The following is a 69600-nucleotide window of genomic DNA, read 5'->3' on the forward strand; positions in this document are numbered from 1 at the left end:
TTTGACATCTTGTGTTGTTTTTTGATGTGGTGACGTCCAAAGGGAGTCATGATGCGGGAAGGGAGGGGGCGCACCGTGCGGGGGGACGGGGGGGGAGAGGGGGGGAGGGGGGGCGTAATGTTGTAACACATACTATTTCTATTAAATAGGCTTTACTTTGCATTTTAAATGACGTGGGATTATTTTTTGTATTTAGAAATAATAGTACCAACTTTTTTTTCTTTTTTTTTTCCCTCCAACATTTGTGGCACTGGCGTGGCGCCCCCAGATGGACGGCGCCCTTAGCATTTGCCTATACCACGGGCCGGCCATGGGTGGGACACACCATAAACCAGTGACGTGCGGTGAGGTTCATGACTGGTGAGGCACTGACTTCATCACAGTCAGATTTACAAACATATGAACCCTAAAGAGTATCTTATTCACCATTTGATTGGCAGCAGTTAACGGTTTATGTTTAAAAGCTCATACCAGCATTCTTCCCTGCTTGGCACTCAGCATCAAGGGTTGGAATTGGGGGTTAAATCACCAAAAATTATTCCGGGGCGCGGCGCCGCTGCTGCCCACTGCTCCCCTCACATCCCAGGGGGTGAGCAAGGGGATGGGTCAAATGCAGATGACAAATTTCACCACACCTAGTGTGTGTGTGTGACAATCATTGGTACTTTAACTTAACTTTAACTTTACACATACAAACTGTAGCACACAAAAAAGAACAGTGGTGTTCGTGTTGGAGGAGTTGTGAATGAATGAAATATGAAATCCGTGCTGCAGTCTGCAGGTGTACCTAATGTTGTGTCCCTGCAGTCGTTCACGGCTCCTCTGGCGCGAGCATTGTTGTTTTTGCACTTTTTGGCTTCTTGTTAAGTGACTTTTTTTGGGTGGATTCGGTCTTGCACGTGGAGGGTTTGTGTGTGGGCTTTGGTTGGTGTGGCGCCCCCGTCGGGGGGTGCGTTCTGCGGCGGAGGTGCATTAACCGGCACCAGGAGGCGGGATTACTGCGAGCCTCACACAGTGCGTCTTCGCAGCAGTTTTATGATTGCTCAGCACAAGAAATACGTTACACACATACAGTTGTTGACAAAATACACTGTACATTATATACCTCAGCTAACTAAACTATGGAAATGTATAATATAGTTCATATAGCAATACGGTCTCACTGCACAGCAGGCCAGCAGTTAGCCGAGTCCGCAATCCATGTTGAGGCACAACTGAGTGACGTGCCTCAACTGGCTGCTGATCACCGCACCTTCTCTTCTCAGTATTTGAACGGCAAATGTGAAAATTCAGCGATTTTGAATAAAAATAATCTAAAACTGGTGAAGTTAAATGGAAAATAACTTTATAGTATAATCACTGAATACATATAACAATTTAATCAATTTTTTTTCTTTTTACATTTTTTTTCTTTCCATGATGGCAGGTGAGGCGGGGCCTCACCTGCCATCATGGAGGTCACTGGAGGCCTCACCTGCCTCCAGTGACCGCACGTCACTGCCATAAACACATCGACTAATTAGATTACTCAATACACCTGTGCTAGAGGTAGGAGAGACCTGATTGGAGGACACAAGGGTAGAGCAAGACACAGGTGTGACTCAGGACAAAAACAAGCACATGGGGAACAAAACGCAGGACAACCAGAAACTGATCCTCAATTGCGGCCTTTCATCCACATGGCAACGGAATTGTGGGTGCCCTGCAACAACATGTTTTGAGAATGGGTTGTAGAGTGAAAAATCTGACAACACCGCCTTGTCGTTGTCATGTGAATAAGCAAACTACTACTCCTCCACATTCTTCTGATATTCGTTTGTTGTCTTTTAATCCAGTGGTCCCCAACCTTTTTTGCACCAGGACCGGTTTAATGTAGGCATTATTTTCAGGGACCGGCTTTCCACTTGTACTAGATAAATACAGCAAAAAGAAGTACATGAAAGATACAACTCACTCTAACGCTGAATTACCGTATTTTTCGAAGTATAAGTCGCACCGGAGTATAAGTCGCACCTGCCGAAAATGCATAATAAAGAAGGAAAAAAACATATATAAGTCGCACTGGAGCCCGGCCAAACTATGAAAAAAACTGCGACTTATAGTCCGAAAAATACGGTAGTAGGAGCCCTAAGCTTGTTTCTTTGCAATGAGGTTACCATCAACCTGCTGGGGACTGCAGATGGAACTCAGCCTTTGGCTACAATCTGTCACATTTCTATTTTATATGTTCATTAATGTGCATTGTATCATGTCACAAAGTTATAACAAATATAACAAATGGCAACTTCTTATAAGGAGTCTTATTGTACATCTATAAATACGCTTTTTGGTGTGTCTAGTGCAAGGGTAGGTAGCCTATGGCTCTAGAGCCAGATGGGGCTCTTTTGATGACTGCATCTGGCTCTCAGATAAATCTTAGCTGACATTGCTGAACATGATAAGTAATTAATAATTCCGCTGGTAATCACAGTGTTAGAAATAACCACACATCAACCAGATTACAAAGCCATCAGCAAAACCATGCAGCACCAGAAGTCGCATTAATGGTAATTAAGTATTTTATTTATTATTGGTTACCTTCAGAATAACAATGTTATTAAAAAGAATAAGAGACTTATTATACTGTAAAAATGTTGGTCTTACTTAAAAATTGTATTCAGTAGAGATGTCCGATAATGGCTTTTTTGCCGATATCCGATATTGTCCAACTCTTAATTACCGATGCCGATATCAACCGATACCAATATATACAGTTGTGGAATTACCGTATTTTCCGCACTATAAGGCGCACCTAAAAACCACAAATTTTCTCAAAAGCTGACAGTGCGCCTTATAACCCGGTGCGCTTTATATATGGATAAATATTAAGATTCATTTTCATAAAGTTTAGGTCTCGCAACTACGGTAAACAGCCGCCATCTTTTTTCCCCGTAGAAGAAGCGCGCGGTGCATGCTGGGATATGTGACGTTTCATTTCCATTTGTGTGTTTATGTAAAGACCCCAAAATGGCTCCTATTAAGTGTGTTGTCTGTCTAATTATAAATAATGCAGACGAGGCGTGTTAACTGAGTTCTCAACGTTTACTCACAGCGTGCTCATAACCACATTCTAACTCCCAGCATACAACAACGCTTCTCAGGGCTACCGCGCATGCTCGTAACTATCGTTGCATGCTGGGTAGTGTAGTTGTTATATTTGCTAGCTCATAACAGCACATTGAGAGACACGCTTACGCGCTTAATTCAATACTCGCCGTCATTCCGGGTGGATTGACAAAAGACCTCCAGCCGCTAGATATTGGTGTCAACAGGGCATTCGAAGCTAGACTGCTAACTGCGTGGGAACAGTGGATGACGAAGAAGCGCGCGGTGCATGCTGGGATATGTGACGTTTCATTTCCATTTGTGTGTTTATGTAAAGACCCCAAAATGGCTCCTATTAAGTGTGTTGTCTGTCTAATTATAAATAATGCAGACGAGGCGTGTTAACTGAGTTCTCAACGTTTACTCACAGCGTGCTCATAACTGCTAACTGCGTGGGAACAATGGATGACAGAAGGCGAACACACCTTCACTAAGACGAGGAGGCAGCGCCAGACGACGCCAACATCTGCCAGTGGATCGTAAATTTGCCCAACTTTTCACTTCGGACACCGAAGACGAAGGATTTACGAATGAAGAATAACTTCAGAAAGTGAGCGCTATGTTTATTTTGTGTGTTGTGACATTAACGTTCGAGCAACATTATGTTGCTATTGCTCTGCACTATTTTGAATTTTACTATGTTTGTGATTGCACATTTGCGTACATTTTGGGAGTGAACAGAGTTGTTAGAACGCTGGTTTTTAATATATTATTAAAGTTTGACTGACCTATCTGACTGTTTTTTTGACATTCCCTTTAGCGCAGCGTAGGCGCGGCTTATAGTCCGGGGCGGCTTATTGGTGGACAAAGTTATGAAATATGCCATTCATTGAAGGTGCGGCTAATAATCCGGTGCGCCTTATAGTGCGGAAAATACGGTAACACATTATTATGCCTAATTTTGTTGTGATGCCCCGCTGGATGCATTAAACAATGTAACAAGGTTTTCCAAAATAAATCAACTCAAGTTATGGGGGTATATTGTAGCATCCTGGAAGAGTTAGTGCTGCAAGGGGTTCTGGGTATTTGTTCTGTTGTGTTTATGTTGTGTTACGGTGCAGATGTTCTCCCGAAATGTGTTTGTCATTCTTGTTTGGTGTGGGTTCACAGTGTGGCGCATATTTGTAACAGTGTTAAAGTTGTTTATACGGCCACCCTCAGTGTGACCTGTATGGCTGTTGACCAAGTATGCTTGCATTCACTTGTGTGTATGAAAAGCCGTATATATTATGTGATTGGGCCGCCACGCAAAGGCAGTGCCTCTAAGGTTTATTGGCGCTCTGTACTTCTCCCTACGTCCGTGTACCACTCCGTACAGCGGCGTTTTAAAAAGTCATAAATGTTACTTTTTGAAACCGATACCGATAATTTTGAAATCGATACCGATAATTTCCGATATTACATTTTAAAGCATTTATCAGCCGATAATATCGGCAGTTCGATATTATCGTACATCTCTAGTATTCAGTGTTAAAAAATATTATATGGACTCATGGAAATACATTTTAAAATATTTGGCTTTCATGGCTCTCTCAGCCAAAAAGTTTCCTGACCCCTGGTCTAGTGGGAGTCGGACAGGTGAACGTTAAGTGGGAGAAAATGCAGTTGTTTACAAATCATTTAATGCTTCTTTGTGGCCCGGTAGCGAATGCGTCACGGACCGGTACCGGTATCTATCTTGATCTTGATCTTGACTTAAAGAAGTAATTGTACTTTGATGTCCAGACAAGAGTTTTTTGCAAGTATTCACATTGTCATCTTCTTGTGTTTTTGTGTTGTCTGTGCCCGTTTACAGCACCGCATGTACCGTATTTTTCGGAGTATAAGTCGCACCGGAGTATAAGTCGCACCCGCCGAAAATGCATAATAAAGAAGGAAAAAAACATATATATTAATCGCACTGGAGCCCGGCCAAACTATGAAAAAAACTGCGACTTATAGTCCGAAAAATCCTGTATGTGTGGCATATGCATTACATCGTTTTCACCCAGTGATCCGTTACTGTCTAGACCAGGGGTCTGCAACCTGTGGCTCCCTGGAGCTTTTTCAAAAATGTGTGAAAATAGAAAAATATGAGGGAAAAAATATATTAGTGTTTTAATATGGTTCCTGTAGGAGGACAACATGACATAAACCTTCCTAATTGTAAGAAATCCCACTGTTTTATTAAACATTGATGAGAGTATTTGGCGAGCGCCGTTTTGTCCTACTAATTTTGGCGGTCCTTGAACTCACCGTAGTGTGTTTACATGTATAACTTTCTTCAACGATGCCATAGAAAGACATATTTTATGCCACTCAATTCCTTGTCTCATTTTGTCCACCAAACTTTTTATACTGTGTGTGAATGCACAAAGGTGAACTTTGTTGATGTTATTGACTTGTTGGAGTGCTAGTCAGGCATATTTAGTCAGTGCATGACTGCAAGCTAATTCATGCTAACATGCTGTTTAGGCTAGCTTTATGTACATATTGCATCCTTATGCCTCACTTGTGGGTATATTTGAGCTCATTTAATTTCCTATGCCCTCTGTATATTTAATTTATATCTGCATTTCTCATGACACATTATCTGTATATAACATTGCCTGCATTTCTGATAGTTGTTGATGTGCCTTTATAGACCACAGCAAACCCAGCTTGCATAGATTGTTAAAAATCCATTCGAAGAAGACAGTCCGCCATTTCCTTTAACTTGGACCCGCACATCTATACCTTTGGCCATTCTAAGACAGTCATTTAGAGGAGTAATTTCACCCCCTGAGAAGCCTGTGTTGAACTAATGTTGTAAAATGGGTAGAATAAATATTACATTTCAACATTTCTGTCAATGAAGATTTGTGTCAGCCTGCGACACATAGTCATTTTGATAGTAGGCTAATATAAACACTTATAAATAAAGTTGATTTGATTTGATTTGACTTATATCTTGTGTTGACTTCATTATATCACTTATAGAAGGCTTTTAGATATATTTTTTTTGTATTTTTGGTCCAATGTGGCTCTTTCAACATTTTGGGTTGCCGACCCCTGGTCTAGACCTAGATAGAACTATTTATTGATCTGACACGGGTGGACACCATTTTTTTTTAACTCATGGAAAGACAAGCAGAGGTTGTCTTTCCATGGAGAATGCATCATTTGTCATGATCCTTTGTGACCGTTTTTGGTTTTGTGTTTGGTGTTTGTTTCTGTGTCAGCGCTTTTACATGCCTCGTTTCTGACTTGCTGTTGGAGCGCTGATTGTTTCCACCTGTCCCGGCTTGAAGATTAGACTCACCTGCCAGGAAAGCTTTTCATGCCCAGTAATCTCCTTCTGACTTTGCTGGTTCATTGTTTGTCACAGTGCATGTGTTGTTTACTTATGTTACTTCATGACTTAAAGGGACCATCTTACCTGCACATCATCAGCCGTCTCTGCGTCCTTGGGCCACGCCAACAGCAACTATGTGACACTATTAATATAATTCCACTAATTTCCACAAGCATGACACCATTAAGGATTGACTCCTTTGAAAAATTACTTTGGGATATTCAGAAATGTGCGACTAATTTGATGTTCTATTGCAATTACAGTTTTTAAAGTTTGGAATTTTGGTTAAATGGCCAGTAAAGTGTCTTTGCTATTGGAGTTTAAAGACAATTTTCGGTGATTTTCAGTCTTTTGCCACAGTCACGTAGCATACTTCAGCAGTAATAAAGCAGCTGGGACGTCATAACCTGATTCAATTTAACGAGTGTCCTTTCTAAGCAGGAAGGAGGCGCTCTAATTTGGTAAAGTGAGCAGAGGAAATTACCTAAACGACCCCACATCCAACTGTGGTGGATTGTATTAAAAACCATTGTAGTTATTTTGAACTTTAGCAGGACGTGGTGTGGATGTAAGAACTTCTCGTTGTCTGTCAAGCATGACATGGTAGGAAGTGCCAACATATTAAAGGGCTGTAATGCCCAGCTGTTGTTGTACTGAAGCCAACGATGGTGACTCTGACCTTTCATTGGCCTTCACTCTGCGCTGTTGCATTCTGGAATTGAAGATGTTTTACTTTGTTCGCAGGGACAGATGCGTCCGTCCTCCCCCTCAGACAATCAGACATGTGTCTGGTCTGTATTGCTTTTGCTTCCTGGGTGCTGAAGACGGCAAACCCCCAAGTTGGAGACACATGGAAGGCGGGTATGTACAGTGTGGTATTTAAAGGGGAACATTATCACAATTTCAGAAGGGTTAAAACCATTAAAAATCAGTTCCCAGTGGCTTATTTTATTTTTCGAAGTTTTTTTCAAAATTTTACTCATCACGTAATATCCCTAAAAAAAGCTTCAAAGTGCCTGATTTTAACCATCGTTATATACACCCGTCCATTTTCCTGTGACGTCACACAGTGATGCCAATACAAACAAACATGGCGGTTAGAACGGCAAGGTATAGCGACATTAGCTCGGATTCAGACTCGGATTTCAGCGGTTTAAGCGATTCAACAGATTACGCATGTATTGAAACGGATGGTTGTAGTGTGGAGGCAGGTAGCGAAAACGAAATTGAAGAAGAAACTGAAGCTATTGAGCCATATCGGTTTGAACCGTATGCAAGCGAAAACGACGAAAACGACACAACAGCCAGCGACACGGGAGAAAGCGAGGACAAATTCGGCGATCGCCTTCTAACCAACGATTGGTATGTGTTTGTTTGGCATTAAAGGAAACTAACAACTATGAACTAGGTTTACAGCATATGAAATACATTTGGCAACAACATGCACTTTGAGAGTGCAGACAGCCCAGTTTTCATCAATTAATATATTCTGTAGACATACCCTCATCCGCTTTCTTTTCCTGAAAGCTGATCTGTCCAGTCCAGTTGGAAATGCATCTGCTTTGAGTGTCGCAGGATATCCACACATTCTTGCCATCTCTGTCGTAGCATAGCTTTCGTCGGTAAAGTGTGCGGAACAAACGTCCAATTTCTTGCCACTTTCGCATCTTTGGGCCACTGGTGCAACTTGAATCCGTCCCTGTTCGTGTTGTTACACCCTCCGACAACACACCAACGAGGCATGATGTCTCCAAGGTACGGAAAACAGTCGAAAAAACGGAAAATAACAGAGCTGATTTGACTCGGTGTTTGAGAAAATGGCGGATTGCTTCCCGATGTGACGTCACGTTGTGACGTCATCGCTCCGAGAGCGAATAATAGAAGGGCGTTTAATTCGCCAAAATTCACCCATTTAGAGTTCGGAAATCGGTTAAAAAAATATATGGTCTTTTTTCTGCAACATCAAGGTATATATTGACGCTTACATAGGTCTGGTGATAATGTTCCCCCTTAACAATAATAATAATAGTGTTATCTGTTTAACTAGTACAGGGGTCGGCAACCCAAAATGTTGAAAAAGCCATATTGGACCGAAAATACAAAAAAATTAAAAATCTGTCTGGAGCCGCAAAAGATTCAAAGCCTTGTATAAGTGATATAATGAAGACAACACATGGTGTAAATAAATAAATGATAAATGGGTTATACTTGTATAGCGCTTTTCTACCTTCAAGGTACTCAAAGCGCTTTGACAGTATTTCCACATTCACCCATTCACACACACATTCACACACTGATGGCGGGAGCTGCCATGCAAGGCGCTAACCAGCAGCCATCAGGAGCAAGGGGTGAAGTGTCTTGCCCAAGGACACAACGGACGTCACTAGGATGGTAGAAGGTGGGGATTGAACCCCAATAACCAACAACCCTCCGATTGCTGGCACGGCCACTCTACCAACTTCGCCACGCAAATGACTATGTGTTGCAGGCCGACGAAAATCTTTGTTGACAAAAATGTTGAAATGTAATGTTCATTTTGCACATTTTTTCAACATTGGAAAATATCAGTAAAATGGAGGCTTCTCAGAGGGTGAGATAACTCCTGGAAATTACTGGCTCAGAATGGCCAAAGGTATAGATGTGTGTAGGGATGATGTTTGATAAGAAATTATCGAGTTCGAGCCTATTATCGAATCCTCTTATCGAACCGATTCCTTATCGATTCTCTTATCGAGTCCAGATAGGTTGTTGTATATGGAAAAAAACACACAATATTTGGTTTAACAAAAGCTCACTTTTATTATATAAGAAGTAAATAGAATCTAATAAGTAAATAAATATTGACTGTTACCCCCTTAAAAAAATAAAATAAAAATAAATAAATATTGACTGTTGTTACCCAAAGTATATTAAGTGGGATTTTTCAGAAAAATAAATATATACAGTAACACAAAAACAACCTGTCTCTGTGATCACTATAGGTGTATAAATAATAATATAGTGTTAAATAAAATCAGTCTCTTGGGCACAAAACTGAAAATAATACAGCTCTCCAAAAAGTGCACTTCTGCTGCTATTTGACATAACTGTTTGTTATGATGCTTTGACATTTTTGCACTTTATTACTTTATTGATAGAAAATTCTATGAAGAGAAAAGTTGTTTGCAAATGTGGTTACAATGCTAAAAAATGAAAAGTTAAAGCTAAAAAAGAAATACACTTTATTGAGTTAACATTATTTCTTTATAGGGGGAAAGATGTGATGTTATGAGCTAGGGAATATGACAACTACACTACCCAGCATGCAACGGCAGTGACGAGCATGCGTGGTAGCCCCGAAAAGTGTTGCATGTCGTCACGCAGGCAGCTAAGAATGAGGTTATGAGCACGCTGTGAAAGTAAACGTCAGGAACTCAGCCAACACGCCTCGTCTGCATTATTTATAATTAGACAGACAACACATATACAGTGGGATTTTGTTTTGTTTACAAGGAAAGAAAAACAAAAGTTAAAAAAGGGAGATGTATGTTGTATATATATGTATGTGCTGCGGTTGCTTTAAGAACGTTGCGACAGCTGCCGTAAAGGAGGTGCGTTGCTAGCCTGGTTGCTATGTTTCCGGTTGGTCGTAAAAGTGTTCGTCATGTGTTTGTACCCTGCTCAAATCTCTCAGTAAAGTTATTCATTGGATTATACCTTTTGTTTTGAACTTTATTACGCCTTGGAGCGCTTTTTCCGGTCCATTGTTTTTCCTGCTTTCGCTATCTGTGCCTAATGACTGAGCTACGTGACGTCATTTCTTGGGATGTCTCACGGGGCATTTCTGGTCGGGACGGGATTCGTTCCCAGGGATTCGAATAAAGAACCAACTCTTTTTCTTTACTATAGTGGTCTCGATAACGGGTACCGGTTCTCAAAAAGGGATTCGAGTCCGAGGTCTCGGTTCTTTTCTTATCGAACAACCGGGAAAACCGGTTTCAAGTATCATCCCTAGATGTGTGTGTCCAAGTTTAAGGAAACGGCAGGCTGTCTTCTTCTGATGGATTCATCACAATATTTGCAAGCTGGGTAATCAATCAATCAATCAATCAATGTTTACTTATATAACCCTAAATCACGAGTGTCTCAAAGGGCTGCACAAGCCACAACGACATCCTCGGCTCAGATCCCACGTCAGGGCAAGAAAAAAACTCAACCCAATGGGATGACAATGAGAAACCTTGGAGGGGACCGCAGATGTGGTGATGTTTGCTGTGGTCTGGAACAACAAGGCACACAAACATCTACCAGAAATGCAGCCAATATTACATACAGATAATGTGCCGTGAGACATGTAAATATGAATTGAATTAAGAGGACTTGAAGGAAATTAAATGAGCTCAAATATACCTACAAACATAATGATGCAATATGTACATACAGCTAGCCTAAATAGCATGTTGGCATCGACTAGCTTGCAGTCATGCAGTGACCAAATATGCCCGATTAGCACTCCACACAAGTCAATAACATCTACAAAGTTCACCCTTGTGCCTTCACGCACAACAATAAAAGTTTGGTGGACAAAATGAGACAAAAAAGGGGTGGCATAAAACATGTCTTAGAAAGTCGGAGAAAGTTGCACATGGTATACAAACTACGGTGAGTTCAAGGACCGCCAAAATTAGTAGGACAAAACGGTGCTCGCAAAATGGTCTCTAATCACTGAAGTAGGGCTGGGCAATATGGCCTTTCATTAATATCTCGATATTTTTAGGCCATGTCACGATACACGATATATATCTCGATATTTTGCCTCAGCATAGAACTAACACTTGGTTCATATAATCACAGCAGTTTGATGATTCTATGTGTCTACATTAAAACATTCTTGTTCATACTGCATTAATATATGCTCATTTTAAACTTTCATGCAGAGAGGGAAATCACAACTACGGTAAGTCATCCATCCATCCATCCATTTTCTACCGCTTATTCCCTTCGGGGTCGCGGGGGGCGCTGGAGCCTATCTCAGCTACAAACGGGCGGAAGGCGGGGTACACCCTGGACAAGTCGCCACCTAAGTCAATTTACCAAAACTGCATTTATTAAACAGTTATTAAGCAGTGGCACAAACATTCATGTCATTTCCAAAACAGAAAGTGCAAGATTGTCAGAGACATTTTAAAACAAGCTATTAGTGCACTTTTGTGCATGATGTCACCAAGATGACATATCAAAACAACAATAAATTAACGTGCACTTTTTGTACAGAACGCCACTACAATAGTTTAAAACAAATAAAGTGCACTTTTGTGCATGATGTCATACAAGATATTTCAATAACTGTCAAATAAAAATGAGCTGCATAACAGGAAATCAAATAGTGTATGACCTTCGCTATGTGGTAAGTTACTGCAGACTTTATCTCCTACTGTTGTTGACTATTTTTTTCATACGGTGTTGATCTGGAAATGGAAGACGCCAGGCTCAATTGGGTCAGTGCTGGTTGCTTCGGCATTTTGTTGGGTGTGGCACCGGCCGGAGATGTTGACATGCGGAGTTTCAAGCACTCCTTATTCTCAAGCGGGTGACTTTTCAAATGATGCTACAAATTAGTAGTGCTGTTACTTTTTGTAGCAACACTTTTGCCGCATACTTGACATATTAAGGTTGTCTGTTCAACATCTTCCCGCTTGGAGCCAAACCACCGCCAGACGATGGACCCCCTGTTGTTTTTCTTGGGAATGAATTCTTCTTCCTCCATTTGTTACCAGATTGGCACCTTTTCTCTCTCGTATTACCACTCGCACCGCTCCGCTTGCACTACCTGCCACACCTAACTTTACCCATGCCGCCACCTCTCTGCTCGGCGAGGGTGTATGACGTTGCAAGCACGACAGTATGTGACGTATGTAACAAGGTGCGCTTGTTTTATGTCTCTGTGAGAAGGAGAGACAAGAAAGAGTGAGAAAAGCCTGCAGTGTCATGCCCGCAGCTAATAGCAACTGCGTGAGAACGTATACTCGAATACTCACGAATTAGTCATTTTCTATATCGCACAGAGACAAACTCACGATATATCAAGCATATTCGATATATCGCCCAGCCCTACACTGAAGCATGTTTAATATAAACAGTGGGATTTCTAACAATTAGGAAGGTTTGTGTCATGTCTGTCCTCCTACAGAAACCATATTAAAAATATATATATATATTTTTTCCCTCATCTTTTTCCATTCGTCATACATTTTTGAAAAAGCTCCATAGAGCCACTAGGCCGGCGCTAAAGAGCCGCATGTGGCACTAGAGTCGCGGGTTGCCGACCCCCGAACTCGTACAACATTTCAATAGTGTGCTGATGACTCACTTTTTTTCCCCCACACAGTTCTGCTGGCCAACATAAGTGCTCTGTCTGCCATTCGATACCTGCGGAAGTTTGCCAAAGTGGAGGTGGCAGCCACTCATAACAAAAGTGTCTTACCGCCCTCAATGGGTCTTGATATCTCTAAATGACTTGGCACTACATTTAGGATTAGGTTAAGAAAATCTATGCTCATTTGCACATCTGTAAATGATCATGATTTTTGTTGAAGACTGCTTTGAATGACCAAATTAATGTATTTTTATTCACATTAGTTTTTTTGTATGTGTTAAAGTCTTGGATGTACTGGAGACACTTTAGTTCTATTTATTTCCCTTACTAAGTTTCCAATTAATGTGGGTTATTCAGTAATTACTTTAATGACTGGAAATAATCTGGAAAAAATTGTATTCTTGTGATTTAAAATTGATGTAAAAGTTTTTGTTTCATGTGTTTTATTGTGTGTGCCAGTGCTTGGGGGGTTAATAAATTGTAAAGTCAATGTTGCGTTGTTTCTGCTAATTAACACTAGAGGGCAGCATAACCTCATAAAACTCTGATAAAACTAAGCTGAAAAAACCCTACTTGCAGATACAGTACTTCACCTTTTAATATGATGATGATCTGTAGTACTATTCACAACTAAATTGAGAAAATTGTCATTCCAGTAGGTGACACTGGTGAGCCTAGACAAATGTAGGGTTTTGTAAACAATACATATTCTTAGAACAACCTTTTGGTTCCATATTTAGGCCTTATTTGGTGGCCCTGCACAATTGCAGTGTGATGCAATGTGGTTCTGCACCGCTGCAAACTACAATGTTACAATATACCTCTCTGACTAAACATGAATACTCTAAACCAGGGGTGTCAAACATCGGCCCGCGGCCGCAAAAAGGTTTCATCCGGCCCGCAGGATGAGTTTGCTTAGTACAAAAATGAGCCAAAATTTTTGAATGAAAGAAACTGCTGTTCTAAATGTGTCCACTAGATGTCGCAATAGCAATTATTTGTATCTTTGTAGATTATTTGTATCTTTGCTACATATGTAAAAAAAAAAAAAAAGACCACATGATGTTAGTGCACCAGTCGAAGAAAATGAGCAAACTACATAAATAACGTCCTGTAATTTGATTTTTATATTATTTTTTCATCTTGATAGATTGAAAATTAACACCAATGAGTTGACTGATGAACATTATCACATAATTTATTGAGAAAGTATAAAAACGACAAATAAAGATAGAATACTATTAACCGCATCGTGTAAGTGTAAAAAAAATAAAAACATTATTGTTTGTATATTTTCAGAAGGTGCTTGTTCTATTTTTAATCAAAGAAAACAATCTGAAGTTGTCTTTATTTTTAAGTTATCGTGCCGTGATTTTACCAGTTCGGCCTACTTAGGAGTAGATTTTTCTCCATGTGGCCCACGATTTAAAATGAGTTTGACAGCCCTGCTCTAAATATTACAAATACTATACTACTATATACAAATACTTTGCAAATATTTCGATGCAGCTCTTGTACTGACTCACATTACAAGTGTGGTGACCATAAGAGACAAAAAAATGTGTCGGCTTACTTTACCAGTTTTATTTTTTCGATATAAATAAACACGTCAAACAAATATTAATCAAGAAGGCGCACAGGTATCAGAAAGAAGCAGTAGGTATCAGAAAGAAGCAGTAGTGCTATGACCACCTTTACTGTGGTCACCTGTTAGTCAAAGACAGGGTTGCATAAAACAAAATAAAATGTACACTTTTTACAAAATATATACAATACGTTCCTTAATAAACAAGCCCTGATGGAATGTTTTTGATAGTTTTAACTCAAACAAAAAGAAATAGCAATGCTGTAAATGCAATATAAAAATAACATTAAAGTAAAGTATGCTCCATCACATTTAACAGGTGAAGTCTGCTTTGGACTTTTCAAAGACTTTTTCTTCCATGTCGTTCCTCTGCCTGCTGACACGTACAAACTTCTGACTCTACTGTACGCGTATTGGCCAGCACAATCTGCACCAGTTGACTTTTATGATCCCTCAGATAAAGATCCGTTGTTTGCACACGCCCAGGCGAGTGCCGGCTTTTTTGTTGTGTTTTATGACCATCTCTGCTGGGTCGCCATGGCACCAAGGCCTCTGGCCCCGCCGTGTAATCCGGTCCAGTGTGTGGGAATTCCAGACGTCGACTGAATCATCGGGGTATTGCGATCGTACTCCCAAATGTTGTCATAGTCTATTTCCTGGTCGTCTGGCTCTATGGGTTTGAGGTATGAATGAAAATCTGTCAAGGGCGACAAAGGACAGACGTTTTATAATATATTCAAGCACTACGGTTTTAGAAACAGAACTCCCATATTGTGTATGGAGGTGTTTCTGCTCATTCCGTGCGGCATAGAAACATGCAGCCGCTTGCTCGTGGCATGTGCTCATTGCAGTGTCTTAACCAAATAGAAATGCAGTGGCACGTAAGTTGACATCACGACTCAGTATGCGCACTTTGTCCAATTGGAGCTCCTCTACGCATGTTTAATGGAGTCAAATAGACAAAAGTGAATGGGAAAAATAGAAGTTAGTACAGCTTCCACTCTTCTGTGCAGACTTTCTACGATTATTTGTCTATTAAACCGGCTGAACATTTGTGATGTTGAACCCGAGAGAAGGCATGCTGCATCAGAATCTTTGTTGTAGTTTGTCTCACGTGTTTGACTTCTTTGTAGTTATTGGGGGTGTCCTGATCCAATGTTATCGGTCCAATATCTAACAAAAATATATCTATCGGATTTGCTTTGGGTGTGCATTAAAAATTAAGGATGTAACACAGTTATTGTGACCAGAAGTATCAGTGTTATTACAAACCCCGTTTCCATATTAGTTGGGAAATTGTGTTAGATGTAAATATAAACGGAATACAATGATTTGCAAATCATTTCCAACCCAAATTCAGTTGAATATGCTACAAAGACAATATATTTGATGTTCAAACTGATAAACATTTTTTTTTTGCAAATAGTCATTAACTTTAGAATTTGATGCCAGCAACACGTGACAAAGAAGTTGGGAAAGGTGGCAATAAATACTGATAAAGTTGAGGAATGCTCATCAAACACTTATTTGGAACATCCCACAGGTGAACAGGCAAATTGGGAACAGGTGGGTGCCATGATTGGGTATAAAAGTAGATTCCATGAAATGCTCAGTCATTCACAAACAAGGATGGGGCGAGGGTCACCACTTTGTCAACAAATGCATGAGCAAATTGTTTAACAGTTTAAGAAAAACCTTTCTCAACCAGCTATTGCAAGGAATTTAGGGATTTCACCATCTGCGGTCCGTAATATCATCAAAGGGTTCAGAGAATCTGGAGAAATCACTGCACGTAAGCAGCTAAGCCCGTGACCTTCGATCCCTCAGGCTGTACTGCATCAACAAGCGACATCAGTGTGTAAAGGATATCACCACATGGGCTCAGGAACACTTCCGAAACCCACTGTCAGTAACTACAGTTGGTCGCTACATCTGTAAGTGCAAGTTAAAGCTCTCCTATGCAAGGCGAAAACCGTTTATCAACAACACCCAGAAACGCAGTCGGCTTCGCTGGGCCTGAGCTCATCTAAGATGGACTGATACAAAGTAGAAAAGTGTTCTGTGGTCTGACGAGTCCACATTTCAAATTGTTTTTGGAAACTGTGGACGTCGTGTCCTCTGGACCAAAGAGGAAAAGAACCATCCGGATTGTTATAGGCGCAAAGTTAAAAAGACAGCATCTGTGATGGTATGGGGTGTATTGGTGCGCAAGACATGGGTAACTTACAAATCTGAAGGCGCCATTAATGCTGAAAGGTACATACAGGTTTTGGAGCAACATATGTTGCCATCCAAGCAACGTTACCATGGAAGCCCCTGCTTATTTCAGCAAGACAATGCCAAGCCACGTGTTACATCAACGTGGCTTCATAGTAAAAGAGTGCGGGTACTAGACTGGCCTGCCTGTAGTCCAGACCTGTCTCCCATTGAAAATGTGTGGCGCATTATGAAGCCTAAAATACCACAACGGAGACCCCCGGACTGTTGAACAACTTAAGCTGTACATCAAGCAAGAATGGGAAAGAATTCCACCTGAGAAGCTTAAAAAAATGTGTCTCCTCAGTTCCCAAATATTTACTGAGTGTTGTTAAAAAGAAAGGCCATGTAACACAGTGGTGAACATGCCCTTTCCCAACTACTTTGGCATGTGTTGCAGCCATGAAATTCTAAGTTAATTATTATTTGCAAAAATAAAAAATAAAGTTTATGAGTTTGAACATCAAATATCTTGTCTTTGTTGTGCATTCAATTGAATATGGGTTGAAAAGGATTTGCAAATCATTGTATTCCGTTTATATTTACATCTAACACAATTTCCTAACTCATATGGAAACGGGGTTTGTATTATCTATCTATATTATATTATATTTATTTAAAAATATAATATAATATAATAATATAATATATCTGTATATATTATATACTGTATATATAATATGTAAATATAATGTATATGTTATATTTTATATTGCTACTGTGGTACATTTTTAGACTACTTAATATCTGCATTATCCTTTCCATCCTTTGAAACTGAGCTACTGTGTGGAACAATTTCCCTTATGGATCAATAAAGTTTGCCTAAGTCTAAGTTATTATTATTTTTATTATATATCAGTGGTGTGCCGTCATGGCCAGCAAGGCCTTCTCTGCTGACCTAACATAACCAGAAATCATGATCATAATTAAAAAAAAAAAATTATTTTTGTATTTACTTTCCCTAAATATCTAAAAATATTCATATTCTCTTCATGTCATATTATGCTCCTTCCAGTGCTGTTGTGTTTAGTTTTAGTTTGTATCCAATCAGAATTCAGCTAGCTTCTGTTGCTATGCTGTACGAAATCTGCCAGAGGCCTTGCACTGCAAGTGAACGGGGACATACAGTGATAGACAGTTGCGATAGCCAATCAGATCACACGTTGTTGACAGTAGCCTCTCTAGGTAGCCTGGTGATAACGAGACTGTGATTGGACACTCCAAAGTAAGTATCCAATCACAAGTTTCAATTTAGCAGGAAGCGGGAAGTGTTGCGCCGTATCCAGACCGAGAAGGAGAACAATACGTTAATTAGGTGGCAGATATATATTGCAAGGCCATTTTCAAGAGAATATTTGAAGAGAAGAGAAACTACATCTTGTGAGACGCTGTCAGCTCAGCTGTTCTGCCGATGAAATGGGGAACGGCGTCGAATAGGCGATACTAATTGTGAGTTCAAATATTTTATTTCTTCACTTTTAATGTTTTTTGACATTTTAATTCTGACTGTACTGCGTAAGATATGTTTTTATTGCTGATGCGTTTCAATTGATTTTGAAATGCACCAGAAAATAACCCCTTTTGTATACTGTTGATGTGGTGCAATGCTCAGTAGTACGTAAATGTATTCCTGTATAGTATTTCTCCAGCAATGGTCATGTGGTTACATCAATGGTGGTATTTTGAGAGGTCATCTTTGAAGTCGGACATCACTGAAGGCCTAGGTGGGAAACGCACCGCCCAATAATACCTAGATCAGGGGTAGGGAACCTATGGCTCTCGAAGCCAGATGTGGCTCTTTTGATGACAGCATCTGGCTCTCAGATCAATCTTAGCTGACATTGCTTAACACGATAAGTAATTAATAATTCCGCTGGTAATCACAGTGTTAAAAAAACCGTTTAAAATATAAAACATTCTCATGCATTTTAATCCATTCATCCGTTTTGAAGCATTGAAGTATTTTATTTATTATTGGTTAGCTTCAGAATAACAGTGTTATTAAAAAGAATAAGAGACTTATTATACTCTAAAAATGTTGGTCTTAATTAAAAATGCACGCATTTAGGTGTATTCAGTGTTACAAAAATATTATATGGCTCTCACGGAAATACATTTTAAAATATTTGGCTTTCATGGCTCTCTCAGCCAAAAAGGTTCCCGACCCCTGACCTAGATAATATCTAGGTCAGTGGTTCTTAACCTTGTTGGAGGTACCGAACCCCACCAGTTTCATATGCGCATTCACCGAACCCTTCTTTAGTGAAAAATAAAATGTTTTTTCTCAAATTCAAGACAAAGTTATATATTTTTGGTAACACTTTAGTATGGGGAACATATTCTAAGTAACAAAGACTTAATTTAGAGTTTTTTGGACACTAGGGGAACATAATCTAAGTAACAAAGACTTAATTTAGAGTTATTTGGTTAGACGGTTAGGGCCAGGGTTAGGGGGTTAGGTTATAATAAAGCCATGCCGAATAAGGCATTAATAAGTACTTAATAATGACTAGTTAAGAGCCAATATGTTACTAATGTGCATGTTAATAAACAACTAATTAATGGTGAATATGTTCCCCATAGGGCAGCACGGTGGGAGAGGGGTTAGTGCATCTGCCTCACAATACGAAGGTCCTGAGTAGTCTTGGGTTCAATCCCGGGCTCGGGATCTTTCTGTGTGGAGTTTGCATGTTCTCCCCGTGACTGCGTGGGTTCCCTCCGGGTACTCCGGCTTCCTCCCACCTCCAAAGACATGCACCTGGGGATAGGTTGATTGGCAACACTAAATTGGCCCTAGTGTGTGAATGTGAGTGTGAATGTTGTCTGTCTATCTGTGTTGGCCCTGCGATGAGGTGGCGACTTGTCCAGGGTGTACCCCGCCTTCCGCCCGATTGTAGCTGAGATAGGCTTCAGCGCCCCCCGCGGCCCCAAAGGGAATAAGCGGTAGAAAATGGATGGATGGATGGATGTTCCCCATACTAAAGTGTTACCATGTTTTTTTACTGGTGCACAAAATGAACCGTGCATGAACATCACTTTGTTCAAACAACAAAACCAACACAGTGCATAAACTCACAACAAATTACACACCTGAAAATCAGTCTGACTTCTGCTGTTGCCGTTTCTGTAATACGCCGATATAAAGAAGTTTTTATTTACACGATGAGTCGGGTGTGTTTTGACCTCCGCCGAACCCCTGAGCCCGACTCACCGAACCTCTAGGGTTCGATCGAACCCAGGTTAAGAACCACTGATCTAGGTATTATTGAATGTGATCAAAAATTACTTATACACAAGCTGAAGTCTTTAAACCAAGTTTTTATTTAAAACATTTAATAAAATACATTGACACCAAATGTTCCTTCATTAGCAGAGGAAATATTCAATATTGTTCTGGCTTCTTAAGAGCCATATTATTTTTTTATTTCAGTGTTTAAAAAATTGTATTTTCTTTTTATTTGTGAGGGTTTTAGTGGGGTTTTTTTTTGTCATAAATAAAAAAAATATGTGTGGGTGCATTACTTCTGTCACGTGAGTTCACTTCCTGTTGTCATATTCCTTGAGTGTCAAGTACTTCCAGTTGCGGCCGCAGACACTCGAAGTCACGCCCCCTTAAAGACGTGCCAACAGGGGTAATGTGTTTATATAAATTTAGATTGGGGAATTGCATTTCTTAAGAGGTAAATATATTAATGTTTCGTGTTAGCATTTATGCTAGCTAATGAGCTAGCGCGAGCATGATTCTTCAGGAAATGAGCAGTATCCCCGGTCTGTGAGTTTATTAAAGTCTTATCAATTTTATGATCATTTTTAATTTAAAATGGTACTACTAACCGTCACAGTTCATCATTATACCGGTTAGCGTTACACCCCTATTTAAAATCTACGATACAAGCAGTCATGCAGCAAGTTTACTTGTGCAAAGCTGGACAGCCATTTATATATACCTGGGATTTATATAGCGCTTTTTTAAGTACCCAAAGTCGCTTTACATGTAGACCCCATCATTCATTCACACCTGGTGGTGGTAAGCTACTTTCATAGCCACAGCTGCCCTGGGGTAGACTGACGGAAGCGTGGCTGCAATTTGCGCCAACGGCCCCTCCGACCACCACCTATCATTCATCATTCAATTTACCGGTGTGAGTGGCACCGGGGGCAAAGGGTGAAGTGCCCAAGGACACAACGGCAGCGATTTTTGGATGGTAAGAGGCGGGGAGCGAACCTGCAACCCTCAGGTTTCTGGCACGGTTGCTCTACCCACTATGCCATGCCGCCCCCATTTACCAGATAAATGTCCTCCAATGTGCACACAAGTTTGATCTTTCCTTGTAATTTAAAAAGCAGCTACACAACAGCAAAGCACACAATAGCAGACAAGCTAGATACATGTAATTAGTGTCCTTAATTGATTAGTGTGTTACATGGCAAAGTTGGTAGAGTGGCCGTGCCAGCAATCGGAGGGTTGCTGGTTACTGGGGTTCAATCCCCACCTTCTACCATCCTAGTCACGTCCGTTGTGTCCTTGAGCAAGACACTTCACCCTTGCTCCTGATGGCTGCTGGTTAGCGCCTTGCATGGCAGCTCCCGCCATCAGTGTGTGAATGTGTGTGTGAATGGGTGAATGTGGAAATACTGTCAAAGCGCTTTGAGTACCTTGAAGGTAGAAAAGCGCTATAAAAGTATAACCCATTTATCATTTATTTACATACCTACAATTGTTCTCTGTGTAATTTCAGTTGATCAAGCCTTTTATAACATTCCACCCTTCAAAATAAGAGTATGTATAGTGCAGGATTCATACTGATATCGTATCAGATTAATTTTGGTATCCACCAATACTCAAGGCTCCAATATCAATATCGTATCGGAAGTCTTACTTATATCGATCTGGAGCTACAGTATTCGCACATGTCATAGATTAACAGAGCAGTGTTTCCTCGCCTCGCCCTTACCTGGTGAGTAATTGTTCAACAGATGAGACGTTTTGATCACAAAGTTGGAGCCGAGGTGTGCCTGTGGACATACGTGAAAACACACAAATCCGTCACTTCCCGTGATCAACACTAACAAGTATTCTCATCTTCACTCAACATCCACAGCACCCGATCGTGTAACACATGTGGATCCGATACATACAAAGTCACCCGTGCATGTCGTACCGCGGCATTCCAGAAACCAGAGTGCCCTGAGAGATGAGCGACGGTCTGCTTCTCACCTGCTCTTGTCCTTTTGAGGGCGCGGCCAACAGCTTGAGCCTCGACACGGCCTCGGCTCTTTGGTCAGCTTGGGTCCCCATGTCCGAGCCCAGAGCCTGTACCTGGGAGTTGGCCTGCATCAGGTTTCTCCTGCTGTGTCTGCCCATTGGAGGGGTGCGCAGCTGGAAGTTCGTGGTTGGAAGCCAAGGCCCCTGCTGGTGATGGAACAGAGGAGTAGGCTCAGGCCAGCTCTCCTGTTGATAGATAAAGGATTATGACTTCTGATCTTGAACTTATCTGATCACACAGATTCAACTGTACAAATGCAAATCTCATCGAGAATGACTTAATTTATGGTCATTTGAGCAGCACCAAATTGAATTTGTCAACAAAGTTTGAGCATTATTTACTGAAAACATAAAGAGAGTTTAAAGGGGGGCTTACAATGATTGTCCTCCTTTTTGACTTTTAAATGGTGTTATAATGTTGGATGCTCGTGTTAAACCAGGGGTGTCAAACTCATTTTAGATCAGGGGCCACATGAAGAAAAATCTACTCCCACGTGGGCCGAACTAGTAAAATCACGGCACGATAACTTAAAAATAAAGACAACTTTAGATTATTTTCTTTGTTTAAAAATAGAACAAGCACATTCTGAAATTGTACAAATCACAATGTTGTTGTTTTTTTTTTTACACTAACATGTTGCAGTTAATAGTATTCTATCTTTATTTGTCGTTATTTATATTTTCTGAATGAATTATGTGATAATGTTCATCAGTCAACTCATTGGTGTTCAACTTCAATCTATCAAGTAAAAAAAAATAATACCAAAATCTAATTACACTGTTAATTATGTAGTTTGATCATTTTCCTTGACTAATGTACTAACATCATGTGGTTTATTTTGTACATATGTAGCATCATCTACAAAGATACAAAGGATTGCTATTGCGACATCTAGTGGACACATTTAAAACAGCTGCTTCTTTCATTAAAACATTTCAGGTTAATTTTTGTACTTAGCAAAGACCCACAAATTAACTGATCTGTAGGTAGCTGAAGGTTTAATATGTCTTCTTGTCAATATGCTTTTCAGTTTCTTCCTGTCAGACAAGATTTCGGTATAATAGATGGAATATTCTAACTTAAATATACGGTTTACCTTAAAAAAAAAATAGGTGAATATTACATTCTATTATACCAAAATATTGTCTGAGTAGAAGAAACCGAACTGAACTGCTGTAAACTGACCCAATGGGCGCGGTATATCATTGGCACAACTTACCATTGGCACAACGTCCTCAAAGGCATCTATTTCAGGGCTGCAGGGCTCATCGTAGAGCGGCGACAAGGGCTGTCTTGGAGCGCACATGTCCGAGTATCTTTGCGGGCCGTTCATGTGGTAGCCGAGAGACGTCTGAGAGGTGTTCCAGCTGTTTGACTGATCACACAACAAACTCAAAAGTTAGTTTATTGTTCTATTTCACCCTCTGAGGGCTCACATCAATCCAAATTAAGATTTAAGGTCACAGTACAGAGCGGGGTATTAAACTAATGGCAGATAAGTGCCGGTGTTACAACTATCCACCATCAGATGTGTGTTGGATGTAAAAATGGTGGCATATTAATACAAGCATATCCTTAAAAACGCAGTGGTGTACCAACCACTTGCACATGTTTTTAATTAGTAGGTGCAACATCACCCATAAAACAGGGCACATATGGCATGTTGCTAGGCAGAGTTCACAGGCCTCAATCATGAGTGCCCCATTGACCAATGAATAAAACATACATAAGTGAGCAAAAAATCACTCCACACACACAACACTGGAATGATTCCGAGATGTGTGCTCTGTATTAAATATATAATAAGAGTTTCCGTAAATCAAGTAGTGCAAAGTGTCAGGTATATGTTTCCTGCTTGTGTATCTATTGTCATGTTGCAGCTACTGTCATTATCAAGACCCTGCTCAGCTTTCTGCTGACTGTGTATTTATAAAGACATGTAAGATGAGTCCGACCGGTCTCAAGGGGAATCATGCACTTATCACGTTTAGACGCCGGGCTGACGTTTTACCTTCACAAGCGGGCCTTTGTCCAGCCGATGCGTGCTTGAGTAGGGCGTGCTGTACAGCTGCGGCATGCCCGCCGAGACCTCTGCAGACTGGAGGTAGGAGCCGCGCTGGGGGGACGAGTAGCGCAGCGGGAAAGGTCGGGAGTCACGTTCGGGTTTGTTGTGGGAAGATACGCTGTTTGTCCTGCTTCCCAGGCGGGCGGTCTCGGTGGAGGAGGGACGGCTGGAGGTGTACTGTTGACAAAAAGCAGGACATATTTGGTTGTAGTCTGTAAGGATGGGTACCTTTCACATTTGAATCGATACTGTACCAATCCCTGATACCTCGGAATCTATACCTGTACTCAACGGTACCAATTTTCAGTGCTTCTGTGTGTGTTCAAATGTGTTAATAAATGTTAATCGTTAAATAAAAATATATTTTCGATTAAACATTTAACAATTGTGAAACCTGTGCTGTCCAGTTATAGCTTGTTTTCTTACACGTCTGTGTCTCATTTGCAAGTAGACTTTGCATGCAGTTGCGATTCCAAGACATTAGATGGCAGTAGTGCATTGCTACGGCATGTTGCCGTGTCAGGATGTAGTCTTTGCCATTAAGTTGAATGTGCCAATTTTGTCTTTAGTTGAGACCGAGAAAGTGTTTATTTATACTGTAAGTACTAGCTGTGAATCTTTGGGTGTCCCACGATTCAATTCAATATCGATTCTTGGGGTCACGATTCGATTCCAAATCGATTTTTTTTTTCAATTCAACACGATTCTCGATTCAAAAACGATTTTTTTTCCCGATTCTCTATTCATTCAATACATAGGATTTCAGCAGGATCTACCCCAGTGTGCTGACATGCAAGCAGAGTAGTAGATTTTTGTAAAAAGCTTTTATAATTGTAAAGGACAATGTTTTATCAACTGATTGCAATAATGTAAATTTGTTTTAACTATTAAATGAACCAAAAATATGACTTATTTTATCTTTGTGAAAATATTGGACACAGTGTGTTGTCAAGCTTATGAGATGCGATGCAAGTGTAAGCCACTGTGACACTATTGTTCTTTTTTTTAATTTTTTTTTATAAATGTCTAATGATAATGTCAATGAGGGATTTTTAATCACTGCTATGTTGAAATTGTAACTAATATTGATACTGTTGTTGATAATATTCATTTTTGTTTTACTACTTTTTGTTTGTTCTGTGTCGTGTTTGTGTCTCCTCTCAATTGCTCTGTTTATTGCAGTTCTGAGTGTTGCTGGGTCGGATTTGGTTTTGGAATTGGATTGCATTGTTATGGTATTGCTGTGTATTGTTTTGTTGGATTGATTAATTAAAAATAAAAAAATTTAAATTAAAAAAAATAAAATACAAAAATCGATTTAAAAAAAAAAAAGAATCGATTCTGAATCGCACAACGTGAGAATCGCGATTCGAATTCGAATCGATTTTTTCCCACACCCCGAGTAAGTACTGAATTTATTACACGCCAGCTGTTAAATTGTAACCGACATCTTAGTTGTAGTTTTCATGACCAAATTTGTAGGTGTTGAAATTGTCATTTAAAATCGCTAATGCTAATCGGTAGCATGTCTTTGATCAATCCAATGTAAGTTAGCATCGAGGTAACGCATTTTGAAAAGTGGAGACTTATTGTGTTTTTGAGTGCCTTCTTCCTGCTTTGTTGGCACAGACATTTGTAACATTACCTTGAGTGCTTGACTGCTTGTTTACTCGCAAAGTGCTTGAGCCCGTGCAAAGTCTGAAACTGGACGTGACGTCACCACATGCAAGAAAGTACCAAAATATGGCACTATTTGCTTTTATGTAAATCGATACAAGGGCAACACAGACTGAATTTGGTCGGCACTTAGGAGTACCACGTTTTGATTTTAAATTGAAATATGTATGAAATAATCAAACAAATATTTGCTCAACCTGAATTCTATTATATATTCCTTTGCTGAACTACTCTTTCATTCCTACGCCAAAAGTACTTGCAAAGCAAAACATTTTTGAGGTTGTACTTGTAAAAAGAAACCGCTTTACATCAAGCCACTCTGACAATGATGGGGACAAGAAGATCTCCATCATTTTAATTAGGGGTTAGCAGGTCAGGGGCTGCGAAAACAACAAGTCTTGCAGGCAGTGAGCTCTCGCCAATTAAAGCTAATTGGTCCAGCAGAAGACTTTTCTCTCAAGGGAGTGTCATCAAAAGTCCTGGTATGCTTCATTATTTCTAAAGTGTGCAAGGTTAATAAGGAATCTTTTCACTCCTGCTGCTCAATAATCATTGCAGGGCCTCGTCATTTAAGGAGGAAATTCCAATGTTATGTGTTTCCTTTTTTATTTTGGTCAGCCTTGAAGTTTATTGCCTGAGGTTTTGTGACAGGAACAGGACTCTAGACCTTGCTTAATTATTAACTTTGTTAAAAAAAAACAAAAAAACAACGTTAAGTGAGTTTTCTTTGCTGACGTTAAACAAACATACTTCCAACATAATTCATATCCGTACAAATATTGATGTTTGAGAGTGAAGCAGACACTTACACAAAGAGGTTCCGAGTATCCTGGGGACAATGGGTTGTCTTCATGAGTGGGGAACGGAAGGTTGTGGGATCCACGTCCATTCTGGCTCATCTTGCGGGACTCGGGTTTGGCTTGACTGTTTCCACTCCACCTTTCAAACTGCGGCGTCTAGGTGGCAGACAAGTTTCATACCTTAGTGATGTGACATCAAGATAATAAGTGGACTGATGACTCTGTAGTGATACATTTGGAACTTGAATCGTTCACTAATTTGGAGAGGTGAGAGTTGAATCAATCACAAAATATGGCTCAAAAATCACTTTCAGTGTACGAATGAGTCTTTTATTAGAATGAAATTAAGATCCTAAATATCCGCGGCTAAATAAATATTTGCTCAGGAAAATTAAGTCTTTCCAACGTGAAATGCTTTGTAACAAAAGAAAAAAACATTAGCTGCAACGACTGTTAGCCTGAGGCCAAACTGACTCGATAGTGTACACTAAAAATAATTGCCTGAACCCTACAAGTTCTTGTTGGCAAAAAATATCATATAAATAAGAGCTGCATCTGTTGATTAGTTTAGTAATCGAGTCATCAGATAAAACACACTTCATAACCTCGATGCGTATTTAAGGAAAATATTTTTTCCGATTGCCATAACCTTTATTCATTTATTGTAAGAATGAACATTGAAATTGTAATTTTAACATGTGTGCATTTATTACAATTTTTAATAAAAACTCTCCACTGTTTGCTGCCACGAAGATCACAGCCCCCACACACCACTACTCTCATGTTAAAGTTAAAGTCCCAACGATAGTCACACACACACTAGGTGTGGTGAAATTATCCTCGACATTTGACCCATCCCAGTGTTTCCCACACATTCATTTATTTGTGGCGGCCCGCCACGAAAGAATTACGTCTGCCACAAATGGATTTTTCGGCTTTTGACTCGCTCGACCGCTCATAAAAGCAATGGGACTCTGTCTGTGAATGTACCTTGTAGTTACAACTCCGGTGCAGTAGGTGGCGGTAGCCTACTATGCATTGTAACTCCGCCAATAGCACTTAATTCACCTGGTGGGCCAGAAGAAGAAGAAGAAGAAGACGGCGGAGTAAAAGAAGGGACCGACCGGATCAAAATACGACGGTAATATAGGTTGTAGGTAGATAAGTTATAGCTGCATCGCTCGCGGCTCGTCATATATTTAACGTTAATCCGCGATTTCACCGAGCGTTTCACTCACGGTGAGCAGCCTGACGCTGCTTCATTAACACCGCCGCTGTTGTCACGTCACGTGTTACCATACCGACGAGCTAACGTGTCCAGGTTATAACCCTGTTGTCAATAAACACACGTGGAGACGGTGCTTCAGATACTGCATTAATAATGAAGCTAAAATGTCCACTGTCCACTGCAGCATGTGAATGCAATGAAAAGAATAAAATCTGAGCCAACCAGCTGTTAAAATGTTGTCCAGGTTAATGTTTTGGCCATTAAAGGCCCTTCATTTCAAGATTTCAATTGTGATCGGGCTTTAAACAGGTGGCTGACCTGTTCAGATGGGTGAAACTCAGCGGTGCTCACACTTTTTCTGCAGGCGAGCTACTTTTCAATTGATCAAGTCGTGGGGATCTACCTCATTCATATATATAATTTATATTTACTTATTTATGAAATATATGTTTTTGTTAACAAGTTAAAGGTGTTTAATGATAATGCAAGCATGTTTAACACATATAGTTAATATTGTTAATAAATTAAAGGTGTTTAATGATAATACAAGTATGTTTAATACATATAGTTAATATTGTTAACAAGTTAAAGGTGTTTAAAGATAATACAAGCATGTTTAACACATATTGTTAATAAATTAAAGGTGTTTAATGATAATACAAGTATGTTTAATACATATAGTTAATATTGTTAACAAGTTAAAGGTGTTTAATGACAATATAAGCATGTTTAACACATATAGTTAATATTGTTAACAAGTTAAAGGTGTTTAAAAATAATACAAGCATGTTTAACACATATAGATTCCTTTCTTTCATGAAGACAAGAATATAAGTTGGTGTATTACCTGATTGTGATGACTTGCATTGATAGGAATCAGACAGTGGTGCTGATAACGTCCGCATTTTCGAATGGAGGAGAAAAAAAGTCCTCCTTTCTGTCCAATACCACATGAAAGTGGTTGGTTTTTGGCATCTTATTTGTCCAGCTTCTGTACTCCTTTGTATACACTTTACAAGAAATACATTGTCGGCAAACTCCGTAGCTTGCTAGCTTGTGCACGCCAGCTTTCTGAGACTCTTATTTTGTTAGCGCAACTGTGCAGTCGGTCTTTGGAGTTTTGACGACAGGTACGGCGCCAGAGTCTGTTGAAATAAAGTGTTTCTCGCCTTCCTGTCGGTAATTTTAATGAGCTAAATATGTACATAAAGTGTTGTACTTATATTCCAACTCCGCGTTCTTCTTGGTCATCGCTGCTGCCGCCGTCACCCCCCGCCCCCCGACCAAACCACCACAAATAAATGCCTGTCCTGTGGGAAACACTGCATCCCCATGTTCACCCCCTGGGAGGTGAGGGGAGCAGTGAGCAGCAGCGGTGGCTGCGCTCGGGAATCATTTTGGTGATTTAACCACCAATTCCAACCCTTGATGCTGAGTGCCAAGCAGGGAGGCAATGGGTCCCATTTTTATAGTCTTTGGTATGACTCGCCGGGGTTTGAACCTAGAAGAGTTTTAATGTATTATTTATTTTGTATTTTGGATTATATTATGTATTTTTGGACTTAAAAGTTTAATTGCTTTGTAGATAGACTGAGATTAAGTCTAAGTTCAATGTGGTCTTCATGGTGAAGTGTTTTGTCAAGAGGATTGTCCTTGTGGTTAGAGTGTCCGCCCTGAGATCGGTAGATCGTGAGTTCAAACCCCGGCCGAGTCATAATAATAATAATAATGACTTAGATTTATATAGCGCTTTTCTAGACACTCAAAGCGCTTCACAGAGAAGTGAGAAGCCATCATTCATTCACACCTGGTGGTGGTAAGCTACTTTCATAGCCACAGCTGCCCTGGGGTAGACTGAATCATACCAAAGACTATAAAAATGTGACCCTTTACCTGCCTGCTTGGCCGTCAGCATCAAGGATTGTAATTGGGGGTTAAATCACCAAAATGATTCCCGAGCGCGGCCACCGCTGCTGCTCACTGGTCCCCTCATCTCCCAGGGGGTGGAACAAGGGGATGGTCAAATGCAGAGGGCAATTTCACCACAGCTAGTGTCAGTGTGACTATCAGTGGTACTTTAACTTTACTTTAATATGTACATTTTCAAAATGTGCTTGTTCTGTTTTGGGCCAAAGTAAAAGAAAGAAAACAATGTGAAGTTGTCATAGTTGTATTTTTAAGTTAGTATGCCATGATTTTACCAGTCCGGCCCAGGTGGGAATAGAGCTAAAATGTTTGTCACTTCTGACTTAGAGGCGGATAAACCAGGTGAGGACAGAAACATAGCATGCTTTGCTCATCAGCAGACGTGAACAAGGTGATTATTTTAAACCTGTAAAAAAAAAAAAGAGGGTATCACTCACCTCCCTGTGCGTTGGTGTGTAGATGATGTCATAGACTGGGGGCGGGGGGCTGAGAACCGGAACGTCAGCAGCTTTGAAATGCTGGATCCAGTCGCAGAACTCGCTCCGATCCAGACAGGACACCACTATGGGGTTGATGAGCTTGCCTAGAGAGGACACACAAAGCTCGTCATTCGGTCCAGGCGCTGCGTGGAATGTGCCACTGTCAGATTGTCATTCAGTGGGGATCAAACCAGCTCATTCATGGAGGCTTGCACTTTGTGACGTTAGCACATTCCTGCTCGTGTCCACTTCGGGTAAATTATGCATTCCAGTGTACAGTATACTCCTTAAGAGCCATTCAAGCTTGTCTGTTTGTTTTGCGCTAACCTTCAATCATAAAAGTGTTGGGCTTGACATCTTGGCAGGGTGTTGTCACTGTGATCATGTTGAGCGGAAGTTTGCCCTGATAAAGATGATTTAAGCTGCATTAAAAACACAAAATATGCATGCAGCTCAGAGGATGATTATGAAGCGTTTCAAACCTTGTAGAAGAGGCCGTTTGCTTCCTCGGATAGGATGATCATTGTTGACGTGTACATCACCAGCAGTCTATCGTTTTGTTCCTGTGGACACACAAGGGTTTGTGTAGAGTTCCACACTTATTGGCCCTGATTGAATAACAACGTCTGCACTTATTCTCCTTTTAAGGGGAGTTTTGTTTCCTTTGAAAGTCCAGTTTACATTCCAAAAGTTTATTATCATGCCATCAAGTGTTTTTTGTTTTTTTTCAAACATCATGCTGAATTTAAGGAGGATCAGTCCCTTGTAGAAATGTTCTGTTCTCTCTGTGGAACTTTCTTGACCTATGTAAATAACTTCATTTTTCTGCAGCTTTGAAGTAGCAAACGTTTAATAGCATCAAATACTAACCCTATAATGATAAAAGCAAGATAGAGACTAAACCTGATTCAACACCATTTTTAATTATTTGACACAAATGCAGTGTGGTGCAGTCTAATTCCTGGTGCAAAAAATGCCAGTCAAACCAGTTTGGGCATTTAAAGATCAAGTGTAGTTTATATTTCCTCACACTCTTCTAGGGTGTGTCTAGAGAGACAGCTGACATTCCAGCTGTGAGATGACTTTAGTTGCTTCCCACACCCTAAATCTCACACACTTCAGTGGGGCTGCCGCTCATTCTCACACAGTCAGTTCATCACAAATATCCCTGCAGGTTAGGGCATGATTGGTTGATTGTTGTTCGCCACCATCTGAATCGGTGTGTTTGTAACTTTGTTTGTTTTTATAGGGAAAACGTTGGCGTCTCGCTGATTACCAGGAAAACTACTGCTGATACATCAACGTAGATTGGCAATATTCAACTAAACTGTTTCGGGGGCCAAAGTTCCAGAAAGCTAAGGACGGAGGATCACTGTTAGTCTTATTTTGTATATTCCTCTACAGTAGACATTTGATGTTGGCCTATTTAGTCTGTCAGTCACCAGAGCGTTCTGATATTTTTATGGGCCTTCTGCAAAAAAGCTTGTCAAATATAATTTCTATGACAGCTTTTAAGTGTTTTTAAGTATCTTCTGCAAAAATGTGAGTTTCTCACAAATTGCGGGCCACCAGTTGAATTTTTCAATGATGAAAAAGAGAGCACCTAAATGGAACCTTGAGGAACAGTACTAGTATAACTAAAGAAGTGGAACAAATGACTAATGCTATGACAGCTTTTAAGTGTTTTTAAGTATCTTCTGCAAAAATGTGAGTTTCTCACAAATTGCGGGCCACCAGTTGAATTTTTCAATGATGAAAAAGAGAGCACCTTAAATGGAACCTTGAGGAACAGTACTAGTATAACTAAAGAAGTGGAACAAATGACTAATGACTGCATCTGGAGTAAACAAGCTACAGCAACACCTTAGTCACATTACGAAAAAAAATTGTAACTGCCAAAAAGGGAGAGGACTTAAAGGGGTGCCTTGAAGAACGCCTCAGTTCTGTAAACCACAAGTTTGGACCCCGTGTTTACTCTCAAAGTTAAAATGTCCATCCAAGGATCTGTCAATGTGTTTACAGAAGTCCATGTTCTTCTATACAACAGAAGCACTGTAGTGTTTTTAAGAATTTGCTGCAAAAATGTTTTATCCCAAGTTTTGAAATGAGCTAGGGGGACCGGATTTAAATAGACCTGAACTACATCATCAGAATGGCTCAGATTTTTTCATACTAGTGAAAGTATATGTCTTGTCACTAGGCAGAAGAAGAAGGACTATGGGTAAATCTCTACAATATATGACAACACAAATGGGGAAAAATGTCATCAACGGGACAAATACCAAACATCTTTGCATAATAGTTTAGTTTAGTCTTTATTTGAAGGGACAATGCACAGAAACATTAAACTCAAAGACAGATATGTTCTGCACCAGATTATAGCTTATTGGGGCGATATAGCTCGGTTGGTAGAGGGGCCGTGCCAGCAACTTGAGGGTTGCAGGTTCGATCGCCGCTTCCGCCATTCTAGTCACTGCCGTTGTGTCCTTGGGCAAGACACTTTACCCATCTGCTCCCAGTGCCACCCACACTGGTTTAAATGTAACTTAGATATTGGGTTTCACTTTGTAAAGCGCTTTGAGTCACTAGAGAAAAGCGCTATATAAATATAATTCACTTCACTTCACATACCTAAATAGCTAATCTCCATCTGCTGTCCCTGGCTACATAAATTAAAGAGATACAAAAATCATGCAATAAAATTATTACAATAAAATTATACTATAGCATGTAATCATATTAAGAAAAGTCATAAAATGCCCTTTCATTGACACATACTTATTATACAATACAACCACACCTCATTTACATCATAACACATAGACAATACCTGCTCTTGTTCACATCTGTCTTCATTTGTAAAAACAACCATGATTTTAACACACACACCTCACAGTTCTCATGCATAAATATAATACACATTAAGTTAACATGTCAAATTATTTTATTAATTTCCCCGCAGTGCCTCCACAGTTTGATTTCAAATTTTCGGGACAGTTGCAGATCCCAAATACACAACAGCAGGTAGCAAAAAGTAAGAAAAGTCTGTTTTGCATAATAGGGCCTCTCTAAACTTTAATTTAGGAAGTTTACAAATTATGGCATTTACCATTTAAGACATAAAGCTGCAGGCACATTATGTAGACAACATCCATTACATTCTAGTAGGTTCATCTGAAGTATCAGTGAAATGTTAGGACGTACTGAATTATTTCTCTGAATGAGGTGTTCTAGATCTTTTGCCCGGTAGTGTATGTGCAGGAGAGGCAATAAAACCCCACCCTTTGCACTCCCTACATTTTGTGGATGTACAATAATGTCTGTGTTTCACAATTTAAACACCGTGTGACTCATCTAATATTTTCATCAACAACCTGAAAAGCCTGAAGTCACGCACAGTTTCTTACATGATTGTGTTATCCCCAGTGAGGCCAAAAGGAAAGTATTGCATGTTGTGTTTTTACTGTACCTGACAGGGCAAGTGCTGCAGGCGAACTTTGGTGACGTAGGTGATGGGGCCCAGGCTGTCCCGCTGCGACCCCTCCCACTCATAGATAGGCTCTCTGTTGATGGAGCTCCGCAGCTCCTCTCTGCCCGCAGGGCTCTTCTGCTGGTTTAACTAAAACGAGAAGATACACATTGGATTGAGGGGAAAGCTAAACACAGAAGAGTAAACATGACCCCGAGTGTCAGCCGCCGCCCAAAATTCAGTTATTTTTCTAAGGGTTTGATCAGCCAGTTGCACACCTGACAAAACTGCTTAGTTGTGAGTGCTTTGGTGTTAGATAACCGTTATGATGCGGTCAAGACCACTCCCTTATATTCAGCCCTCAGGGAGAGCCAGGAGTGACCTTCTTGACTCACTGCATAGTACACACGCACATTCACACACATCCTGTTTCCTCAGTACATGTAACATGGGATTTTTTTTCCCCCCATGGTTAATCCATCTCACAAATTCAGGAGTTGTTGTTTTAGTTGATTTGTTAGTTAGCAGCCAATTGAAGTCCATCCATTTCTTAATTTATATAATTCTTATCCTGTTCAGGATCACGGGAAAGCTGGAGTCTATCCCAGCTAGACTACTTCCTGGACTGATCACCAGTCAATCACAGAACACTTATAGACGACTCATCGGTATATGAGTGTGTGAAGCGTCAGCCAGTGTTGCGTGAATCACTACACGATCAGTGACCTGTACACTGCATAAACAGACATCTGAGCAATATTAAATATCTTTAATGACGTTGGTTTTTAAATCCTTATTTTTGACCATTGTACTGACAAGGTTTGCAAATTAGCCTATGGCTATAAGTCTTATGTACTTTGACATGGGTTACCTATGGGTAGCAATGTTTAATTGTACTGTCCCTGTCAAATAAATACATGAATGAATTAATAATATTTTAAATAGTAAGCTACAATATGTTAGATAATTTGGATTATTTTAGGTAATATTGACAAAAATCGAATGTATCAATGTGGAAGTAAAATAGCATTTTGGCAAGTCAAATATTATTGTTCCGTTGGCAGGTTATTTTTATTGTATGTCTCATATTTTAGTACATATATTTTTCAAATATAAAACAAGGGTTTTAGCTATTTATTCTTGCTGAGATTTCAGTTATTGCAGCGTAAAAAAAGTTATAATTGAACTGATGCCCCAGCCTCACCGTCCGATAATATTACCGATCATGCTCAGTTAGGGATGTAATGATATGAAAATTGTATGTCACGGTTATTGTGACCAAAATGACGTTTTTCATTGTTATCACGATATTATTGAATGTGCTCAAAGTTTTATTTAGAAAAAACTAAAAGACTAAACAATACATTCTTGGCAGAAGAAGCATTGAATATTGTTCTGGCTTCTTAAGAGCCATATTATTTCTATTTTATGTTTAATAATGTTTATCTTTTCAATGTAACATTTAAAAAAACATTTTTTTACTGATAAAGGCAAAGCAAGTGTTAAATTTGCTTCACTTCCGGATTATGTGACGTCCCGTGCGTTTACTTCCTGTTATAGACACCTCAGTCTCAAATTCCTCTGAGTATCGATCAATCACTCAGTTCTAAGGTTCAATGTTCACGATAGAATGATTAAGTTGCTCAGTCAGCAATGTGTTTATATAAATTTAGATTTGAGTTTTGTCATGGGAATATATGTTGACGTTTTTTTCATACATATTAGCATTTAAGCTAGCTCTAGTCGGTCGGTGAGTATGTCAAAGTGCGGTTGTCAATCACATGTTTTTAATCATTTTAATTCAAAACGGTAATACTAACCGTCGGGAGTTTCTTTACCGCGGTTATCATTAATAGCAATTATTGTTGCATCCCTACGCTCAATGAACCATTTGCTCAGTTTAATGTTCAACTGAGTGAAATTCTAGAGTGATTTTGGAGTTTGGAAGAACTTACTTTCACTCTGGTGAAGTTTTCCGGTGCAAAGGCCGTGCCGCCGTTGGCTTCAATGTTTTCTTTAAGAAGACCAAACCATTGGTCCAGTTCTTGTTGATTGGCACAATAGACGATGATGGGGTTCAGGCTGACACCTGTGGGGAGCAAAGGTCACAAAAGTTGTCATCAAGGTGGTCCCGCAAGGGGTTCAGTTTTCCACATAGCGATGAATCACCGAAGGGTTTCTTTCTCCAAGTCTTTAGTTGTGTTGTGACATAAATGCCATAACTGTTAGCACGCGTTCTATCTAGACCACATGTCTGACAGTTTCCCAGAATTTAAAATCATAGTCATTCTTGTCCTCCCACAGACTGCGAGCCCAGAAGGAATGAACAGGACTTTCCCCTCTATCTATCAGATGTACACATACCAGAGATACACAGCAGATTTCTTGTTTTGCTTGACTGTAAAACTTATTAACCCTCTGAGGACATTCTATTTTAATTTTTAGTATCTTTAAAGGTATACAGTACATAATACTCTTAGGATTTAAAAGAGGCTTCAAAACATTTTTGATTCATTTTTTTTATGTTAACCTTTCTCATTAAACAGCAGTCCTAAACAAAAATATCATATACCGGTACATGTTTTTATTTTGACCCTTTTAAAGGCCATTCAACCTTAGGGAAAAATGGATTCAACATTGTAAGCACGAACAACGCTTGAAACTTTCAGTATATCAGAATTGATTGATTGAGACTTTTATTAGTAGGTTGCACAGTGAAGTACATATTCCGTACAATTGATCACTAAATGGTAACACCCGAATAAGTTTTTCAACTTGTTTAAGTCGGGGTCCACTTAAATTGATTCATGATGCAGATATATACTATCATCATAATACAGTCATCACACAAGATAATCACCAGGGTGTATACATTGAATTATATACATTATTTACAATTCGGGGTGTGTGTGTGTGTTGGGGGGGGGTAGGTTTGGTTGTTATCATCAGTCATCAACAATTGACAACAGAGAAATGGATATTGTATGTAGAGTTAAACTATTAATTAGGTATTATTGATTTAATAGATTAAGCAAATAAGTCAAACTTTGTACCATAACAGTCCAATTTAAATAAAAAAAACTCAAAAGTACAAGGAAGAAGAATCCTGACAAACATCCATCCATCCATCCATTTTCTACCGCTTATTCCCTTTGGGGTCGCGGGGGGCGCTGGAGCCTATCTCAGCTACAATCGGGCGGAAGGCGGGGTACACCCTGGACAAGTCGCCACCTCATCGCACCTGACAAACATATTGATCCTTATTAAAAATGTGTCTTAATCTTATTCATCTCATTATGTGAATTACAATTTATAAACAACTATTTTTGATTATTTATTCATTTAATGTGTTTGCACTATAAATTGAGCAAAGGGAGTAAATAAGCAAACAAATGTTTAAAAAAAAAAAAAGCTCTCAAATGGAAAAGGGTTATGATTAAATAACCTCTGCTTCTTCCGACTCCTTTTCGGACATGGAACGAGAACCTGGAAATATGTCCATCCATCCATTTTTTCTACCGCTTAATCCCTTCGGGGTCGCGGGGAGCGCTGGAGCCTATCTCAGCTACAATCGGGCAGAAGGCGGGGTACACCCTGGACAAGTCGCCACCTCATCACAGGGCCAACACAGATAGACAGACAACATTCACACTCACATTCACACACTAGGGCCAATTTAGTGTTGCCAATCAAACCACTAGGGTTCGATCGAACCCAGGTTAAGAACCACTGCTCTAACCACTAGGCCACTGAGTAGGTGTTATGGAAAGGGAACAAAAATTATGGCCAGCCTTTGTCCCCTGAAGGGTTAAACATTCATCGAGCTTCAACCGTTGTTGAAGGTAATTTTGAATATCATTATGTAAAGTTCACAGCCCTGTAAACTCTAGGAAGGGTTCTCTCACTCTCTTTACCCGCACCGCTGATTCATGTTTTTAAGTGCAGGAAACGTCTGTGGCCGTCATATCTCTCACTTGATTCACACTTCCTCCACGTGTGTGTGTGTGTGTGTGTGTGTGTGTGTGTGTGTGTGTGTGTGTGTGTGTGTGTGTGTGTGTGTGTGTGTGTGTGTGTGTGTGTGTGTGTGTGTGTGTGTGTGTGTGTGTGTGTGTGTGTGTGTGTATCGTCACGATGCCTCCCACTGAGTAAATAAAGTTCCTTGGTAAGGAATGGGAACGTCAAATAGAAATACGAGACTGTAGAATAACAAGCTTGTGTTCCGGGAATAGGAGACGGATGTAACAAAAAAAAATGTGGATAATAATCTGTCAATATTGTCAAAGTAGTTTCAGCGATACAAACATCAACATGGATAACTCGCACTTCTCACATTTGATAGTCTAGGATAAGGAATGTTGATACAGCTCTTGATGTTGGACACACCGAGGTCATTGGAGGTTTTCGGGATCTTTCTACTTCAGCCCCCTTTGGCCCCTGATGACCCGACCAGGAAGTATTCCCACGGCTGAGTCCAAGTATTGCCAGCCCACGTTACGTCCCTCATAATCCACTCTGTTTGTGACTCACAATTAAATTGTACTATATTTTCAAATTACATTGATTTTACTTTTGATAATATTTTCTGTTTCTACCATCAGTGAAGTGAAGTGAATTATATTTATATAGCGCTTTTCTCTAGTGACTCAAAGTGCTTTACATAGTGAAACCCAATATCTAAGTTACATTTAAACCAGTGTGGGTGGCACTGGGAGCAGGTGGGTAAAGTGTCTTGCCCAAGGACCCAACGGCAGTGACTAGAATGGCGAAAGCGGGGATCGAACCTGGAACCCTCAAGTTGCTGGCACGGCCGCTCTACCAACCGAGGTTGGAGTTTCCGGGTGCCACGTTTTTCTCATTTGCATGTATTGCCGGGATACAACCCCACTGCATGAAAGGGCCACTACACTATACTGTAGCCAGGGCCACATTAAACAAACTTATTAAAAATAATTTTGTTTATGAATACATCTCCTTTGCGACGGATGCCTGCACGTCTGTGCGAGTGTAACAAAGACCAGTCAACTTCAAGAATAGTGCAGGCAATCTGGGGGATTGCTTGCATAGGCTTTTAGCACAGTAATCGGCATGCTCGCCTCTCACACTGGCAACCTTGTTTCTCGCCTCACTTGTGGCAGTATAGAAAAAAACAATGCAACCGAGAGAGAGTACACGATTGCTACACGAAGCAGAGCTCACTGTGGTTGAGAGCTATAAACACCAATCACTGCATTCCGCCGTAAAAATCGGTGGGCCCCTGATTGGGTGGAGCCCCCCTGGGCTTCATTCCAGGTAAGCCTGTGTATTAGGGCGGCCCTGACTGTATCCAAGAAGGTACACAAGCAATGCAAATGCCGCAACACAACAATTTTACGCCACAAAACTATTGCAAAAGCCACTACAAATGTGAACGCCAAAAACACAACAACAGGTGGGAATCTTTGGGCACCTCATAATTGGATTACGATTCAGGCGCTACGATTCAATTATAAATCCATTATGTATGCATTTTAATTCATTAGTATGCATATTATTATATTGTATAGCCTATTTTAAGATAGTGTGTATTATTGTATATCAGAAATGTTTTATATTTAATTATCAATATGTATAAAAGGCTCCTTCTTTGGCTGCTGATGTATAAAGTAGTGTGTCATTATTTCTGTTTTTTGGATGTGATCATGCATATATATATTTATACAATATATATATAAATACACAGTATATATACAATATATATATATATATATATATAAATACAGAGTATATATATATATATATATATATATATATACACAGTATATATATATACACAGTATATATATATATAATCTCATGCACCTGGGGATAGGTTGATTGGCAACACTAAATCGGCCCTAGTGTGTGAATGTGAGTGTGAATGTTGTTTGTCTATCTGTGTTGGCCCTGTGCGTTAGGTCAGGAAAAAACACAGAGGCTATATCATCCCTACAAGCCTGTTTCGCAGGTTTCCCTGCTCATCAGGGGATGCCAAGAGTGTGCAAAAAAGTAGTCAGAGTAAAGGGTGGCTATTTTGAAGAAACTAGAATATTAAACTTGTTTTCAGTTATTTCTCCTTTTTTGTTAAGCACACAACTCCACATGTTTCATTCATAGTTTTGATGCCTTCAGTGACAATCTACAATGTAAATAGTCATGAAAATAAAGAAAATGCATTGAATGAGAAGGTGTGTACAAACTTTTAGCCTGTACTGTATATGTACGGTACATCTATGTGTGTGTGTGTGTGTGTATGTATATATATATATATATATGTAAATTTAAATAAATGTATGTCCCTACTTGGCTAGCAGGCATCCTTGTTTTAATTTCTGTGCCTTCTAAAACCACTTTATGCCCAGATACTTTGCCACCAGTTGCCATAAACAAAAAACCCATACACTCCAAAAAGTGTTGTGTCAATTATCTACTCATTCATATCTATGGCTGACAGCGTTGTCGCACAGTGTAAATATTGTTCTCTGTCCTGACTTATTCATCTAATTGCTCATTTCCTCTTCTTAGCTGGTTACTTGTCTGTAACGGGGTTTCAGTTTGACAAAACATTTATTATTTTCTTATTTCACTACTTCACTTTCAAGCTATAGCATGACTTGTGGTCGTCTTCTCCCTTAGTCTGCGTCTGCACTATATCTGCATTTTAGAACCGTCTATATTACTTAATTTAACATCAATGAGTAATTGATTTTTGTACATTTTTCCATCAGTTCAGAATTGTCCACATTTTATTTGTGATGCAACGAAAATATTTTAATTTTTTTCAAATTATACGCTCAATACAACAACTTTAGACCACAACACAACATTAAGTGACAACGGGAGTTGTTGTGTTATGGCTTTATTTCAATGTGGCTTAAAATTGTTGTGTTTGTAAAGTGAAGTGGAATTAGCGACAGGAGTTAACCTGAGTGGTTTGTGGAATGCATGGTTGTAGATTAGCCGCACTGACAAGGCTGAGAGCGGTAGTCAGGGTTTTCTATGCGACAGCTGGCCTCTGTGAACTGCACCTGTTGTCTAAGTGAGCCCTGCTTTGCCCCCGTACACCCTCACCCCGACCAAGGTTAAAAAGGGGGGCAACTCTAGTTAGTCTTAGGGTTGAGTGGAGGTGAGGAGGGTCACGGCATCTTTTGAATCACCGGAATGTGACAACATTGGAAATGCTGCAGCTTGAAAATAGTAACCGGTGGATGGTTTTTAAATCGAAACAAGACACCCTTTTTAGTAAGACCTCAATTTAAGCAGAGAGGGGCATTTGACAAAGGGATAATTATTAATTTATTGAATTGTTCTGAACCCCTGTTGTATTGCTAGTGTTGTAGTGCGCATTGTAATATGGTATGTTGTTCTTCTTTAGACTGCAAACTAGTTTGAGACTGAATCAACATCATGTCTGCTGTTTGCAGCCAAATAAGTACATTTTTTGCCTAGATTGCTTCAAGACAATCAACTGCATTTTAAATTATCAATCAACCTCATATTGCGATGTTTTGCATCTTTATTACATTGCATATTTTTTTAAATAAATATTAGGGCTGTCAAAGTTAAAGCGTTAGTGCATGTGATTATTTTAAGAAATTATTGCAATATCACAATTGAATGAAGATTAATGGCACTAATTGTTTTCACCGCACCTTAACCCGAAAGGCAGACACAAGCAACAAGTTGCAACTACTGGCTAATGCTAAATTTATTTCACTTACTTACCTCAGTAAGTAATCACAACTACCCGGGGTAGCACTTAAAGGAATTACCCAGGATGTGACAATGCATTTCCAGGTATAAGCGGTAGGAAATGGATGGATGGGATGGATGGATGGATGGCTGTACTCTAGTGGCCGGGTGACAGGGCTACCGGTGAGTACTGTAATCTACAGTATCGGGGAGTGGGGAAAAAATCGATTTGAATTCGAATCGCGATTCTCACGTTGTGCGATTCAGAATCAATTCTCATTTTTAAAAAATCGATTTTTATTTTAATTTTTTTAAATTATTTTTTTATTTTTTTAATGTTTTTGTTTGTTTGTTTGTTTTTAATTAATCAATCCAACAAAACAATACACAGCAATACCATAACAATGCAATCCAATTCCAAAACCAAACCCGACCCAGCAACACTCAGAACTGCAATAAACAGAGCAATTGAGAGGAGACACAAACACGACACAGAACAAACCAAAAGTAGTGAAACAAAAATGAATATTATCAATATCAATATTAGTTACAATTTCAACATAGCAGTGATTAAAAATCCCTCATTGACATCATTAGACATTTATAAAAATTAAAAAAAAGAACAATAGTGTCACAGTGGCTTACACTTGCATCGCATCTCATAAGCTTGACAACACACTGTGTCCAATATTTTCACAAAGATCAAATAAGTCATATTTTTGGTTCATTTAATAGTTAAAACAAATTTACATTATTGCAATCAGTTGATAAAACATTGTCCTTTACAATTATAAAAGCTTTTTAGAAAAATCTACTACTCTGCTCGCATGTCAGCAGACTGGGGTAGATCCTGCTGAAATCCTATGTATTGAATGAATAGAGAATCCTTTTGAATCGGGAAAAAAATTGTTTTTGAATCGAGAATCGCGTTGAATTGAAAAACAAAATCGACTTTGAATCGAATCGTGACCCCAAGAATCGATATTGAATCGAATCGTGGGACACCCAAAGATTCACAGCCCTAATACAGTACGAGTGCAAAGGTGACTATGTTAAAAAGTTAAAGTACCAATGATTGTCACACACACACGAGGTGTGGTGAAATTATTCTCTGCATTTGACCCATCACCCTTTATCACCCCCTGGAAGGTGAGGGGAGCAGTGAGCAGCAGCAGTGGCCGCGCCCGGGAATAATTTTTGGTGATTTAACCCCCAATTCCAACCCTTGATGCTGAGTGTCAAGCAGGGAGGTAATGGGTCCCATTTTTATAGTCTTGGGTGTTATTTCATGTTTAGAAGGCTTTAGATATGTTAAAAAAAACAAAAAACATTTTTTATGCTCTCAACTATGAAAATATTGGATTTATTCATATTAAATCCTACTTCAATAGGCTGATTGGCAACACAAAATTAGATCTAGTATGCAGAGGTGTGGACTCGAGTCACATGACTTGGACTCGAGTCAGACTCGAGTCATGAATTTGATGACTTTAGACTCGACTTGACAAAATGTAAAAAGACTTGCAACTCGACTTAGACTTTAACATCAATGACTTGTGACTTCACTTGGACTTGAGCCTTTTGAATTGACATGACTTGACATGACTTGCTACTTTCCCCAAAACCCAAAGATGAAAAAGTTATTCGGGAGCGCTCCGTATTTTTCATTGTGTACTTGTCTATCAGCGTTGCGTGTGTCGTCTCAGTACAACAGCCAATCAAATTAGATCTACTTTGTTTTCATCACACAGCATTCATCCAATCAAATTGCAGGACAACCAACGAAGAAGACATGTCCAAACCACACGCCAGTGAACAAAAAATGATACCTAAAATATTTTCGTTTGGGTATAAAAATTACGAGGTGGTCAACACAAAACGGTTTGCAGTATGCAACACATGCGGTTCGAAAATGACTGATGGAGAGGCAACAACTTCCAACTTCGTCCGGCATTTGAAGTTGCACAAAGAACGGTAAGTTTTGAATGTAAGATAACGTTTATTGGCTAAGTAACGTGACTTTTATTTGCTGTGTAGTTAAATCAGTGAGGCTGTAAACTCACTGCTAACATTATAACGTTATTGCAAACACGGGAATCTGTTGCAGTTCACTACCTTATTCATACTTTTTGTTCAGTGATTTTTTAAGCAGGGTTACGTTAGTCAATATATCACACGTAACGTTAGACGGCGGTCAGCAGCACCGCGTATTTTAGCCACCTAAAAAAAGACAAAAATAGTAAAATAAAGGTCAGTTAAAATGTATACTATATTATGAATATGTGTACCGTTTTAGCTAGCTTTCTGACATACTGTTGGTTGTTTACCTCAGTGGTCCCCAACCACCGGGCCGCGGCCCGGTACTGGTCCATGGATCGATTGGTATCGGGCCGCACAAGAAATATATATATATATTTTTTCTTTTTTTAATTAAATCAACATAAAAAACACAAGATACACTTACAAGTAGTGCACCAACCCAAAAAAACTATCTCCCCCTTTTGTTCTGGGCAATGAACATGAAGACTCTTCCTTCACTGTTCCGAGTGGCCATGAGAGTCTTGGCAGTGCCTGCCTCCAGTGCTCCAGTGGAGCGAGTTTTCAGCCATGGTGGCATCATACTACACCCCCATCATGCACAAATGACTGACAGACTCTTGGCTAATTTGGTCTTTTGCAAATGCAATGCAGCATAGGGCCCTGCCATATAAAAAGTACAACTTTTTTGTTATGTTCACGTATATGTCATGTTTTTTCAATGTTAACACTTTTGTACAAATAAGTACATTTGCACTTTATTTTTCAATGTGTTTGTTCTGTAAAGGAATGAGTTAATGTTTAAAATGACTGGTTAATAGTGCTATTATAAAGTGCAATGTCAGCACAATTTTCTTTCCTGCAATTTAAAATGCACTTGTTTTAATAAATAAATACAGCGTTTGAAAAGCATACACAATCTGTGTTAATATATTAGTCTGTGGTTAAAAGGACTTGAAAGGACTCGAAACTCAAAATGCAGGACTTAGGACTTGACTTGAGACTTTCCAGTCTTGACTTTGGACTTGACTCGGGGCTTGCCTGTCTTGACTCGGGACTTGACTCGGACTTGAGGGCAAAGACTTGAGACTTACTTGTGACTTGCAAAACAATGACTTGGTCCCACCTCTGCTAGTATGTGAGTGTGAATGTTGCTACGGTGAGGCCTGGAACCAATTGGCCGCGATAAACAAGGGTTCGACTGTAGTCTAATATAATACACACAATATTACTTGATTGAAGTGGTTGCAGAAATGAATGATTAAAATTAATGCTGAGCAATAAAGCTTATAAACACAAGTCACTGAACAGGTTTCATAAACAACATGCAGTGATGGGGAGTAATGTAGTTACCGTAAGCTATGTAGCTTAGTTACATTTTCCAGTAAGTTAGTGGCAGCTTAGCTACTTTTTTAACGAGTAGCTTTTCCTGTACCTTAGCTACTTTTAGACCCATGTAGCGAGGTAGTTTACATCAAAGCTACAAGCAGAGAAATTGGACTGCGAATCCAAAAAAATGAGAAAATACAATGACCTGGATGAATGAGAACATCCATACATACGGAGAAAATCCATGATAATTGGTAGGTAATTGTATGATGAGTCACTATTGGCTAAACACTGGCTAATCAGAGGCAAGATAAAGCGGGTCATCGAAACCAGGAAGCAAAATCAGTCACGCACTCATGTCACATGACGACAAAAGAGTCAGAGACAGAGGGACGCTTCAAGCTGACCACTCAAAAACAAGAAACATACTTGAAAATGGCAGAGGGATTCTCTCCCGCAGATTAGATTTTTCGTTTAGAGCTGAAGATGACATGTGTCCTTAACCATATTTAGACAAATGTATGTGTTTAGAGAAAACTATTCCCAAACAACATACAAATCATTGTTGTTGTTTTTGGTAAAGATATAGATAGATGCTGTTTTTTACTGTAGGTAGAGAAAATGGATTATATTATAGGGGTGGGCAAAAGAAAAGGAAAAGTAAATAAATACATAGTGAGGTGTGGTGTCCTCAGCTAAATGACAGGTAGTTAATAGTAATGGACCGTTTTGGTCGATTTGTACAGTCTCAGTTACATTAACATTGGTATTATACATATGGGCCCATATATAGAAATGTTGTTGAATGTAGCTTTGATGTAGAAAGCTACCGGTACTTTTGCCATGTAGCTTGTAGTCTAGTTTGCTACAATTCTCTGTGGATAGCTTCCTCTCTGTAGCTTAGCTACATTTAATCGAAAGTAACTTGTAGCTTAGCTTACTACATTTTCCAAGTAGCTTGCCCATCACTGCCAAAATGCCATACTCACCATTAACTTGAAAGGCGTATTCCAGCGGTTGGCTGTGGTTACAATTCTGTTGCAGGTTGCAGATGGTCAGTTCCTTCAGTGGAAGAGTTCCCTGTACACAAAACAGCAAACACATCTAGTCATTCGTGTTCTATGCTCATCCTGTTCAGGGTCATGAGAAGCTGGAACCTATCCCAACTGATTTGGCAGGAAATGCAGACAATATTGTGGACTTCCCAGGCGATTACTGCACGCACATCAGTAATGTGTACCACTACAATACTAATTTAATTCCCTGCTAATGTAATAGTGTGATATTATTACTTTATTATGAACTAGACAGGGTGTTACATTTTATTTTGAAGTATCGCTTTTATTTTTGAAGAACTGGATGTGTCTTTGCTGTTTTTTTCTGTTTTTTTTTTTCTTTTTCTTTTTTTTTTTGTCCTGTCCAGCCTCTCAGGCAAATCATATAGTTGATGTACCGTAGATGCCCATGTCGACTGTTCAGATTTACTTTACAAAAGAGAAGTGTAGGATACTTCTCTTGTTATCTATTTGTATTTGACTTTATTTAATGTATTTATATTATCATTTAGTGCAGCCGGGCCCGAGCAGGAGGGGATAGAAAGAGAAAAAAAAAAGACAGAGGGGGAAATTGTGGGGACAAGAGGGGGATTAGACAGAGAGACCAAAACAACAACAGCAAACAACAACAACAACAATAGAGCAACATCAGCAAATACGACATGTACAAATATGATGGTAAAAGTAATAGCAAATAAGCAGTTAGCGAAAAATAAAAAATAATACAGAAATGACAATGAGCATTATTACACTACAAATGGATCAATACAAATACCAATAGAAATAGCGCTATTGATAAAGAACACTATCAATACTTTACCTTTATTATCAACAATACAGTTGTTCAAATGCAACAATACATATACATAATGATACCTTGAGATACGAAAGAATGCAGAAAAATGGAGGGGGAGAAAGAGAAGCAACCTACATTAACCTTGTAGATTGTTATAGTAACAATAGGTTAAGCTTTGTCAGTGTGCCATGTGTTATACCCAGTTTACCCTAGGGCAACAACGTTAATATATGTTTGATGAAGCGTGATTATGTGCATGAGTGTAAGTATGCATATGTACTTGTATATGTACAGAATGTGTATATGTGTTTGTACACTCGCTGTTTTTTTCATTTGTTTACTTCCTCTTGCTTCGGACTTTTGAGTTGGAAGGTAATAGTTCTTCACTGCTTCGTGTTTCTTCACTTTCTGTTGTAAATATTCTTCCTAAATGTTCTTAAATACTTGAAAAGTTAAGACAATAATGTTGTGGGGACAAGTGATGTGTTGTTTTAAGTTATTTTTCTGCACAGTTCTGCTAACTAAGAAGTAGAGCATCGACTGTGTGAATTGTTTGACTACCGTATTTTTCGGAGTATAAGTCGCTCCGGAGTATAAGTCGCACCGGCTGAAAATGCATAATAAAGAAGGAAAAAAACATATATAAGTTGTACTGGAGTATAAGTCGCATTTTTTGGGGAAATTTATTTGATAAAACCCAACATCAAGAATTGACATTTGAAAGGCAATTTAAAATAAATAAAGCATAGTGAACAACAGGCTGAATAAGTGTACGTTATATGACGCATAAATAACCAACTGAGAACGTGCCTGGTATGTTAACGTTACATATTATGGTAAGAGTCATTCAAATAACTATAACATATAGAACATGCTATACGTTTACCAAACAATCTGTCACTCCTAATCGCTAAATCCCATGAAATCTTATACATCTAGTCTCTTACGTGAATGAGCTAAATAATATTATATGATATTTTACGGTAATGTGTTAATCATTTCACACATAAGTCGCTCCTGAGTATAAGTCGCACCCCCGGCCAAACTATGAAAAAAACTGCGACTTATTGTCCGAAAAATACGGTAGTTGCATTTACGCATGGTATTTACACCACGCAGGAGCAGAAATCAGTCCGCCAGAAAGCTCAGACCTGTGTGTGTGTTTTGTGTTTCCAACACAGGTATGTGGATTTGTGCATTATTTTTTTTTCTGATAAAACGTTTTTGTTTATGTAATTTAATTTATTATTATTTTTATATGAATGAACGTTTGTTTACTTCCTCTTGCTTTGTACTTTTGAGTTGGAAGGAGCAGAAATCAGTCCGCCAGAAAGCTGAGACCTGTGTGTGTGTGTGTGTGTGTTTTGTGTTTCCAACAATGGTGAAACGACGGCATGGTGAAGTGTCTTTTATTTAAAAAACTACACAACGCAGACTAAGACTCACTACACTAATACGTTTATCTTGTGTTTTAATTGACACATTAATGTATAGATATTTGAAACTGCCTAAAGGCTGAGCTCCAACTAGCCAAGTTTGCCGATGATGTCTCACTGTTTACCTTGTAAATGCTGTCATGTATATTGTGACTAACTTTAGACAGGCGCTTAGCCTTCAGCAGACAAACTGATGATTAATGGCTGTTCATGCTGCGGGAGACAGGTGAAGAAACGTAATCATAGTTAATGTTTACCAACACACCGCCGGTTGACAGGATACCAATGTCAAAAAGTATGACGGCATAACTCCAAGCCCCAATGCCAGGGAACGTAAAACCTGGTGAAAATCCTGATGTGTTGATTCAGCCGTTGACTTGAAGGAAGTAATACAACACTTCTTGTGCTAAAAGAAAAACATCTCACCTGGTATGTGAGTCCTGGAGTGTTGTTTGACACAAAGTGAAGGTGTGTCTGGAAGAGATCCAGGTAACAATCGTGTATATCCTGCAGAGATAACACAAGACACGCTTAACGTTGTCGCTATATTTAGGCGTGTATAAATACTGATAGCTGAAAAATTCTACTCTTGCAATGCAGATGACATATCATATCTACAGCAATTAAATTAGACTTTACATACATTAATATAATATTTCCTACATTATCTATAAGGTACGCAAGATCCAAAGCAGGAGCTGTTTACATTGTCACACCGTAATCAATCAATGAATCAATCAAAATGTATTTATATAGCCCTTAATCACGAGTGTCTCAAAGGGCTTCACAAACTCACAATGTTAATTACAGAATATGTAAACAGTGGTACCTCAGGGTTTCATACACTTTTCAGATAATTCAGTTTTGCACAAATATTTCCGCCCAATTTTCGTTTATCATGTTGATTATTTTACAGCCAAACATTGCACATAACAAATGAGTCCATTTGCACTTATATATTTTCGCAGAATCAAGGGCATAGACAAAAAAATATAATAAGCCACCATGGGACCACATTAAGTTGCGAGTGCCAGCACTTTGATGAAGAAGGTCATAAATGCTATTGAATTGAAGAAAGAACTCATTGTAAAGTACGAAGGTTGCGTCCGTGGGGCTCATAATGCCCCTTCTCCCTCGACATTCATCGCCGTCTTCAATAAGAGATACAATTATGTTATTAGATTACGAACGAAAATCGAGGTTCCATATGGATCAGATCAAGGGTGCCCAAAGAGCGGCCCGAGGGCCATAGGCAGCCCGCAGATATATATATTTTTCTTCTAAAAATATTATTCTGAAAAAAACAGAGGAGTAAAAGAGCAAACGACTGTAATGTAATAAGAAAAAGTTGAAACATTGACAAACACAAAACTGACATGCGGGCTGTTGTTTTATTTAAAAAAAAATATATATATATATTATATCATTTTGGTAGTGAAAATTATCCTCTGATTTTTCAGTCTGCTGCCCTCATTAAACAAAAGATTACTAAATATATACAAATAAGGACATTCCATTGGGATATTTGTGGTGCACTTTATGGGTTGTGGTCAAAATGCTTTGGAAGACTAGCAGACATGTCATACAGATATCCTCTAAACTTTACAATCATTAGATAAATAGTCAATAATTTATGGAATTGCTAAGTCGTACCCGAGCCCCCTGCAAAGACATTTTGGTTGATGGCCATGTTTTCAATCCTCACTTTTCTTTATATTTGATATGTTTTCTTTTATTAGCCAATACTTATGTAACACCTTTCCTTCCTGTGCCATTAATTTTGGTATCATACATTTTGTTCTTTTCTCCCAAAGCGCCACTCCTTTCAATCTATCTTTTAGTTGTGTCACAGCTCTGACAAATATTTTTTTCCACAGCGTGTCCTCTATCAGTTGCTGGGATCAGAGAAACTCTTTCTACCCTGGGGTTTTCTCCCAGAGCTGTTTCACAATTACGTCTCTGCAAAGCATGTCCAAACACAAGCTGCGGACGATTGGATTATTCACAACTAACCACCAAGTCAGTTTTTATGTGCACAGTGCAACTTCCCGTGAGGCTACACCTGCTTTTGTTGGTTTTGATACTTTCCGGTGGATGTCTCATTGCAGGTTTGATCTGTCTTCAAAACCCTTATCAAGCACTGAGTAAATCGGATGATTTATGATTGTAAAGTGTTCTCAATATTTCATAACAAGGCTATTAAATAGGCATCCGCTCACCTGGCAGTGCAAGAAGCGGAAACGAACTTTAGCACTATGAATCAGTCGTCCGTAGTTCTTCACATTGATGCTGCTCTTCTTCCAGCCGCTGGCCGGGTCGTACGGGAATGGAGGGTTCCACTTTATGTTGTCGATGGTCTCTAGGTCTTTGGGGGACATTGCCTGCAAAGTTAAAGTCAGCATTGTTAGCTTAACATCACACGTGTAACTCATACACATACAGCAATTAAAACAATCATTGTTTGCTATGCAGGCATTACCTTCCTGGGGGTGACAGTGCAGAGTATATTGATGATGCTGTTGGACTTCTCCTGACCCTCTTGGGGGTTCATCTTGCGAAACAGGCGACTGCTGCTCAAGACAGACAAACTTGTTGTTAGCTATTTTTTTTCCCAATGTTTATCTGACTTCCCATGTGGAGTTTGGAGAATAATTTCCTGTTTATGGGCGTCCTCTGTCGCCCAAAAAAGACACAGCTAAGTTCCGACTGACACTCTGTTACTGTTTCAAACGCCAAGCAATGAACAGACAATGACATAAATATTTGTATGGATTTTTATTATTCATCCAGACCATTGTATTCTCAGGGCATTCGATCGATCGCAGCTGGACTGTTCAGTTTGTCTGAGAAGTTGTTTTGCCTCTAATCCAAGCAGACTTCATCAGTTCATGCTCAAACTTAGATTGATCAGACATAGACTAGATTTTTGATCTGTGAATAATCCAATCAGTCCACAGTTTGCGTTTGGACATGCTTTGCAAAGATGTAGATTAAAACTGACCAATCTAAGTCTGTGAGCATGAATTGATGAAGTCTGCTTGGATGAGACGCAAAACGTCTTGTAAGACAAACTGAACAATCCAAATGCGATCGATTGAATGCCCACAAAATAAGACAATTCGGTACTCTCAATTAGGGCCTTCCTTTGTCTGCATTCCATCAATGCCAGACGGTGAAATAATCCAAACAATTGGCTGCTATGTTGCTGATATGCATACAACTCAGAATTGAATGATCCTCTTTCTTTGCATAACCATCAGTGTCAGGTCTGCATGAGAAAGCACCCTTATTGCGCTGATAAGCACCCAAGCACTTTGGAGTTGATCTGCTTATCTGCACATAATCGTGTGTGTATGCATGTGTGTGTCTGTCCAACAACGTGGGTCTTTGTCTACATTGTGGGAATCCGTCTAATCAGGAAGTCGTGGCCATACAGCGGCAATCATTTAAGGCCAGTGACGCTTTTTCTGCTACACTTTGGTTCAGTTTCAACACAGAGACAAGTATGATAATGATCTGTGTTGCACTACAAAAGAAGAATGCGTATAAGCTACTGAGCAGGCGCTGCGTTTACACACCTAACATCCTCTCCTAGTCACTGCTGTGGTATTTAACCGCCAAAGACACAGCAAGCAGAGGATTTACTGTGCATACTTTAGCCATTGATCCAACTTGGAAGGTGTTGAGGCGCACTATGTGCTTGCGCGGTTGCGGTTGGCTCGCTTTCCTTTGTGTTTATAATTAAGAACCGCATTAAGAGCTGCTTGTCAAGTTTGAGTCAGAACCAGATCCTGAATCATCGCGCACGGTGCCGGCCAGGAGACTGCAGTGCTCTAATGGGAGTCAGATGTGGCGATCAAGAGCATGTCCAGGCACATAACCCAATGCCAGAGATAAAGCATTAATGTCGCTCAGATCACGACAAGTGGATAACTTAACATAAATCACATATATTCACTAAATAAATCAAATAAAAACGGGGTCATCTTCTGATTATGTTTTTTTTATGCCAGGTCACTGGAATCATTGACAGCTGACAGATCATCTTCACAGAGATGCGAGGAGGAAGCAAATGGTAACCGGATCATTGACACCCACAGCCAGACGACTTGGGGAACTTATTCTCGTGTTAGTTACCATGTGATCCTGAATATTTTACAACCCCTACTTCTCAATGACTGACAAATACCAATATTTTTCCAGCCTGCAGAGGTAAAAACTAACAATGGGCGTGTGTGGAGCTGACACCATAAGGAACATAGTACACCTGGGTGATGGTTCTTACCTGTTTCTGCGGATGAAACTTTTACTGGAGAAGGTGAGGTTGTGTTGGGGGACGCATGACATGCCGCTCCCCATGATGCCACTCTGTGTTTGTGTCGCTCTTCAGTAAAAACAAAGTGCAATGGATAAGAGTAGTCCTGTGGTGCAGTGCACTGCACGCCGTGCTCAAGTAGACTGAGGGAGCAGCATGCAGGGTGAGGGCTGTATAGTCCGGGGCCAGCATGTGTAAAAGGAGGCGGGGTTTGTGGCTGAGTCACTGACTGTGTGAATAATCAGCTGGGCTCACACCTTCTGTGACTTGCCTCTGTCTGTTAATTCAATCCCGGCTGCTACAAAAGACGAGGGGGGGGTACAAGTGTGCCTTTTCACACCTTCCAGGGGCCAAATGGAGCTGATTGTGGCTCCAACGGTGAACACACTGGATGGTGTGTGTCAATCACAATGGAAGATGGGAGTGTTTGGTCATGCCCGGACATGCACATAGCCCACAGCTGTAAGAAATCTATTTATTAGTGGCCCACATGCCGTGTAAACATTATTGTTTGGGAAGCTATGTGATGAAATTCCACAATATACCACGAACGGCACAGCTATATTATTTTTAATGTGAACTCCAGTTATTGTCTTCTGGCCTGAAGGCAAGCAGGCATCTGTCAGTGTGTCAATGTGAGGGAGGTAAGGATAGTTAAGACTAGAGATGTCCGATAATATCGGCCGATAAATGCGTTAAAATGTAATATCGGAAATTATCGGTATCGGTTTTTTTATTATCGGTATCGGTTTTTATTTTTATTTTATTTTTTATATTTTATTAAATCAACATAAAAAACACAAGATACACTTACAATTAGTGCACCAACCCAAAAAACCTTCCTCCCCCATTTACACTCATTCACATTCATTCACACAAAAGGGTTGTTTCTTTCTGTTATTAATATTCTGGTTCCTACATTATATATCAATATATATCAATACAGTCTGCAAGGGATACAGTCCGTAAGCACACATGATTGTGCGTGCTGCTGGTCCACTAATAGTACTAACCTTTAACAGTTAATTTGACTAATTTTCATTAATTACTAGTTTCAATGTAACTGTTTTTATATTGTTTTCCTTTTTTTTTTTTATTCAAGAAAATGTTTTTAATTCATTTATCTTATTTCATTTTATAAAATTTTTTTAAAAGTACCTTATCTTCACCATACCTGGTTGTCCAAATTAGGCATAATAATGTGTTAATTCCACGACTGTATATATCGGTTGATATCGGTATCGGTAATTAAAGAGTTGGACAATATCGGAATATCGGATGTCGGCAAAAAGCCATTATCTGACATCCCTAGTTAAGACATTTGTGTGTTCAATAGGCTCTCATTTTCATATGTTGGGAATGTGGAGGGAGGATGTGTACTGTATGCAAACAGCAGCTATCTGGTTTGCATGGAAGGAGTTGCATTGAGATCAATACAAAAGTGAAACCTTTACTGATAGATTTATAGCAATAGTTCCAACTTCTCCTACAAAAACAATCATTCATACCCATGACACATTGTGACCTGAAGTGTGTTTTATTGGATAAGTAATCACAATTTTCATAGTTTTTACAATTATTCCTTGAGCTTATACAATAAAAAGGTTTGACCCATTTTAAAATATTCTGGTAATGGCATAATTGAAGAGAATTACAATTGAATGACAAATTAATGTGTACGTTGTGTAGATTGACATTTTTTTTTTTTACAATGTTTAAGTTGTGTTTTCAAAATGGAAAAAAAACTAAACATAAAATTGCTATTTTGTGTAAAATTTAAAGCTTTTGTCCTGTGTAACTTCCAGCTAAAAGGTTCATATTCAACATGTAATATTTACTTACATTCTAAGTTTGGTCATGACTTGGGGACTTGTCCAGGGTGTACACCGCCTTCCGCCCGAATGCAGCTGAGATAGGCCCCATCACCCCCGCGACCCCAAGAGGGACAAGCGGTAGAAAATGGATGGATGGATATTAGGAATTTTGAACTTGAATTTCTGATCACATTGGACAGTTCTGCAGAGACTTTTGCACCATTCTGAAGGAGCCTTTGGCTTGAAACAACTATCTGTGTTGTGTGTTTTTCAGACAATATCAGCCAGCGCCCCTCGCAACCCCGAAAGGGACAAGTAGTAAAAAATGGATGGATGGATGGCTCATATACTGTATATTCATAAAGCTATTGAAAATCAAAAATATTTCTGAAAAATCGGCTAGTAAATTTTTTTTTTTCCAATATAGGACTTGTTCTATATTAGACACTATATGTGTGTTGTTGTTGTTGTTTTGAGACAATATAATGTAGTGTATATTCATAAAACTATTTAAAATAATAACTAAAAATATTTGATAAAAATTAGCAAAATATTTTTCTTCCAAACTAAGTCTTGTAGTAGAAACAACTAGACACCTTCTCTGTGTGTCTTATATTTTTGAGACAATATCGGGACAAGCGGTAGAAAATGGATGGATGGATGTAGTATATATATGTATTTATAAATCTATTGAAAATGAAAAGTTAAAAAAAATAAAAATAAGACTAGCATACTCAACCAGACACTAGCATCTATGTGGTAGAAAATAGATGGTTCTAGACAATTCCTATGAGTCAAGTGTTTTTGAGACGTAACAATGTATATTTGTAAAGCTATTGAAAATTAAATAAAATAATTCTGAAAAATCTGCCAAATATACAATTTTGTCCAAAATAATAATTAAAGTACAATCAAATAGACTCTAGACAACTGAGACAACATAATGTATATTCATAAAGCTAATGAGAATGAAAAACTCAAAATGTTTGTAAAAAAAATTGCAAAACATTTTTTCCTAAAATAAGACGTATACTATATACAAGTAGGCACCATTTCATGTGTTTTTGGAGATTTTGAAATATTTTACAAAACATACAAAATTCTGTCCAAAATAATAAATTTGGTATTATTAAAATGTACCATCTATGTCTGATTTTTTAATTTATTCATTTATTCCGAGACCATGGAGTGTACATTAATGAAGGTATATTATAGTGTCTGCTCTGGTGACAAATTGAAAAAATTAGCTTATAGCAGCTTGTCTCCCTTAGAGCGGTTAGAAAGAGGCATTGTATGAGTTTTAAAGAAGTTATTAAAGTTAAAGTCCCTGCGATAGTCGCACACACACAATTGGTGTGGTGAAATTATCCTCTGCATTTGACCCATCCCCATGTTCACCCCCTGGGAGGCGAGGGGAGCAGTGAGCAGCAGTGGTAGTCGCGCTCGGGAATCATTTTTGGTGATTTAACCCCCAATTCCAACCCTTGATGCTGAGTGCCAAACAGGGAGGCAATGGGTCCCATTTTTATAGTCTTTGGTATGACTCAACCGGGTCCAATAACTTAAATAACAATAACAGTAAATAATACAAGAGCGGCCGAGCAGTATACATTTTTCAAAATGTAAACAAAATTGTGCAAATTGCCGCTCTTTATACAACTTAGTGCAGTTTTTGTCCAATTTCTTTTGCCATTTCAAGCTCAGAGATATTCACACTACAAATAAAATTGACTTCATTTCAAAATTTGGTGAGTTTTTTTTATAATTTTGGACCTAAGTCTTTTTTATTACGGAACATAATTTCAATAATGAGTGAAAGATTAAGTGTTTCTTGGCACATTTAATTTTCCGTGTGTTCCTTCCAAGTAAAAGTTGGTCTGATTAAAAAGAACCTTTACAGTAAATGTGTTCCTTTGCAAAGAAGGTCGTTCCGTGTCTCAACAATCAGACAGACGCGATTGCGCCGTGTTTTTCATCCTTTGTCACTGTCTGTGGCAATAGTCATGAAATCCAACATGTGCAGCTGGTTGCCAGCTAACCTGCTAAACCGGTTGTAAAGGACAAAAAAACAAAACGTCACCAACAGTTGAGCGTTGCTCTCATAGTTTTTTTTTAACTTATATCTTTATTGTTCTTTGGATTGTCTATTACGGTCACCGCAAGTCGTGATGAGGTCAACAAATGTTGAATGTGATCAATAAAGAATAGCCGGCTGATAAAAACCTAATCTCGTCATTAGATAAAAGACACAGAGTGGGCTTTGTTCTGCGTTATGTCGGCACTATCACAGCCTAGCTATGCCAGGCCCTTGTACATGGAAACATTTGTATTTGCTTGGTTCGTCTTAAATGTTCAAGTTTAGGAGACTTGGGAGAGTTGCTCAACAAGAATATAAAAGTCCTTGGTGTCTATTTCAATTGATGAATCATTGCCGTGTTCTAGCTCATTAAACAATTCCACAATGTCATAATATTGATACGTGGACCATGATCTAACAAATGCATGACAGTGGGCATGATAGCACATGCAGCCAGGATGGTGACTCATGCGTCTTCAGTATTCCTGCGTTAGCAAGGAAGTCAGAATCCTGCCAAATATTGCAGGGATTTGCTGCTCACGTCAGCACAGTTTCGACTAGAAGTTTCAAGTAAGAGTTCAAATATAACAATGCAGTGCATCCGGAAAGTATTCACAGCCCTTCACTTTTCCCATATTTTGTTATGTTATGGACCAGGGGTCACTCTCTTTCAGTCCATTAGTGTGCGAGGAATATATATATATATATATATATATACATATATATATATATATATATATATATATGTAACTTCTACCGTTTTGCATTTATCTGCAAAAAGGCTCATATTATCAAATAAGTGTGACTCTGTGTCACCTTATTAGTCTGTAACTATGAATGAAACTAAATGAAAAATGGGCAATATTTCAATCAATCAATCAATGTTTATTTATATAGCCCTGAATCACAAGTGTCTCAAAAGGCTGCACAAGCCACAACGACATCCTCGGTTCAGATCCCACATCAGGGTAAGGAAAAACTCAACCCAGTGGGATGACAATGAGAAACCTTGGAGAGGACCGCAGATGTGGGAGACCGGTGCAATGGATGTCGAGTGGGTCTGACATAATATTGTGAAAGTCCAGTCCATAGTGGATCTAACATAATAGTGAGAGTCCAGTCCATAGTGGGGCCAGCAGGAAACCATCCCGAGCGGAGACGGGTCAGCAGCGCAGAGATGTCCCCAACCGATGCACAGGCCAGCGGTCCACCCCGGGTCCCGACTCTGGACAGCCAGCACTTCATCCATGGCCACTGGACATGTGCCCCCCCGCCTCCACAAAGGAGAGTGGGAGAGCAGAAAATAAAATCAACTGGTCTAAAAAGGGGGTCTATTTAAAGGCTAGAGTATACAAATGAGTTTTAAGATGGGACTTAAATGCTTCTACTTAGGCAGCATCTCTAACTGTTACCGGGAGGGCATTCCATAGTACTGGAGCCCGAATAGAAAACGCTCTATAGCCCGCAGACTTTTTTTGGGCTCTGGGAATCACTAATAAGCCGGAGTTCTTTGAACGCAGATTTCTTGCCGGGACATATGGTACAATACAATCAGCAAGATAGGCTGGAGCTAGACCGTGTAGTATTTTATACGTAAGTAGTAAAACCTTAAAGTCACATCTTAAGTGCACAGGAAGCCAGTGCAGGTGAGTCAGTATAGGCGTAATATGATCAAACTTTCTTGTTCTTGTCAAAAGTCTAGCAGCCGCATTTTGTACCAACTGTAATCTTTTAATGCTAGACATAGGGAGACCCGAAAATAAACATTTAACATGTTTTATTTTATATTGCTCAACAGAATCGATATGAATGAGTTTTCTACTGACAGCTTGAAAAAATTACGACTTTTAAATTTTGTCTGTGAAAGGCTGGAAATCAAACTGGTTTGTGTTCTGATTAGGGATGTCCAATAATGGCTTTTTGGCGATATTCCGATATTGTCCAACTCTTTAATTACCGATACCGATATCAACCGATATATACAGTCGTGGAATTAACACATTATTATGCCTAATTTGGACAACCAGGTATGGTGAAGATAAGGTACTTTTAAAAAAAAATTATAAAATAAAATAAGATAAATAAATTAAAAACATTTTCTTGAATAAAAAAGAAAGTAAAACAATATAAAAACAGTTACATAGAAACTAGTAATTAATGAAAATTAGTAAAATTAACTGTTAAAGGTTAGTACTATTAGTGGACCAGCAGCACGCACAATCATGTGTGCTTACGGACTGTATCCCTGCAGACTGTATTGATATATATTGATATATAATGTAGGAACCAGAATATTAATAACCGAAATAAACAACCCTTTTGTGTGAATGAGTGTAAATGGGGGAGGGAGGTTTTTTGGATTGGTGCACTAATTGTAAGTGTATCTTGTGTTTTTTATGTTGATTTAATAAAAATTAAAAAACGATACCGATAATTTAAAAAAACGATACCGATATATTCCGATATCACATTTTAACACATTTATCAGACATGTCTAGTTCTGATAGTTATCAAAGACCAAAATGAAGAAAATCCATCAAGAAATTGATGACATGATCCTGATGTTTTTGTCTTCATGTGTGGTGAACTTTGGTCCTCCCTGAGAAGTCGCTCCCTTGTGTTTTTCCAGACTCAGCGGGTGAGAGCGGCGGTGCTAAAGTCACACCTCGGCCCAGTAAAAGGCAGTCTGGCTATGAGAGCCCAAACATCAGGTGTCCAGTGGAGGCTCCGACGTGCCAAAGTTCTCACACCGACCCAACGTAAAGGATCTTAATGAGACCTCAGCCCTGCTTTGAAGGCAAGATCACTCACTGTCAGTTTCAATGTGTGTGCCAGGATGTGGTATATAAGCTCCGTGGAGGGATCACATTTTGTGCAATAAATTCAAAGTCTTTGTTTACTTACATGTAATTGGGCCTGTAGAATGGACCTTGTACATTACTGCGAGCCAGTAGAGTCATGTGATTTGTCCCAGCCAATCATCTAAGAAAATCCATTCATAAACAATTATGACATTGTCATTGCAAAATATGTGATCATACAGAATCGAGAAAGAGCCATCAATCTGTCAATCCTTTCAATCGTTTTGAAGTTTTATTTAATATTTAGGTACAATTTTGAAGTATTTATTTGTAGTCTAAATGGGATTGTATCTCATTCCCACACAAAATGTAATGTTTTTAATAAATACTACTGCCTGATTAATTCCAAAAATATATAAATACACAGTTTTTGGGAGGAAAAACTAGGACTGTCAAAAATAACAAGTTGAATCATGTGATTAGTCGCAAAAAAATATTGCACTACTTATGTATGGGACGGCGTGGCGAAGTTGGTAGAGTGTCCGTGCCAGCAATCGGAGTGTTGCTGGTTACTGGGGTTCAATCCCCACCTTCTACCATCCTAGTCACGTCCGTTGTGTCCTTGGGCAAGACACTTCACCCCTTGCTCCTGATGGCTGCTGGTTAGCGCCTTGCATGGCAGCTCCCGCCATCAGTGTGTGAATGTGTGTGTGAATGGGTGAATGTGGTAATACTGTCAAAAGCGCTTTGAGTACCTTGAAGGTAGAAAAGCGCTATACAAGTATAACCCATTTATCATTTATCATTTATGTATATATGCAGATTATTACGCAATGAATTTACTTAACTGCAGATGGTTACCTGAAAGGCGGCGTGAGTAGTTATACTGTCAGTGATCATGTCAATGCATCTGGAAAGTATTCACAGCGCTTCACTTTTTTATTCATTTTGTCATGTTACAGCCTTATTCCAAAATGGAATTCATTAATTTGTGTCCTCCAAAATGTGAAGTTTTTAGTTATTTTATTTTACAAATTTATACAATTTTTTACACATGTACATAAGTAGGGCAGCACAGTGTGCCAGGGGGGTGAGTGCATGTGCCGCACAATACAAAGGTCCTAGGTTCGATCCCGGGTTCTTTCTGTGTGGAGTTTGCATGTTCTCCCCGTGACTGCGTGGGTTCCCTCCGGGTACTCCGGCTTCCTCCCACCTCCAAAGACATGCACCTGGGGATAGGTTGATTGGCAACCCATTTATCATTTATAACACTAAATTGACCCGAGTGTGTGAATGTGAGTGTGGATGTTGTCTGTGTTGGCCCTGCGATGAGGTGGCGACTTGTCCAGGGTGTACCCCGCCTTCCGTCCGAATGCAGCTGACATAGGCTCCAGTACCCCCCCGCGACCCGAGAGGGACAACGGTAAAAAAAAAGGATGGATGTACATACGTTTTTACAGCCTTTGCTCAATACTTTGTTGATGCACCTTTGCAGACCTAAAGTCTTTTTGAATACGATGCCACGAGCTTGGCACACCTATCTTTGGGCAGTTTCGCCCATTCCTCTTTCCAGCACCTCTCAAGCTCTATCAGATTGAATGGGAAGTGTTGGTTTTCATCCAGGATGTCTCTGTACATTGCTGCATTCATCTTAGTCTAGTCAGGGAGGTGACCAAGAACCCGATGATCCCTCTGTCAGAGCTACAGTATCTCTCTGTGGAGAGAGGAGGACCTTCCAGAAGGACAACTATCTCTGCAGTAATCCACCAATCAAGCTTGTGTGGTATAGTGGTCAGACAGAAGCCATTTCTTTGTAAAAAGTTTGCCAAAATGCACCTGAAAGATTCTCAGACCATGAGAAACAAAATGATCTGTGATGAGACAAAGATTGAACTCTTTGGCGTGAATACTGGGAGGAAAACCAGGCACCGCTCATCACCAGGCCAATACCATCCCTACAGTGAAACATGGTGGTGGCAGCATCGTGCTGTGGGGATGTTTTTCCCCGGTAGGAACTTGGACACTAGTCAGGATAGAGGGAAAGATGAATGTAGCAATGTACAGAAACATTCTATATGAAAACCAACGCTTCCAATTCAACTTAAAGGAACTTGAGAGGTGCTGGAAAGAGGTATGGGCAAAACTGCCCAAAGATAGGTGTGCCAAACTTGTGGCATCATATTCAAAAAGACTTGAGGCTGTGATTGCTGCCAAAGGTGCATCAACACCAGTATTGAGCAAATGCTGTGATTACATGTGATTTATTTTTACCTTTATATTTTACATTTACACAATTTTTAAAAGAAAAAAACATTCACGTTGTCATTTTTGGGGACTGTGTGTAGAATTTTGAGAACAAAAATGAATTTATTCCATTTTAGATTAAGGCTGTAATATAACAAAATGGGTAAAAAGTAATGTGCTGTGAATACTTTCCGGATGCACTGTATGTCATTGCAAAGATGACTGAGAAGACGGCGACTGTTATACTCACTGGCAAATTTTACATTAAAATAAAACCAGATGGGACTTTAGATGAAACTGTTTTTGAGCAAATAAACGACGTGCATTCAAGTGAAATGTTTAAAAACAATTCTGAATCAAATTCCGACAATAAAATTGCATTTGTATCCTAATATCAGGGTCCTTTTTTAGACCAATTTAAACTACACAACCAAGTAATAAACTTTGATGTATCCTGAGTAAGCCGAATTTAAAAGTGTGATTAATCTAATTAAAATACAACATTTGAGAGCTGGACGAAGTGGCTGGGGAAAGGGAAGTCTGGGCTTCCCTGCTTAGGCTGCTGCCCCCGCGACCCGACCTCGAATAAGCGGAAGAAGATGGATGGATGGCATTTGACAGCTTTAAAGAACACACAACCTCCTGATAAAAGTACAGTATATATTAGTTTAGATTTTTCTAGAGACAACATAGATATAGAAATGAAAACTATGTTTCTTATTATACTTTATACCAATGTTATATTACAAATAGTATTGAGTTATGTTAGTGTTATACATTTACATAATCAGGATCAGAAATACTTTAATAATCCCCGAAGGGAAATTAAGATTTTCAGCACAATCCCATTCAAGAGCAGACAAATATTACGGAGACAGGAGCAGACCCAACAAAGCAACCAAGAGAGCCGACTCCACCCTCGGCCACCCACCAAGTCCGCATGGATGAGCGAGGATGCGTCTAAGGAGACAGAGGTGTCTGATACGTGCTCATTCAGCCAAATCCTCCGTCATAATCCTCTGTATACAATTTGTGCAACGAGGCTGAATATATGGCACTTGCAGACTTATAATTAGTGTTGTCAAACAAACACATTTTTACATCAGATTATTCACAACTTTGCATTTTGATGAGTCGTAAAAAATTACTTGGCTGCATAATTTAAAAACCCAACATTTGGACACAAATGCAGTTTTATTGTCAGAATGTCACGAAGGAGTATTTAATTTTTTTTTTACATGAATGTACGTCATTTATTTATTTAAAACTTGGTAACAGTTTTATCTAAAGTCCAGTCGGTGTTTATTTTGAAGTGAAATTTAGCAGTCAACGCACTAGTCGGAGTCTCCTCACTCATCTTTGCACCGACGCATGCATTGTTATGATCACTGACCATATAACAACCCACGCCGCCTTTTAGGTAAATCCACAGTTAAGGTAAAGGAACATGTGCACTCAAAAAAAAAATCATGATTAATCTGTATTCATACATGATTAATGCGATAATGTTTTGTGAGAGGAGGCTACGTCGGATAGTCGAACCTCGGATTCAGGAGGACCAGTGTGGTTTTTGTCCTGGTCGTGGAACTGTGGACCAGCTCTATACTCTCGGCAGGGTCCTTGAGGGTGCATGGGAGTTTGCCCAACCAGTCTACATGTGCTTTGTGGACTTGGAGAAGGCATTCGACCGTGTCCCTCGGGAAGTCCTGTGGGGAGTGCTCAGAGAGTATGGGGTATCGGACTGTCTGATTTTGGCGGTCCGCTCCCTGTACGATCAGTGTCAGAGCTTGGTCCGCATTGCCGGCAGTAAGTCGGACCCGTTTCCAGTGAGGGTTGGACTCCGCCAAGGCTGCCCTTTGTCACCGATTCTGTTCATAACTTTTATGGACAGAATTTCTAGGCGCAGTCAGGGCGTTGAGGGGATCCGGTTTGGTGGCTGCAGGATTAGGTCTCTGCTTTTTGCAGATGATGTGGTCCTGATGGCTTCATCTGGCCAGGATCTTCAGCTCTCACTGGATCAGTTCGCAGCTGAGTGTGAAGCGACTGGGATGAGAATCAGCACCTCCAAGTCCGAGTCCATGGTTCTCGCCCGGAAAAGGGTGAAGTGCCATCTCCGAGTTGGGGAGGAGATCTTGCCCCAAGTGGAGGAGTTCAAGTACCTGGGAGTCTTGTTCACGAGTGAGGGAAGAGTGGATCGTGAGATCGACAGGCGGATCGGTACGGCGTCTTCAGTAATGCGGACGCTGTATCGATCCGTTGTGGTGAAGAAGGAGCTGAGCCGGAAGGCAAAGCTCTCAATTTACTGGTCGATCTACGTTCCCATCCTCACCTATGGTCATGAGCTTTGGGTTATGACCGAAAAGACAAGATCACGGGTACGATCGGCAGAAATGAGTTTCCTCCGCCGGGTGGCGGGTCTCTCCCTTAGAGATAGGGTGAGAAGCTCTGCCATCCGGGAGGAACTCAAAGTAAAGTCGCTGCTCCTCCACATCGAGAGGAGCCAGATGAGGTGGTTCGGGCATCTGGTCAGGATGCCACCCGAACGCCTCCCTAGGGAGGTGTTTAGGGCACGTCCGACCGGTAGGAGGCCACGGGGAAGACCCAGGACACGTTGGGAAGACTATTTCTCCCGGCTGGCCTGGGAACGCCTCGGGATCCCCCGGGAAGAGCTGGATGAAGTGGCTGGGGAGAGGGAAGTCTGGGCTTCCCTGCTTAGGCTGCTGGCCCCGCGACGGGGGCCTTACCTGCCATCATGGAAAGAAAAAAAATGTAAAAAGAAAAAAAATGTAAAAAGAAAACATTTTTATTAAATTGTTATATGTATCCAGTGATTATACTATAAAGTTATTTTCCATTTAACTTCACCTGTTTTAGATTATTTTTATTTAAAATCGCTGAATTTTCACATTTGCCGTTCAAATACTGAGAAGAGACGGTGGCAGCAGCCAGTTGAGGCACGTCACTGCGTTGTGCCTCACCATGGATTGCGGACTCGGCTAACTGCTGGTCTGCTGTGCAGTGAGACCGTATTGCTATATGAATTATATTATACATTTCCATAGTTTAGTTAGCTGAGGTATATAATGTACAGTGTATTTTGTCAACAACTGTATGTGTGTAAAGTATTTCTTGTGCTGAGCGATCATAAAACGGCTGCAAAAGACGCACTGGCTGAGGCTCGCCTCCTGCACTCCCGCCGTAGAATGCACGGCAAAACCTGACGGGAGTGTTATATCAACTAAAGCCCACACTTAAACTTTCCACGTGCAAGATTGAATCTATTTAAAAAAGTTATTTCATAAGAAGCCAAAAAGTGCAAAAACAATAATGTTCGTGTTGGAGGAGTTGTGAATGATTGCAGGGCCACAACATTATGTACACCTGCAGACTGCAGGTGTACCTAATTCACAACTCCTCCAACACGAACATTATTGTTTTTGCACTTTTTGGCTTCTTATTAAATAACTTTTGTAACCTATTTTTATGGGCTTTCCTCTATGTGATGTTAAGTTCCTGTTATGCGCTGTTATACAGTATAGGCCTTAAGCTCTTATTTTGAAGGCGCTAAGAGCGGAAGTGATGACACGTTGGAGTGGAGCGGAAGTTTTTGAAAGAATGTAAATAAAGTGGTCCTCGTGTAAACTGGAGCCTCCGTGTTTGTTATTTTGTAGTTTCATACAGTATAGGTGACATTTATAAACCCTCGGTTGCACTTTTTTAAATAGATTCAATCTTGCACGTGGAAAGTTTAAGTGAGGGCTTTAGTTGATATAACACTCTCGTCAGGGGGTGCATTAATCCAGCACAATAGCGGCTCATGGACTTATTTTATAAGTAAAGGTAAGACAATAATAACGTTTTTTTTAATTAAATGTGCTTTTTTGTGTGCTACAGTTTGTATGTGTAAAGTTAAAGTTAAGTTAAAGTACCAATGATTGTCACACACACACTAGGTGTAATGAAATTTGTCCTCTGCATTTGACCCATCCCCTTGATCACCCCCTGGGAGGTGAGGGGAGCAGTGGGCAGCAGCGGCGCCACGCCCGGGAACAATTGTTGGTGATTTAATAACCCCCAATTCCAACCCTTGATGCTGAGTGCCAAGCAGGGAAGAATGCTGGTATGAGCTTTTAAACATAACCCGTTAACTGCTGCCAATCAAATGGTGAATAAGATACTCTTTAGGGTTCATATGTTTGTAAATCTGACTGTGATGAAGTCAGTGCCTCACCAGCCATCAACCTCACCGCACGTCACTGATACACACACTGTAGCTACTACACGGTAGCTGATACTTGACTGCAGGGTCATTATACAGTGTGTTTGCTTATAACAATTATTTGAGCTGTACACACACCACAAGTCCTATCTAAATCAGTCACGCGTTCATAGTTGCATGTACTGTATATATTTCTGCCTCTTTCCAAATGCAATTATTTTACTCCAATCCCCATTTCAAAACTTTCATCCAAACTCAATTTGTTTGTTGTATTCTTAATTCAAATCCTCTCACACAGACTTATCTATATGCATGCGTGTTTATATACCCCGGCCCTGAAAATAACACCATCGTACATACCAACGTGTCGCTGAACGTTGCACTGTGCGCCTGTGTGGATGTCTGATTTGCACGCTCCAGGTTTTAAAGTGGGGTTTGCGGGGGTGAGCCACAGGTGTGAAGGCCGTGTGAGCGAGGTCAGGCAGGGTAAAAAGAGAGAGTGTTCAGCTGTCTGCTCAGATCACCGTGAAACAGGAGCATGTTGAGGACGCTACCGAGCGATGATGCATTCAGCCAAGCAACACCAGATTCAGAATGCGTGTTTATGTATCACATTTGGAACAGCTTTATTTCTTCTTTTTCTTTTCAGTTTATTGCTCCATCCACCATAGTGCAAAATTCAACATTTTAAATGAGAAAACATTCACCACATATATGAGGCAGAAACTAAAACGCAGCTACAGTCACCATTGACATTGCACAACATGGTACATTTAGCTAGTGTATTTACACAGCTTTGTCCATCCATTTATGTAAAGACTCTCTATAAGACTTGGGCAGGTTGATCCCTCTGGGGTCCTCTAAGGTAGGAAGGTGCTGAGGTGAAGTCAACAAAACAAAAAAGCCTGATGATAGTTTAGAATTGTCCTTGTGGGGACCTTTTTACTGACCCTCCAGCTTCCATCTACATGATGTGCATTCAATAGAGGCAATAAAAGAACACCTTAAATTAAATGTTAAGGTTATAATGTACATATGATTTGCAGTAGGAAAGGGATTCATATGGGTTCATTTGTGGCAGTTTACCTGACACATGAAACGTGACAAACTGGCAGGGTGCATCATCCAGACGGCAGTAGAGTGTTTAATATCTTTAAAGGTGTTTTGTGGCAACTCCAACTTTGATCACAGTTTGTTTCTATGTAGAGTGACACTTTCCATCATTTTCAGCAGAATGCATTGCACAATGACTAACCCCCCCCCTTTCCTCTCACGCAAGATCTACCCAGGAATGACGCCATATGAATCTCTTCCCTACAGTCAGGTTGAGAGAAGGTAAAATAGAATTAACATAGATTAATAGTAATGCAGCCATTCATTTTTGCATGTTGCTTTCCTTAAATATTTTGAGCAGAGCTCATGCCTGTGAACGACATCAAGTGGTATCCAAAACAAGACATCAAGTATGGCGCATCACATAATCACTAAAAAAAAATATGGAGAAAAAAAAGGACACCAGGAATGGTTAAAGTTCAAGTTAAGTTAAAGTACCACTGATAGTCACACACACACTAGGTGTGGTGAAATTAACCCCTGCATTTGACCCATCCTCTTGTTCCACCCCCTGGGAGGTGAGGGGAGCAGTGAGCGGCAGCGGTGGCCGCGCTCGGGAATCATTTTGGTAAAGTCATCAAATACAACTTTGGGAAGTGGAGCTCCAACAATGGCATGGTGAACAGGAGTTCAGAACAGTGTGCAAAAATTCATCATTTGCTTGCTGATTTTCCAAATATTTATCCCTTATCAGTCACTCCAGGATTCCGGGTGCTTTTTTTGCTATTGTTGCAGCCTGATTTTGCAAAAGTTTTTCCAGAAAAGTTGAGATTTGTTGTTATGCTTATTTTTTTCAATACCATTACATCAGCTAGACATTAAGTAATCGATTATTGTATATATTTTATTGATTTCCACCAGAGGGCATTACCAGCACAGTCAAGTCAGTTGATAATGCAGGCATTCTATTTTCGGCTTTAGTCAAGACGGATCGTTATCATTTCTGTGTCCTTTAAAGCAGGGATTCTCAAACTGTGGTACGTGTACCACTAGTGGTATGCGGACTCCATCTCGTGGTATGCCACTTGATTAAAGTACAGTGTTTTATTTTCCTTTGTTACAACTGTGTAATGTTATAGTAGCCAAGCATATAAAATATACTTGTTAATAAAACATTTGCCTTGTTTTTAATGAATGCTTAGGCCTACTATGCTACTGTATTTTAATGTTGGTCATTATAGTGGTATTTGAAAAGCCAAGTTTTTTCTGAGGTGGTACTTGGTGAAAAAAGTATGAGAACCGCTGCATTACAGGATTACACATAGTCTGTTACATGTCCCAGGTGCCGGCATATTACACATGTGACTGCGGTGCAACCATGTAACATACTTTTATTTTGAAGGCCTGACACTCTCTGCTACAGTATGCGTTATGTCGATGTTTCCCGGGTGTTGCTGAGCAGACTGGAATGGTTGCGGTTGCTCAGGGTTGTTAATGTGGCGGATGCCAGCTATTTTAGTTGTGCGCCTTTGAGCGCTGCTCAGGGACAAATTCAATTGGTGGAAATGACAAAAATTGTTGCACAATTGGACAAAATTGCAAGACTGCATAATTTGCGGGGATTAATTTGCATGAAATAGCATGATGGTAACATTGCAAAATCCTGGGGGGGGGTCTACCTATTGGAAGCAAATAATGCAGTAGGGCTGCAGCTATTGATTATTTTAGTAATCAAGTAGTTTATCAATTAGTTTGTTTGATTGAGCAATCGTCTATAACCCACTTTATAGCATCACTACAGATTTTAGGAAATCTAGTTGAGACAAACAATTTTTCTGCTTGCCATTACCTTCATTCTTGTTTTCTAATGCACATCATCCACATTGAAATTGCACTTTTAACATGTGTGCAATAATACATTTTGGAAGAAAAAAAACGATCCCTGTTCACCGCCACACAGATTAAAGCCACCGCTTTTATGTGTGCTCTGCGGCAGTGCCTGTGCAGAAATGTTCACGTATTTAAAGTTCTGGTCACTCTATGCAGTCGGGATGTTGGCAATTTTTATGAGGTATGGGGTGATATGACCATTAATCGAAGCAACAGAATATAAATCCAAACTATTTTCTAATCGAATCCATCGTTGCAGCTTTATATGCATAACAAATAGTAACCTCTCTTGCACAAATTATCTTCCCAAAATGTCCAACGACAATATGCATACTTCCCACATAAATAAATATAGTACAACATCCTTAAATAGGTGTCTTTCTCTAAGCGTCTTAAAATTAAATATATAAGCATTTACACATCTTTATAAATACATTAAAATTCATCATGAGTCTGCTTTGTAATAAACAAAATAACACCATGTCCCGCTTGGCTGCTTTCTTGTGTCTGTCCATGCAGTGGGAGGGGTGGTTAATAACATTTGCATTATTACTGCCACCTAGTGTGGCATTAGCAGCGCTACCACATTTTAGCCTCCTGTTGGGGAGTCAATGCCATGGAGTAAGTAAACATGCATTGGAATAACCAACTGGCCGAAGAGCTACATTCTAAATGCATGTTTCCTTAAAAGTCTCCTGTGAGACCGCAGACAGCCACAACATAGAAGAGTCCATCACAAGAGTGATGGGAAATAAAGTGAGGTTGGTCAAAGCTCCTTCATCAGTTTGAGAGAGTTTGCATGTGAATGAGGCGACTGGACACTTAAAGAGACATGTCTTTTTTTTAACATCTACAGTAGTGTGCTTGTTTACTCCATGTTGTTTCCACAGTCTCAAAATATGAATGCTAGGTTAACCCTGAGACACATTGGGGGACATTCTCTGCTCATTTGTGTTTTGGGATTGTTAATATAAGGTGTACAGAATTGGAGGATGGCATTTATTTACCCGAAAATAATAACACATACATATACACACATATATATACATATATATATATATATATAATCAACATATATATATATACACACATATATATACATATATATATATATATATATCGTATATATATATATATATATATACATTTATTTATATAAACGAGGGCTGTGACTCTTTGGGCACCACACGATTCGATTCGTTTCTTGGGGGTAACGATTAGATTCAGAATCGATTCTCGATTCAAAATCAATAATTTTTTTAA

The 69600-nt window shown here is 39.6% G+C and overlaps 1 protein-coding gene and 1 long non-coding RNA gene across 2 annotated transcripts; one reads left to right on the forward strand and one right to left on the reverse strand.

Annotated features, from left to right (window-relative positions):
• Positions 1-14395: 14395 nt before the first annotated feature.
• On the reverse strand, positions 14396-52361 carry plekhn1 (pleckstrin homology domain containing, family N member 1). Its single transcript, XM_061977043.1, has 16 exons — positions 52210-52361; positions 50404-50494; positions 50144-50305; positions 48351-48431; positions 45627-45717; positions 35520-35653; positions 33565-33714; positions 30578-30658; positions 30423-30498; positions 30054-30199; positions 26472-26618; positions 23932-24162; positions 23140-23295; positions 21872-22105; positions 21609-21669; positions 14396-15094 (listed from the first exon to the last, which is right to left on the reverse strand). The coding sequence occupies exons 1-16, from the start codon at positions 52281-52283 to the stop codon at positions 14910-14912; spliced, it is 2100 nt and encodes a 699-aa protein (XP_061833027.1). The 5' UTR covers positions 52284-52361; the 3' UTR covers positions 14396-14909.
• Positions 17921-52352, forward strand: LOC133617236 (uncharacterized). The gene is made up of 3 exons (XR_009816961.1): positions 17921-18102; positions 51938-52052; positions 52128-52352. It is a non-coding gene; the product is annotated as an uncharacterized lncRNA (long non-coding RNA).
• Positions 52362-69600: the final 17239 nt, after the last annotated feature.

Source organism: Nerophis lumbriciformis, linkage group LG01 (assembly GCF_033978685.3).
Source record: "Nerophis lumbriciformis linkage group LG01, RoL_Nlum_v2.1, whole genome shotgun sequence".
NCBI classification, from domain to species: Eukaryota; Metazoa; Chordata; class Actinopteri; order Syngnathiformes; family Syngnathidae; genus Nerophis; species Nerophis lumbriciformis.

Bases quoted from the DNA above. Each gene is read 5' to 3' on its own strand.
- plekhn1 (XM_061977043.1), bottom strand. From the start codon at position 52,283: ATGGGGAGCGGCATGTCATGCGTCCCCCAACACAACCTCACCTTCTCC. The intron at 23,296-23,931 runs GTAAAACGTCAG...TTGTGTGATCAG, and splicing joins ACAAAGGCCCGCTTGTGAAG to TCAAACAGCTGGAACACCTC. The intron at 21,670-21,871 runs GTGAGAAGCAGA...GTATGTCCACAG, and splicing joins CCTCAAAAGGACAAGAGCAG to GCACACCTCGGCTCCAACTT.